This window comes from Rosa chinensis, chromosome 2 (assembly GCF_002994745.2).
Source record: "Rosa chinensis cultivar Old Blush chromosome 2, RchiOBHm-V2, whole genome shotgun sequence".
Lineage (NCBI taxonomy): Eukaryota > Viridiplantae > Streptophyta > Magnoliopsida > Rosales > Rosaceae > Rosa > Rosa chinensis.
The window spans coordinates 48,460,839-48,530,986 of record NC_037089.1 but is presented as its reverse complement, the minus strand read 5'-3'; the positions used below and the strand labels follow the sequence as shown (position 1 = coordinate 48,530,986).

At 37.5% G+C, this 70,148-nt stretch overlaps 6 protein-coding genes and 1 long non-coding RNA gene across 14 annotated transcripts; 2 read left to right on the top strand and 5 right to left on the bottom strand.

The window, feature by feature from the left end:
• The first annotated feature begins 1,557 nt into the window (after nt 1–1,557).
• LOC112184430 (protein SRG1) lies at nt 1,558–9,469 on the top strand. Its single transcript, XM_024322689.2, has 4 exons — nt 1,558–1,827; nt 2,617–2,855; nt 3,027–3,351; nt 9,200–9,469. Exons 1-4 carry the CDS (start codon nt 1,558–1,560, stop codon nt 9,467–9,469), a joined length of 1,104 nt encoding a protein of 367 aa, XP_024178457.1.
• Nucleotides 4,336–7,684, top strand: LOC112186214. 3 transcript variants are annotated; one of them, XR_005807131.1, is made up of 7 exons: nt 4,336–4,962; nt 5,062–5,152; nt 5,370–5,569; nt 6,772–7,087; nt 7,193–7,311; nt 7,447–7,503; nt 7,581–7,684. It is a non-coding gene; the product is annotated as an uncharacterized LOC112186214 (long non-coding RNA). The 3 variants fall into 3 exon arrangements; XR_005807133.1 differs by having other exon boundaries at nt 4,337–4,962; nt 5,483–5,569; XR_005807132.1 differs by lacking the exon at nt 7,447–7,503 and having other exon boundaries at nt 4,337–4,962; nt 7,581–7,661.
• Nucleotides 9,470–16,144: 6,675 nt separating the features above from the next.
• Nucleotides 16,145–28,492, bottom strand: LOC112186211 (nudix hydrolase 3). 3 transcript variants are annotated; one of them, XM_024324574.2, is made up of 22 exons: nt 28,275–28,492; nt 27,931–28,110; nt 26,934–27,011; nt 24,827–24,923; nt 24,325–24,458; nt 23,625–23,706; nt 22,707–22,793; nt 22,248–22,354; nt 21,372–21,543; nt 21,031–21,284; nt 20,360–20,441; nt 20,133–20,198; nt 19,695–19,772; nt 19,495–19,590; nt 19,015–19,121; nt 18,730–18,898; nt 17,701–17,784; nt 17,501–17,595; nt 17,302–17,392; nt 17,086–17,232; nt 16,735–16,801; nt 16,145–16,585 (listed from the first exon to the last, which is right to left on the bottom strand). In XM_024324574.2, the coding sequence occupies exons 1-21, from the start codon at nt 28,358–28,360 to the stop codon at nt 16,739–16,741; spliced, it is 2,355 nt and encodes a 784-aa protein (XP_024180342.1). In that variant the 5' UTR covers nt 28,361–28,492; the 3' UTR covers nt 16,145–16,585; nt 16,735–16,738. The 3 variants fall into 3 exon arrangements, with proteins under 3 accessions (XP_024180342.1, XP_024180343.1, XP_024180341.1); XM_024324575.2 differs by having other exon boundaries at nt 16,145–16,580; XM_024324573.2 differs by having other exon boundaries at nt 16,145–16,576.
• Nucleotides 28,493–39,034: 10,542 nt separating this feature from the next.
• LOC112187157 (vacuolar protein sorting-associated protein 27) lies at nt 39,035–43,731 on the bottom strand. 3 transcript variants are annotated; one of them, XM_024325826.2, is made up of 4 exons: nt 43,423–43,731; nt 41,370–41,743; nt 40,566–40,844; nt 39,035–40,401 (listed from the first exon to the last, which is right to left on the bottom strand). In XM_024325826.2, the coding sequence occupies exons 2-4, from the start codon at nt 41,676–41,678 to the stop codon at nt 39,295–39,297; spliced, it is 1,695 nt and encodes a 564-aa protein (XP_024181594.1). In that variant the 5' UTR covers nt 41,679–41,743; nt 43,423–43,731; the 3' UTR covers nt 39,035–39,294. The 3 variants fall into 3 exon arrangements, with proteins under 3 accessions (XP_024181594.1, XP_024181593.1, XP_024181595.1); XM_024325825.2 differs by having other exon boundaries at nt 41,370–41,700; XM_024325827.2 differs by having other exon boundaries at nt 41,370–41,648.
• A 2,661-nt stretch (nt 43,732–46,392) lies between these two features.
• LOC112184429 (probable CCR4-associated factor 1 homolog 11) lies at nt 46,393–50,305 on the bottom strand. The gene is made up of 3 exons (XM_024322688.1): nt 49,289–50,305; nt 46,870–46,950; nt 46,393–46,446 (listed from the first exon to the last, which is right to left on the bottom strand). Exons 1-3 carry the CDS (start codon nt 50,303–50,305, stop codon nt 46,393–46,395), a joined length of 1,152 nt encoding a protein of 383 aa, XP_024178456.1.
• Nucleotides 50,306–52,907: 2,602 nt separating this feature from the next.
• Nucleotides 52,908–53,660, bottom strand: LOC112184428 (probable CCR4-associated factor 1 homolog 11). The gene has a single exon (XM_024322687.2). It carries the CDS (start codon nt 53,658–53,660, stop codon nt 52,908–52,910), a length of 753 nt encoding a protein of 250 aa, XP_024178455.2.
• Nucleotides 53,661–64,539: 10,879 nt separating this feature from the next.
• On the bottom strand, nt 64,540–69,373 carry LOC112189576 (trimethylguanosine synthase). 2 transcript variants are annotated; one of them, XM_024328923.2, is made up of 7 exons: nt 69,157–69,373; nt 68,624–68,867; nt 68,095–68,156; nt 67,847–67,982; nt 66,438–66,529; nt 65,048–65,171; nt 64,540–64,888 (listed from the first exon to the last, which is right to left on the bottom strand). In XM_024328923.2, the coding sequence occupies exons 4-7, from the start codon at nt 67,934–67,936 to the stop codon at nt 64,802–64,804; spliced, it is 393 nt and encodes a 130-aa protein (XP_024184691.1). In that variant the 5' UTR covers nt 67,937–67,982; nt 68,095–68,156; nt 68,624–68,867; nt 69,157–69,373; the 3' UTR covers nt 64,540–64,801. The 2 variants fall into 2 exon arrangements, with proteins under 2 accessions (XP_024184691.1, XP_024184689.1); XM_024328921.2 differs by lacking the exon at nt 68,095–68,156 and having other exon boundaries at nt 64,546–64,888; nt 69,134–69,365.
• Between the last annotated feature and the right edge of the window lie 775 nt (nt 69,374–70,148).

Sequence of the window (70,148 nt, the reverse complement as noted above, 5' to 3'; positions counted from 1 at the left end):
TAAGGAATATGCCAATCAAATATGATTTGATTTAATACTTAATTTCAATCAGAATTAAACAATTTAATTTGATTGATATTTGAATTTAATACTTGATTTCAATCAAAATTAAACAATTTAATTTGATTGATATATATTTGAATTTAATACTTGATTTCAATCAAAATTAAACAATTTAATCTGATCGATATTTGTATTTGATGCTTGATTTTCATCCAGATCAATCAGTTTAATACGATTGATCAGCTTTAAATGCTTAACTCAAGCAACAATCAATTAGCGATAAATTGACGCTTCCACAATTGATGCTTCCGCGTTATTCAATCGATGGATCACGTGACTAAGAATTCGAACTTGAATCATGCTCATAATGTTGCAACATATTCTAACTTTCACGAGGTTACAAATTTATTTAGAGCTCATATTGAGCCTATTTGAATTATTAATGACACCAATTGATATTTATGGCTAAGTATGCCATACCTAAATTTCAATTCTCGGAATATTGTATAAAGGTAAATGTATCAATTATTGTTCCTTTATATTGTTATTCTTTGCTAATAGCTTTATCTATAATTTGAGCATATGAAATTGGTTCTACTCTTATCATGTGAGGTAAAATTTATTATCATAGTTTAATTAGTATTACCCTAACCTTTGTAGGAATTGCAATTCATAATTAGTCCCCTTTATGCAAAGCACATATAGTCTCACCTACGTGATCGACGTACACATCATATCCAATATATATGGTGCATGTATTTTGTTACATACATGATTGAAGCTTGCAACAATCAGGGGGAGCATTCAAAATATGCTACCTAGGACATATGGTGTTATACTTTTTTTCTCTTTTGACTAGGATTATTTTTGTCCCACTGGGTTTTTGTTACCTGACAAGTTTTTGACGAGGCAACATTAAGCGCGTCCAACACCATATCATAAATTTGTGGACATCCAAGGGTGAGTGTTGTAGATATTATATATATGTGGCTGTCCACTGTAAATACTCATTAATTATGTCTTTATGATGTAAATATTACTCCTATATAGAGGGTTCTAATTAGAATGAAATACACACTTCTACCTCCTCCTATATTCTGTCTCTCTATTCTATCTCTCTCTTATTCTCTAGTTCATAACAGAATAAAATTTAACGATTCCTTTTTAAAAATATGAACTATAAAAGTATATTAAAAAAAAAAAACGTCAATACATGTTTTATTCGCCTATTATACAAAAAATTATTAACTATGCTTATCAGTATACCTGCAAGGGTTTACTGAGGAAGAATTTTTTTGATTAATTTTCCATTGCTTTGTAAGTTCTCAATTAATGTGTTCATTCTTCCTTTTGATAAAAGAGATCTCAAACCGGTTACACCCAACCCCAGACTAGGATAAGTTTTCTTTAAGGTAATTAGAACAGTTGTCAAATGTAAAGACGTACGTACAGACAAGGAGAGAGAGGAAGAAGGATCTGGGAATAAATACCCCAGCCTTCCTAGCGCTTTGTGTCATCATCACCAACCTAGCTATACCCTCTATCACTAGACAAATGGTATCATCAAAACCAGCCAGCTGCTTTGATCCCTCTCATCATCACTCAGGAGTCAGTATTATTGAGGAACTCATCACTGATGATTCAGTGATCGAAGTCCCGCAAAACTATGTTATCCCAGACCAGGAGTCTTCAATCTCTCATGGGACTATCCTTGCCACAATTCCCACCATTGACATGAGACAGTTGGTCCTAATCAATCAATTTGCAAACAACGATGAACTGGAGAAGTTGCACTCAACATGCAAAGAATGGGGAATTTTTCAGGTCTTTCTGTCCACCTTTTTCCTACCAAAATCATATAATTGGTGATTTCTTTCTAGCTATATAATATTCTTGTGTAATCGTTATGCAGCTACTTTATTTGTATGTCCATCCATATATACAATACCTAGAGATATCAGAGAGAGAGAGATTTTAAAGCGGGACTCCGTCATATTTAAAGTATGAAGACTCTTTTATTTCCAACATTTAATTCAATAACCGGAAGCATAATTCCAATCTTATAAAAATTATAAAAATTAAAAATCTTTTAGCCATTTATCATCATTTTCATTTCGATTTTATCTGACAAAGTGTATTAAGATGATCTGTTATTATAAATTAGGGCTAATTACTGTTTAGTACCCTGTGGTTTGGGTCGAACATCAATTCAGTCCCTCGATTTTCAATTTCATCAAAAACACCCCCACATTATCATTTTCTCGTCCAATAGGTCAATCCGTTATGATTCCGTTAGTACGTAACGGTATAAATTAACGGAATCATAACGGATGGACCTATTGGACGAGAAAATGATAGTGTGGGGGTGTTTTTGATGAAATTGAAAGTCGAGGGACTGAATTGATGTTCGACCCAAACCACAGGGTACTAAACAGTAATTAGCCCTATAAATTAGTTAGTTAATTTCTCTGAAAAGAAGTTTCTTGCACAGAAATCTAAAATATAAATAATTTTAATCGTTGAATTAGATTGCTTAGTCGCAGGAAATCACAAAGTTTGAGTTTAAGGGTGTCCTCTTTGTATTGCATTAATTAAGTCTAATTTTATTTGCAGTTGGTTAACCATGGAGTTAGCTCTGCACTACTGGACAAAGTGAAGCAAGAATTAGAGGATTTTTTCAAGCTTCCCTTGGAAGAGAAAATGAGATACAAAGTAAGGCCAGGTGATGTTGAAGGCTATGGAACTGTTGTCAAATCGCAAGATCAAAAACTCGACTGGGGTAACAGGTTCTTCATGTTTACCAACCCGAGAAGGAAACCCCATCTTTTCCCGGAGCTGCCTACATCCCTGAGGTCCTCTCTCTACCTTAAAAACTGTAGTGTTTAATCTTTAATGCACTGACTAATTAGATTAATATTAATATGGCATGATATATTTCAGATTCTGTTTGGATCATAAACTCGAAACATAAAATTTTATTGATTAGCTGTCTTCGTACTGCCGAATTTGATGTATAAGTGCAGGAATACCTTGGAGACATACATGTTGGAATTACAAAAGATTGCCCGAACCCTTTTAGGGTTCATGGGAAAACTTCTAAAGATGAAGATGGAGGAGATGGAAGAGTTGTTTGAAGATGGTCTGCAGTCACTGAGGATGACTCACTATCCTCCATGCCCAAAACCAGAGCTAGTTGTTGGCCTCAGGCCACATTCTGATGGTAGTGGCATCACTATTCTCCACCAGGTTGATGGAGTTCAAGGCCTTCAAATTAAAAAAGATGGGGCTTGGTCCCCTGTGATATTTGACCATGGTGCCTTTGTTGTCAATGTTGGAGACATTCTAGAGGTTTTTGATGCTGTTCTCTTCACCCTCCATTTTCCTCTCCTCAAAAAGACATGTTGTCTATTGGTTGTCTAATCTAACATGTGAAGAACTAGAAAACTTTCTGACAAAAACAGAAACGCAGAAATTAATTTAACATGTGAAGAACTAGAAAACATTCTGACAAAAACAGAAACGAAGAAATTAATCCAACATGTGAAGAACTAGAAAACATTCTGACAAACAGAAATGAAGAAATTACATATGGAAACCCTAGCTAGCTAGATAATATTACGCTATTAGTTTAAGGACCTTGCACTCTAGCTGCCATTGAGTGATGTGGCTTGATGAGAACCCCGGAACTGCACATCTGTCCTTGTTTCCTTCTAAACACCAAACCGCCAAACTGGTAGCACCAAAACACCGCCGGCTGCCTCAGTCCTCCTTGCCCACTGCTGACCACATGCACGTCCTCCAATAGTGTCTTTGTTTTTCTTCTTCTTTCTCTCCATGTTAGCTGCGACAATCTTAAATCTTTGTCACCGGAAAGAGCAAAAGAAGGAGGAGGAGGAGAGAGGTCGATCTATAGGTGTTAGTTTCCGATATCAATATAAAAAAAATAAAAAATAAAATGATAGGTGTCTAACCCTAACTGGGCCATATAAATACCCGTGGGTGTGCAGCCAAGTATGGTCATGATCTTGAAAACATACGCAAAAATGTAAAGAACAAAGAAAAACCAAACCAAACCATATGCAGATATTGAACAAAGAAACACACACATGCTGACAGAAATATAACAGTTAGTTAGGAGCAGCAAGTGAAACACGAGGGTGTTTGCTTAATTCATAAAATGTAATAGTCATTATTTTGGGGGAAATTCTACAGTACTGGGGTGTATCCCATACTGTTTGTTTGATGAATATTTGTGACCGTCAGATCCACAATATATCCAATGGTCGTGGATATTCGAATCAAGTTAACCTATTTAGCCGGTAACTGGTTCATATGATATGCCACCACGACTCTCTCTCTGCGTGACTCTGCCTCCCCACTGCTCATCCAGTCGTCTTCAGCCTCCAGCCCACGGGTTCTCTCTGTGCGGCAAAGACCCTCTCCGTCTCAGCGTGTCTCCTCGATCGTTGAGGCGTCGATGGCCGTTTCTACACTCGATGGTGACGAACTAACGGTGGTAACTCGGCTCTTACTTTTCAATCGATCTGTATCACATGAACATCTCGACTACTTTCTGGGTTTTCAGTCGAATAGCCTCGAAGTCTTGAACTTGGTTTCTCTCTTCCTCAAGCAGCAAAGCAGATAGCCTGAAACAAGCTTGGTTAGTTGCTGAAATCAAGCTTGGTTAGCTGGTTCTGAAATTGGCATTCAACAATTTATGTTCTTAAATTGTTCTTTTGTTGCTGATATTGCTTGCTTTTATGTTTTGGGGTTTACTTTCGAGTTTGTGAAGAGTAAAGATTGATTCTTTTCTCATGTAAATTGAGGGGATTGATGGGAGTTTGAAGAAATGGGGTTTTTGTTGTTAGTTAAAACGGGCTGTGTGTCCTGCTGAACAAAGTTTGAGTCTTTTCTCATGTAAATTGAGAGCCCTGAAGGGAATTTGAAGAGATAGAACAGGTATACGTTCTATTTTGATTTCTGAATTTGGTTTGATTTCTGTTGTGATGTTCTTTTAAATGATTATCTCTAAAAATTTACTGTTCTCATCTCATACAGTGGATGGTAAAGCTTCAAACTGTTATTTGGTTGGAGGGTAATATCGACAGAATGAATCCTCTGCAGATTTCAACTACTCCACAGGATTATGGTATGTATCTTCTGATATCGACATTGATAATTGTGGGAGATGTGTGGGTTCTTTGCTAGATGAATGTTATGAAATTAGTGCGTTGCCTTTTTAATTTTTTTTTTCCTTTTCTTTTCTACAGAAAAATCCTTCATGTACAAAATCAGGAGTACTTTATCTGCATATACATGATTAATTATCTCCTATGTTTAACATACAATATTTCTTCAACTAACAGGGCACTAATTACGGATTTAGAGTGCTCATGATTTGACTATGTTTGTAAAAACTCAAGAGGAATTTGATGAAGACAGGGTCAGTAAAATGCCAGATGATGTTCTCTGCTTTCAGGTCAGCTGTTCTGTACATATTCTTAAACACCATTGTGGAGAGGAGACCTCATGTATTCCAAAAGATGAAGAACCTAGCTGTGATCGCGTAAGCTGACTTGCGAACCATACATTCAGCCATATGTTTTAGTTCATTACAGCCTGCCACTTGTTTTTCATATTGTAGTTCATTTCAATCCAGAAATCATTGTTCTTAGCTGCTATATCTAGCTATAGGACACCATTGTTCTGTTTCCCAGCTGTGGTTTTTAGAACTTCTCACTTTTCCATATCACTACACATACATTTACGAAAGCTGCAATAGGAAACCACGTACATGATGCTAGTTACTGCTAGTTACGTATATCATAAACCCCATTTCTCATTCTCAGTATCTTCTGGTTTTTTTGAAAGAGTTTCCTGGCATGGCAAAAGGCCTCTGTGTACTGGGAATAAGTGATGATCTTGTTTTAGTGTACTCTGTCCTAAACAACCTTCCAAACTCTCTAGCTGGCTTAGGTAATTTGCTGGGTCCTTGTAATGACCCATGTTTCTGGAAATTTGAGATCTAGGGAATAATAATTGATCTCAATTATTTTATGAGTCTCATTATTTTGGTCCCATTCATGTGCCAAACAGTTGAAAAGCATTTGTAGAGAAATACAAATTTGGGTGAGGTGTTTGCAGTTTGTTTTTGTTGTTGGGGTTTGTTTTGTTGCTGTGGAAGTGTGGGAAGAGAGCTTAGAAACTGAAGGTTTGCTCTATTTTTGGGATATACTGTGTGTTTAACTGTTTACCCCATTTCTGGTTTGGTTGAGAAAAGTATGCAGCATCTGGATTTATTTAAAATGGTGGAATATAAATAGTCTTAGGTATCTACAAACATGGAATAACATAAACTTTAGGTTAATCAACCTAAATACCTAATGCTTATTTGTTATTATATTTTACACTGATCAAATTTGACTGATCAAATGTGAGGTTTGCTCACTGCTCGATAATACTGTAGTAACAAAAGCATATATATGCCATATATATATATATATATTCTATATTCATGGTTCTTGCATATGTAACGTACAATTGGTTTTTAGTTGCTCTTTGATTTGTATAGCTTGAATTCTATATATATATATATATATATATATAGAATAATGTCTTGTCATGTTTATAATGCGTGTGAATAATAACAGGTTAAAAGTACGTATGTTTGCATTTGCAGATTTACTGTTGTTTCTTGCTTTAGGTGAGGTGTTTGCAGTTTACAATTTTAATTTTTACATCTCTCAGTCATTACTTCTTGAGTTGCAGATGTAGCAAAGGGAAAAGCAGTAGCTGCTGAAAGTGATGAAGAAGAACCAACTGCCAAAGCTGGAACCTCAAGCTCAAAGTCTTCAAAAGTCTCCAAAAGAGCTGCAGCTGCAACTCCTTCAACAAGAGCTGCAGCTGCAACTCCTTCAACAAGTGCTGCTGCTGGGACCTCAAAATCTGCAAAAGCACCAAAACAAGGGCTGCTGCCACCAAGAAAACCTAAAGGATCTCTGACTTTAGAGATTTTCCCGAGCGCAATATCTTTCAGTTGTTGAAGGTTCCCATATACCATGGTCGGATAGTGAATCCTAGAGAGGTATGCCTCTTTAGTTCTCATTCTCTTGCCTCTTTCCTTCCTTGATAAGTTATGCTTCAACTAATATGTTAAAACCTTTAATTTGATAGACTGAAATTTTGACAGTTATCTGCATTATATGAAGCAATTGGTAAAAAGTCTCTTACTGAACTTCGAGCTGAGGGTGGTGAGCTATTTGAATCATTTGTGGAGAATATCCATAATAAGAAAGTTACTATTCATGGGTATGCAGATTATTTTACTCTCACTTTTAATTTCAAAATATTTTCTTGATGCTATGATGCAATAACCATCTGAAATTTTTGTTCTTTCATTTCACCCTTGAGCAATTATGTACTGTCTTGAATGTTGATGACCAGAACATTGATACACTATGCACATTTGTCGTAAATGATCAATTTATGGTGATGTCGAAGGTAACTTTATTATTAATAAATATTGAGTTCTGTCTTATTATAGTTGAATGAGAAGTGATGATACTTTGACTGTGCAGGTCAACAAGGTTTTGCAAATCTTGAGAGATGCTGAAAATTGGCCAGATGAGAACATGTGGATTGCTCCTCTTGGATTATACCATGAAAAATGGCAGGTAAGGACAAATGTGTTGTATAGGTGGTAAATCTTCATATTTCATACCAAATAGTGCAAGTGTCCTCATTCACGTAATATGGTTCTCGAATGTGTAACTGAGTAGTATTTTGTGTAATGTTGTGTATTGAGAAAATAGTTACATCTCTTGGATCGATTATTATGAATGTAAGGACAAATACTCAAAAATATTGTAATAAATGTCCTATTTTTAGTAATTACAAGGTCTAATACAATATTTACTAGTTTATGAACTATTTTACAAAATTGAAGACAAATGTGTTCTCCAAATGGTAATTCTTAATATTAATACCAAAATGTGTCCTCAATTACATAATTTACTTCTTAGTTGTATAATTAGGGTTGTACCTTGTGTAATCTTCCTCATTGAGAAAATAATTACATCTCTGACAACGATTATTACGAATATAAGGACAAATGATTAACATTTTGTAATAATTGTCCTATTTGTGGTAATTACAAGGTCTAAGACAATATTTACCAATTTATGAACCATTTTACAAAATTGACGACAAATGTGTTGTACGATTGGTAAGTCTTCATATTTTAGATTAAATAAATCATATGTCCTCATTCACGTAATATAGTTCTCGATTGTGTAATTGGTCCGTACCTTGTGTAATTTTCGTCATTGATAAAATAATTACATCTCTGACAACGCTTATTACGAATATAAGGACAAATTATCAAAAGTATTGTAATAAATGTCCTCTTTGTGGTAATTACAAGGTCTAGGACAACATCTACTAAGTTATGAACCATTTTACAAAATTGACGACAAATGTGTTGTACGATTGGTAAGTCTTCATATTTTAGACTAAATAAATCATATGTCCTCATTCACGTAATATAGTTCTCGATTGTGTAATTGGTCCGTACCTTGTGTAATTTTCGTCATTGATAAAATAATTACATCTCTGACAACGCTTATTACGAATATAAGGACAAATTATCAAAAGTATTGTAATAAATGTCCTCTTTGTGGTAATTACAAGGTCTAGGACAACATCTACTAAGTTATGAACCATTTTACAAAATTGACGACAAATGTGTTGTACGATTGGTAAGTCTTCATATTTTAGACTAAATAAATCATATGTCCTCATTCACGTAATATAGTTCTCGATTGTGTAATTGGATGGTACTTTCTGTAATTTTTGTCATTGAGAAAATAATTACATCTCTGACAACGCTTATTACGAATGTAAGGACAAATTATCAAAAGTATTGTAATAAATGTCCTCTTTGTAGTAATTACAAGGTCTAGGACAATATTTACATGTACATAGACAATATTACAAATTGATGACAAATGTGTTGTTAAATTGGTATAATTTTTTTATTTTATTTTCCATGTGTCAAAATTTTATTGGGTAACCTGATGACCTATTCATCAGGTTACTATCATATTTAATTGTTATATATTAAAAAAATAAAAAATAGAGGTATCCCATACTGGAGGGTACTCTAGCTTGTCTCTTATTTTGGTTCATTTTTTTGCAGATTCTAAGTGATGGGCTTTATAAAAGTATCGAGCACAGAGTGACTGTGAACTCAGAGAAAGAAAGGATTTCAATTGCAATGTTCTTCATGCCCAAACTTGAGGCAGAAATTGGACCTGTGACCACCCTGAGAGATCCTCAGAAGCCACCATCTTCTGGGAAAATAGGAATGGAAAAATATGTTGAGAAGTACTTTGCTCATAACCTAAATGGAAAAACACCCTTGGAGCGAATGAAAACAGAAGACAGTGAAGAGAAAACTACTGCATGATGAAAATAATCAACCTGGAGCAAACTAAATTGCCAGTGTCTTATAGATTGGCAAGACAATTTACTACCATTTGCTTTCGTGTGCTTTCGATTCCCAATTAATAAAGTGTGCCTTCTAAGTGGTGGACTTTCCGAGTCCTATCTTAGCAATTAGCACTAAGACAATTATCATATTACATACAACTTTATCCTGTACAAACCATGAGAACTCCTACTAGACGAATAAAAATAGTCCATGGTGTATGACGTGCGTTTTGTATCCAATGGTGCTAGTGAACAAAATTACATTACATGCGACTTTTAACTTTCTGGTATTTGGGTAATCAACGATCATTTTCGGAGTAATTTGTTATAATCGCAATATTGGCCTCCAACAGCCACTTCTCTACAATGTTGAACTATTTAAGGAAATAAAAAAGGGTAAATTGAACATTTTTAGCATTTTCAGATAGAGATAATAAAAAAGAAAACATGTTTTTAAAAATAAAAAGAATCAAAAGAAAACCAACCACCACATACTGCACAATTTTTCAGATTTACAAAAACAAATGATTTTATTCAAAAATAAATAAATTTAAATGGTAAACTGGACCTTTTTGAAAACTGATCGTGGCAAAGACGCAAAGTCTTCCGTTTTCACATGTAAGTCACATCACAATATCGGTTCAATATTGTTCCAAATATATGGAAACTTTTTTATAAATCCTTAGCTTTGAAAAGTTTTTTTAGTTGAAATTTCACTATTTTAACTCTATTTCAATTAAAATACCACGGGCAATTGAAGCTCAATTAACAATAGGACCATCTATAAGTTGTGTAAAGTATTTTGAATGACCTAGTATTGTTCTGCTAGGGTTTACTTTCTAGGGTTCTAAAAGGAGAGTTCTCGATACCATTTCGATGGAAATTCTTAGCTGGAATTACAGGGGTATCTGCAATGACACTACCAAGAGGGCTTTGAAGGATCTAATCACCCAGAATAAGCCTCAAATCGTTTTCTTATGTGAAACCAAGATAAGTAGAATGGAAGATTTTAGCTCTCTGCATCTTGCCCTAGGGTTTCCGAATTCTAAAGAGGTTCTGAGTGATGGACAGGGTGGGGGATTGGGTCTATTCTGGAGTGCGGAAGTTGACCTGAGGCTTCGAATGCGATCTGCACATCATATTGACGCAGAGATCCATGGGGGACCAGGAGAAGCTCGCTGGCGATTAACGGGATTTTATAGTCATGCTCGAACCGCAGATCGTGATCAGTCATGGCAACTGTTGAAGGATTTGGGTGATATGGACTAGTTACCTTGGGTTGTCATCGGAGACTTTAACGAGATTCTCAGTAGCGATGAGAAGATAGATGGGTTGCCTAGGGCAGAAAGACAAATGAATGGTTTCAGGAAGGCATTAGACTACTGTGATTTACTAGATTTGGGCTTTCAGGGTTCTAGGGCTACATGGTGGAACTCTGAAACTCATCTAAGGTTAGATCGTGCTGTTTGTACTCCATCTTGGTGTGATGTGTTCGGATTTGCAAGGGTGACTCATCTGCCTCCTAGTGATTCTGATCATGTCCCCATATTGCTTCAAGCAAGTGCAGTTCCTATACCAAAAAGGCCAAAACATCATAGATTCAAATTTGAATCATTTTGGTTACAACATCTAGAATGTGATCCATTGGTAAAGGATGCTTGGCAAACTGAGTTTACTGGGATTCCTATGTTTCAAGTGGTCAAGAAGTTGGCTCACACTCGAATTGTCTTGGATAAATGGCAAAGAGAGGCTTTTAGATATCGGCAACAGCAAATGCTTGGAGTTCGAACAAGACTGGAGGAGTTACTGGACTCAACTTCTACAGTGGCTATTCAAGAGGAGAAGAAAATGCTAATGGATAAACTTCAATTGCTTTTGTCCCAAGAAGGTTGTTTTGGAGGCAAAGAGAAAAGGTTTTGTGGTTAAAATAGGGAGATAGGAATACAGATTTTTTTCACCGAAAAACTGCAAACAGAAAAAGTAAGAATGCTATCCATGGGTTATTTGATAATCAGGATGTTTGGCGGGAGGATGATGTTGGAGTGGAACTAGTGGTCTCAGATTATTTCACTTCTTTGTTCACTGCAATTCCTATTGACATGGATGCAATGAATCAGACTCTGATTTCAATCATGCCGTGTGTGTCACCAGCAATGAATGCTTATCCTTGTGCTCCTTATTCTGAAGAGGAAATTAGAAGTGCTTTGTTCCAGATGTATCCTACAAAATCCCTGGGGCCAGATGGTATGCCCCCATTATTTTTTCAACACTATTGGAAGATTGTTGGAAATGATGTCACAACCGCAATTCAGGACTTCCTACATAACTGAAAATTGCTCAAACAGGTGAACTTTACACATATCTGTTTAATTACAAAGGTTGATAACCCTCTGTGAATGTCGGATTTGCGACCTATAGCGCTTTGTAATGTTATTTACAAAGGGAAAATCGTCCGTATAGTACATGACCTTTTCCCCATTCTAAACTTCAGTACCTCACATTCAGAAAATATCAAAACGGTACCTGAGGTTTTGACCCCGACCGAAGATTGGTACCTGGTGTCGTTAGCTCAGTTACAAAACTTGACAGCTGAAGGATATTTTCGTCTTTTCATGTCTTAATCCATTATTTTTTATCTAAACATTTTTTTTGAATTTTCCTCTCTCTCCCTACTGTTCCTCTCTCTCGTCCCCATTCAAACCCAGAACTCTCTCTCTCTCTCTCTTCCCCTCTAGTCTATTCAAGTTTGGAGTCCTTGGACTAATCAGTCCGCTATCAGTTTCCTCTATTTCTTTTCCCTCAATCAATGAATCTGTATCAACTATCTCTCCTATCTGTTTATTTCACACAAAAATCAAAATCCAAAGCATATTCTGATTCAAGAACACAGTGGCCCAACAAATCACAGTACCCAAATCTAACCATTATACACTGAAACAATCAAAACCCATAAAACATAAACTTCAAAAGACAATAATTGCAAGTAAACTAAAACAGATTGGTCGGCGAGAAGCTTGGAAACTTGCCGGAAATCCCAAAATTATTCTCCCCTTCGATTCTCTCTCATGTCTAATCATCTGGACAAACCAACACTATGGATAAGTCGGCGAGGTCGAAAGGAAGCTTCTGACCCCAGTGAGACGCTATGACCAAGCCGGAATCGGAAAACCCGCCGGCAAACCTGATAAGTTTTCGGGCTTCTTCCTGCCTCCGTCACCGGTCATTCGGAGCAGGGACGACCGAGCTCCAGTTGGCGATGCCGAGAGGAGTCGAACGACGCCTGTCTGACGTGAGGTGCTGGCCGGAAAGTGGAGATACCATCGGTCTATGCCCGTCGTTACAAAACAGTCGAGACCGAGGTCGGTCTGGGCTGTAATCTGGTGCTCCTCAAGCTAGTTCAACTTATATATACTCAAATCCAACGGCTGAGATCAAACGGTGATTAAAATGGATGCTCCAGATTAAACTGCCTCTAATTTCTATTTTTAATTATATTTTTGGATATTACCAACTTCCAAAAATTATTTAAAATAGCTCGGGTGTACGAAAAAATCCTCCGAAAGTTCTACAATCTCGAAACGAAATTTAGTTTAATCCTACGGGCTCGAGAGATAAAATTTGACAAACCAAAAATTTAAATAATTTTTCAAAAATAATGGAATTTTTTTTATTATATGAAAAAAAAAAAAAAACTAAAGGGTAAATTGGTCATTTAATGATCAAAACATGCCAGCGGTCAGTTTTTGTAACGGAGCTAACGGCACCAGGTACCAATCTTCGGTCGGGGTCAAAACCTCAGGTACCGTTTTGATATTTTCTGAATGTGAGGTACTGAAGTTTAGAATGGGAAAAATGTCAGGTACTGTACGGACGATTTTCCCATTTACAAAATATGTTCGAAGGCTATTGCAAACAGCCTTAAAACCATATTGCCAGATATCATTTCGCCTTTTCAAAGTGCATTTACACTTGGGCGGTTAATTACTGACAACGTTTTATTCATAATAAAAGGGAAGGGCAAGTTGGTTATATGGCTCTGAAGTTGGATTTGAGTAAAGCATATGACAGAATGGAATGGGTTTTTCTAAAGAAGGTGTTGGAGAGATTTGGATTCACAAGGGTTTGGATTGAATTGGTTATGCAATGTGTATGTACAGTTAAATTCTCCTTCTTGATTCAGGGAAAACCTAGGGGAATTGTCACACCTAGCAGAGGTCTAAGACATGGGAACCCACTGTCACCTTATCTTTTCTTGATTGGGGCAGAAGGCTTCTCTGCTCTGCTACAACAAAAACAGCTTCTCGGTCTTCTCCCAGGGGTTGAGGTTTGTGTTGTTGCTCCATCTGTTAATCATCTGCTTTTTGCGGATGGTAGTATGTTATATGCTCAAGCTTCCCTTGAGGCCTGTCATGAAATTCAGGATGTTATTGAGACAATGAGACGTATGGAAGAGCATCAGGACAGCTAGCGAATTTTACTAAGAGCTCAGTGGTGTTCAGCAAAAATGTAGATCCGAACTTACAGGATGATGTTGCAACGGTGATGGGTGTGGAAATTGTGAATTCCCGTGAAAGATACTTGGGGCTCCCAACATATGTAGGCCGCAAGAAAACAGCCACTTTTCAGTACATTAAAGATAGATTGGCCAAGAAGTTAAAAACGTGGCAAGGGAAAATGCTTAGTGGAGCCGGAAAAGATATCCTAATTCGGGTTGTTGCTCAAGCTCTTCCGACCTATGCTATGAGTGTCTTTTGGCTAACGCAAAACTTTTGTGAGGATTTGAAACAAATGTGCGCTAGGTTTTGGTGGGGGAGTACGGATGACAAAAGGAAGATACACTGGAAATATTGGAATTCTCTTTGTCACCCTAAGGAGGAAGGAGGTTTGGGTTTTAGGAGCCTCAGTGAATTTAACCGAGCTATGCTTGCAAAACAAGCTTGGAGAGTAGCTTGTAATTTGTAATCCGGATTCACTTATTGCTAGGGTCTACAAGGCAAAATACTTTCCAGAGGGTTCTTTTTGGGATGCTTCAAACCATAGCGCTCCATCTTACTCTTGGCGAAGTATTTTTGGGACACGAGACTTACTGCGATCCGGTTCTTATTGGCAGATTGCCAATGGTGTTCTGTTCGTATTTGGCATGATGCTTAGGTGCCAGATTTACCAAACTTCGCTCCCACTACGGGTTTGGCATTGCATAATGGAAGTATGAGGGTCATGGAACTGATAGGTGTATCAGGGTTATGGATGAGCTAAAGGTACGTTCAATTTTTAATGTGGTGGAGGCATATGCTATTTTGGCTATACCTTTGTCTAGACGTCTAGTACAAGATAGACTAGCATGGAAGTGGGACAAAAAAGGCGAATTTTCAGTGAAAACAGCTTATAGGCATGCTTTCTCATCAGTGGTGGAACGGCCTACAATTTTGGATTAGACTTCTACTTTTTGGAAGCAAATTTGGAAGGCTCAAATCCCTTGTACTGCTGATTAAGGTGAATATGTGGAAGATTTGTAATGATATTCTCCCATCATTGGAACGTTTGGCAAACAAACATGTTAATCTTGAGTCCCAGTTGTGTGTGCTTTGCATTGGGAGGCAGAAAACTACTTTACATTTGTGTCGAGATTGTCCATTTACTAGGGTAGTTTTGAACACAAGTCAGCCTCTTGCTCAGGTATGTTTCACGATTGAGACAATTTCTTTGAGTGTGCTGGACTGGATTTTGTTTTATTCATGTAAGTTAACTGCTCAACACTTTGACCTTTTGATCTTTCCACTATGGGGGGTGTGGAAGGAAAGAAACTGTAGAGTACGGGAGGGGAAGACTATGTCTGTAGGTGATGTAGTGCTATTCTCCACCTCCAGGCTTCAAGATTATATTTTCCATAGTTCTTGACTTCTTGTAATCTTAGTCGAGGACTTAGGGATGCAGGGGAAGTTCGTTGGCAGGGTCCCCCTTTAGGTTGTGTTAAGTTGAATATTGACAGAGCTTTTGATATAGCTTCTAGAACTGGTGGTATTGGTTTGGTGTTAAGAGATAGTTCAGGACAATTTTTGGTGGGGAAGGGCAGACCAGTCTTGGGCTTGCTATCTGCTGAACATTTTGAGCTTCTAGCGTGTATGGAAGCCCTTGAATTTATTGTTGAGTAGTCTATGCAACCTGCAATTGTGGAAACTGATTCTTTAATTATCAAACAGTTGTCTAAGGCTAGCGTTAACCTTTCCAGATTGGGTCGGATTTATGATGATCTAGGAGTGCTCCTTGATGCACTGCCCAATGTTCGACTTATGCACACAAGAAGGGATGCCAATATGGCAGCTCACCTGATGGCTGCAGAAGTTGCTTCTGCTGGCCAGTCTCTCTTTTATTCTTCTGTACCTTCTTTCCTTTGTAATGTAATAGATTCTGGACTCTGTAATTTTTTTCAATAAAGTTTGACACCATTCCTCTCAAAAAAAAAAAAAAAACAATAGGACCATCTAATAAACTTGATTAACTCAAGTTGGCCGCTGAATGTTCACATTATTATATGATCCTGAATCATTATACACCTTATGATCCGGGCTAATATTATTGTTGCATTTAACATGTACTTATGTTAATTGATTCTCTTAATTCAATTTTTCTGTCTTTTTCACCAAATACAATAGTCCCCACCAAATTCGAGTAATTTTATTAATCTGAACCACCATGTACCATAGAATAATTACTCGAACGGACATTGAAATCTTTCATTCTTATTTTACAGGTCGGTCTTTTAACACAGAATGCAAGACTATCACCAAATACATTAAATATTCATTTGATAAATAGTGTACTGGTGACTGTTTGCATTAACCGATGACTCATTGTAAATGATTGTGCTTCAACTGGAGGACCACTAATGACTGTTTGTTTAATAGTAATATATCTACCCTCGACTGAGTTGATGCATCTCTAGTACATCCAAATATCTGCATCCTTCTGTGTCCCCAGATTGAGATTAGCTCATAGACACAGCAATGAGCCAATGAGAATTGTAACCACGAACCAAACTCATGATGTGTGCGGTCATTGAAGGTTTCCTGCCTTGTCCTGTGATCTGCATTAGCTTACAGTACAAGAATCAGGAGATTGTCAAATGTCACAATGCAACAAAATAAAAAGATGTCAACTAATGTATTTTGTCATTAGTCTCCCAACTTTTGTCATTACCAGCATCAGTAAGAATGATAGGCAGCTAAGTAATAATGTTGATACCTATTTAGTGATTTTGAATTAATATATTCTCAGCCACCGGAAATCTGGGAACTATATCCACCGGTACCTATAACATACAAAACAAGAAACAGTTAAAAACTGTTTGATATCATCTGTTGTGAATCTTCTAATATGTACAGAAATGGAAGGCATTTAAGCACCTAAAAATTCCAGCTCCCTTCCGTGAGAGAGAGGCACTACAAGACTTAAATGTAATGAAATTTCATCCGAGTGTCATCATATGACAGCCTCCTACTTTATATGTTTCCTTAATATAACACGCAATTTTTTTTTTTTTTTCATAAAATTGCATGTAACAGTGGTCTCACTTCTTGTAATCATTTGTTATACCTGAACTTTTTCTAATCGTTGCAAAGCAACTTTTAATGGGTCTGTCATTGTGCAGTGTTTCTGAAGAAGCAATTTTGCAGCCTCTTTGTCACCTTTTGCTTGTATGGTAAGTATCTCCCTACTCAGGCTCTCAACCGCACCTTCAACCTATTACAAAAATATTAATAATAATCACTTCCAAGAGGGGAGAAGAATTTGAAATTGAGGCAGTGATACCTTATCAAAGTCAACAGAAAATGTTTCATCAGGATTCAAAATAAAGGCTCCTTGCTTGTACAACCAGTTAAACTGCAATGCTTGTCCTTTTCTGAGAATATATAGCACGTTTGAGATTCTTGAAGCAAATCATGGAAAGTAAGTAGGTAAAATAATGTGCTTACAAAAACAGATGGGGAAGGATGAATAGCTAGCTTACCCATGAGCTTCCTTAAGACCGAAACGAACTGAGCGGAAGCATCCAGCAAGAAAAGAAACATACATGGATTTCAATAAGCTCTTCGGGAGCAGTTCCTAGATCCCCTCAAACAAACAAAACCAGTGAACAAGATGGCACCACATATAAGCATATAGAATAGCAATTTATGCCACTTCTATTTGAAAAAAGGCACTACTCACCTTGTGGATTAGGAATTTCAGTGCCCAAAGGCCAACTATATCAGCTTTTGCTTCTTCCAAAGCTGAGTGGAGTTCTTGCAGTTCCTTTATCAAGAGATGAAAGGGATATCAGATTTGACATTTATAATATAGTGCATACAATGTTCTTAACTTTCTGAAACTGGCTTCTATTTTTTATTGTTTTCTGTCCAGCGGTTTTAAAATGACATTAGAAGCACAAGTACGCACAAAGCATAAAACTTAGCTACACTTATCAACGATTGACAAGAAGTCAGCAGAATATCTTTTCCTAATATAATCCTCTAAATTAGAGTATCTAATATATACCAACAATCCCTCCATTAGTTGGAGGATTTACAGACAAACTAAAACGGAAAAAAGAAGAATGCAAATGGGATCTTCAGGACATACTAATAACCTTCAATGCCACATGTAGTCATCAACAATCATCCTACAAAGACTGAGTTCACTATATTGCATATTGCATAATATAAGCAATCTCATCTATAATGGGGATCAATTTGCCAAAAGTGTTTACTGAAACTTGTAAATGTCTTTAGGCTGTTCTTTTTGAAAAACGAATCAGGATATTTCTCCCAACTATAACAATTTGAGCATCTGGATGACACCATGTGCCTCCGCAAACATGGCATGTCTCACCACAAAACGAGATGGCATTGCTTCAACAATACAAATACAATATATGTCTTCACAAAACTACAAAGGCATGCATCACATGTCTAACTGCAATGAAGAATTATAACACTGTTTGGCCTAAACTATGCACACACAGAGACAAGGACATATAGATGCAAAGGTATAGCTAGGCACTCCAACCTCAAGTTCCATAAGTGCATCCAGCAGCAGCAGTTACTAGCAATAAATCTTTATTTAACCCCCATATGCTGTTAAATATATTGAAACTAAGTTTGAACTTTGAACAATAGTTTGATTTTACTAAATGAAAATCTAAACAAGTTTTCAGACTAAATGATTACGAACAAGTATAGTTTAGAATTTGTAACTGACCAATCTCACTGTAGACTTTCTACCACTTGGAAGTGTTATGGTATGAGGTCCAATCCCATGACAGCATTCATGGCAAATTGTGTGAGTGAAGAAGGATTCAAAATCTACAAGTTCTTGTTGTTCCTTTGTAATACAAACATCAGCTATAGGCAGAAGAATATGTTTGAACCTGTTTAGCATGGGCAATTATGATGTTATCTTTCCAACGCAAACGACGAAAAATTGAAAAATAAAAAATTGATAATCTGTAACAACAAACATAGAAACTTTGGAAAGGATATTTACTTGGCCTCTGAGATATTCTTAAGCATGACCATAGATGTTCCTCGATCTTTTACAATGCGCTCATCATTTGGTAGATTGAAAGCAACAGTTTGAGGGCCCTTTACATCCTGAGGTAAAATATAAACTTGTCTATCAACTATGATTTCTTCTATGTTGCACTTTTATGCACCATGCCACCATGCAGGCAGAAAATAATATAATTCTCAGCATACATTGAAACATATTTGAGACTTTTAATCTTTAGGCATTAGGTTTTGACAGTAAAGTTGCTAGTGATGCTTCAGTTGTGTATACGACCAATACTCACAGTAACATAAATAGAAGCTAAAATGTGTAGATAATAATTGTTTCCATCTTATAAATTCCAAGTTTGCAATAAAAACAGAACAAATTATCATCATAATAATAATAGGTTTCCCATTGACAAAACATGTCCCATAGAGAAGCACATGACAGAATTTTTTGGAGTTGTAAACTTACTCCCGCATTATATAGAAGCTCGATAACTCGAATAGGAGCAGAAATCACTTCCTTGGACTTGTAGACATCATCCAGTGGGAGATTTTGCTCCAAAAACTTCAAAACAAAAAAACCAAGAGGAATAAAAGGTTGCAGTGATTCATTCTTTTTGGTCTTATTAGTTATTACAAATGTGTTAGAAAATGACTGTACAACAGTACCTGCAAGTTATCACCAAAAAGTTTTAGCTGAGCCGTTGCTTTGTCATCCCGAACTCCAATAAATGCTTCAAATGTAGCCTAAGAGAAAGGCCAGTACAAGTTTTTAAGCGTTAACTTTTGATGTGCAGGAAATTATCTACATGCTATGAGCCATCTTTTCTTTTGTGTTTTGTTTTTTGCTTCTTTTTTCTCTTCGTGTGATTTTTTATCATTATTATTTTTTTAAATCTACAGCCATAAAACTGGTACGGCCCTTTAGGTAAAATAATAATAATAAACAGAAAAAAAAAAAAAAAAAAGAAGAAGAGCTCTTTCACTGTTAAAGTGCAAGAGTTTATGAAAAGTAAGATATTCATGATCACTAACATCACAGATGCATGCAGAAGGTGATGAATGCAGAAGCTCAAAACATATAGGTACTTCATATATGTATAATACCTTATACCCGAACAGTGCATCTTCATATGTTTCGTATGGACCTATAGTGACATCCAGCTTAGAGTCCTACCGCAGAAAAAGTAGACAAAAAAAACAAAGGCTTAGAATTGCAGAAATTAAGCACCTAAGAATTATAGTTAGAGGCTTAATTTTGTACCAGCAACATATAAGTGAACTGTAGTGGATAGATTTACAATTGTAAATAGAAAACTAAATATTTTACTAACCAACTCCATCCAGGCTATATCTGAGTCATAGTAATCATTTGATAGGAAAGCATCGCCCTTGTTGTGAAGCAACCTCTTCAAACTTCATAGACAACAAAAGATTATGTTGACAATTGTAAGAAAACAAATAAAATATTTAGTATGATAACTTTTAGATTTGTTGGTGAACTATCTGCAAAAGCTTAAGCTGCTAGGATGTGGAACCAATAAGTATTTTATGGTTATAACTCATGTCTAATCCTCCTCTCCACCATTGGAGTCTCAACACACAAAAAGCTATACAAAATTAAGTGATTGCAAATGCAGAGAATCAAACTAAATATCTGCTGCTCTAAGAACAAGGTTTAGAATTCTGGACACATTTGGTTGATGCAGTATTTGGTTTGAAAAACAGAGGCTTCGCAGATAAACTAAAATGACAGATCAAATTGTTTAAGACAGATCCCATGAAAATTGGCTATAATAGAGGGACGATTTTATCCTCATTTGTGATACCTCTATTAGCCATATAACACATAGAAATATCAAGCGATTTATTCTTTGTGCTTTTCAATCAGTCATCAAATCAGCCACATAACACAGAAAAATATCAAGCACTTTATTCTTTGTGCTTGTTAACGTTTGTTACCTCATAAAGCATTAAAAAAAATAAAAAAAATAAAAACTCATACCTAGGTGAACTGGTCAAGTCACCTGCTTTATGCAATAATTCAGCAGCTTGTGTGAGGAAAGTATTATACTCTTGGGAGAAAGGGATAGTGTACAAGTCAGGAGTCGAACCCACAGAATGGTTTTTGCTTCCAAATGTATTACCATTTAAAGTGGAATCTAGACTAGATTCACTGTGTCTTTTAATAACATTGAAAAAGCCTGTTGCATCTTCTTGTTGGTCCATTGTTAGACTACTCTTCCAAAATTCAAATTCCTGTTCAAAAAGAAATGATGGGTCTTTTTAGATGTAAAAAAATTATTTGGAATAGACGCATAGTAGAGGAACTTCACATTTATATACCGTTTTGTCCATGTCTGGAGGATAGAAGTTTGCCCCTGGTGGTTTTAGCATAGGAAATGCAGCTCTATATTCAAGTCCCTTCCAACCAGTAACAGGCTTCGTTGCTTCAGGAAGCAACTGTACAGCTGAGTCTGCAGTTGTCAAAAATGCCTCATTTTCATCAAGGCACGACCTGTTGATAGATAATGCATGTCAATTTTTTTATGACAATGTAATTTTAAACAAAGATAAACAAAAGATGGGATGGGATGGACAAGAACAAATATGCAAGCCACACGCTACAAAAATTTAATCCAGTCAGGATCAAGTCCAGAGGTCAAAACATCAGCTGTGAGATGTTTCGGTGCTGAAAATTATGAATATCTTCCCAGATATTTCAATACTTGAGGAAATTGTGGCAAGCTTTTTCATAAAGGATAAGTATGCTTAACTTCATTGATACATTCAACTTTGGGGTAAAAACTGCAGATGAGCAGTCCATTTGTCTCAATCCTTTTAACTTCCTCCATTTTCAACCAAATATTGAAGCGATGTTGGCAATATCTAACCAAGATCTTTGAAATATCGAGGATACAGGGAAGACAATACTTCACTCCCATATCTGTGTCGGCGGAGGTTCAGTACAAAACAACAAGCAGCCCAATAACTATATACAAAACTTTCCTCAAGAAAAATTTCTGTTGAACCCATCTGATTATAGAAGACCCAGGTATTCAAAATATTCTAGACAAGACGTTAATTGACAAATAATTTGATGGTGTCTTATGCAAAAGTACATTAACAGACATACATGATACATGATACTTATTCATGTAATATATTCATATGTAGAAATTGATAGGTGAACACAGTTGAAGGAGAACTAAGAGGACATACCATGGACTCTTATTAATTAAATAATACATCCATTTCAAGTTGTCCATTTGTGATGCATCTGCATGCTCCTTCAACCAATCTCTTAGAGCTGGATTACTGTACCACACCTGATGCAAGATCGGACAGACAGAAAGAAAAAGAAAAATGAGAAACGTGCAACACAGCCCAGATTAAGACATTTCTTTTTGGTTATGGAGAATTCTCTTCTTTTGATAAATAGTGATTTTTGCTAGCTTCATCTTGGCTCTTAATTTGCATACCAAATAAGCAAATTATTGCAAACAGCAGAATATTTTCCAGCATATATATATATATATGCAAATGCAAACTACTAATATTAAGCAAATATCCAAACCAGCAGCACACATGTGTTTACTTGCAGTTATCATTATAAATACGCAAGTCTATGCATTTGTTTAATTTTCTATCCATGCATGTAGTTCTGTACAAGTCTATTACCTGCAGGTGAAAGATCTCATCCAAAATAGTTGCAGCCTTAACAAGTATAACAAGAGCCTCCTTATCTGCATCTGTGAGCCCTGTCAACTGCATAATAAAAAAGTAAAAAAATAAAAATCATGTGCAGAACTTCACTTTAGAACCTAAACAGCTTCATTTTAAGGGAAAAGGAAAAAAAAATGAGGAGAAAGAAAGGTTGACATCGACATCGAAAGGTCGTCCACCCCTACTACACTATAGTCATTAAAGAACTTTAGCCTTTTTCCATTTGCCGAAGCCAGTTTAAATTTCAATTAACAGAGCAAAGCACCCTGCTGCAGAGGCTCATCAACCAGCCTCTCTAAACAACATTTGCCATAATTTTGATGCCACCTCCCAGAGCAGAAAAAAAAATGATCATCATTCTTTCCTTAAAGCTTACACATTACCCATCCAAGAGGAAGAAAATAATAACTTGGCCTAGGGGGGAACCTCGGCTTTCCAATTGACCTCTCAGGAGTAATTAATGGGGCAGCGCTGTTATCAATGAGAGGGTTATGACTTATGACAAATCTGAGAATTTTCCAAATCCAGCTTCTAACTCCTAATATTAGTATTACTCCATCTTTGAGTTCCAGCATTGAAGCTACCTCTCTTATTCCTCAATTTTTAGATTTTCTAAAATTGAAGTCTCAGCTCATAGGATAAGAGTGCTCAGTGGTAAACTTGTTTAACGTTGTATTTTGAAATCTTAATAATCTAACAGTCTTGGAAAACATGATGGGAAGGGGGGAAGGGGTAGGGAGAAAGACTATAAAATACACTACGCCATGATTAGTGTCCAAGTACCAAATAAAACTAAAAGAAAAAAGGAAGAAAATAAACAGATAATGAAGAAAAAGAACAGAGACGAAAGAAATGTTAAAAAAGACGATAAACCTCTGGATTGAGGGTAACAGGAGCATAACGTTGGAGTTGCTTTTGCAGTGACAAACTTCGAGCTGCAGTGTTCTCCTTGTACCTTCAACAAATTTTCTGACTTAAGTAAAGACTGACTACCTGTAAAGATCTCCCATTTGACACTAAAATAATAAATAACTTGCATAAGCAAGTAGTGAATATCCAGAAAACTTGAAATTCAGAGGAATGGATATGGATTTTTAGTCTATGAAATTAGACATAAATTTCTTCATTCCAGCTAAATCACAGAAGGAAAACTTATTGCCATGCCCAAACACCTTTCATAACTGTGATGAAAAAAATTATGCACAATAAAAAGAAACAAAATTGGTTCAAATTGGTTCAAATTGTTTTAACATTTCTGCAGACTTAAAATCCCAGTTTTTTTTTTTTTTTGTCTTTTTGTTTTGTTACAATTTCAGAGGATCATACCTCTGGTCTATTCTAATTCCCCCCCCCCCAATTTATTAAAAATAATAATAATAAAGAGGAAGAGGAGGAAAAAGAAGAAGAAATTTGATTTTTATTTTTCAAGTCTTTAATATGAAAATTTCTTTGAAATGCCTTCAAATCCTTACAAGACAAGAAAAGAACACATGGGCCATGGGGACTATTCCATCTAATTAATAAAAAAACTAATCATAACATTTTTTCCTTGCAAGGGCTTTTAATAGCATACCTCCGTGCAATTATGTCAAACAATTGACCATACTGCCCATTTACATCATAGGGTACGTAGTCGGGATCTTCTTTAGCTAGTAAGCTTTTATACTCCTCATAAGAAATATATTTAACAGCAGAGACTTCTGTTTCCTGTCATTAAAGAGAAAAGAGACATTTTTCAGGTACTCAGAAGAGTTTCAATGGCTGCCAAGGTCAAATAGCAAGCATATCAAAATGAATATCATTCGCCCATATTATTGCACATGAAAGCCAGTTCATCTTCCAAACTTATTAATTTTCACCCTTAGTTTTGTTTAGCTGAGATGGTTAATGATACTTATGGCCATTTTCCTGCCTCGGGGGAATGTAACTGACAGATCTGCCTAGGAAAAGCCAAAGTAACATAGAACAGCAGAAAGATTAGAAACAAAATATAACACATGAATTCTTGATACCGAAGAAAAAGCAGAATATAAAAACCGTTGAAACTTCTATCTGATATAAATCATCATTCTCACCTGAAGAGTAAATGCCTCCAGAGGGATAGGATCTAGAGTTGTAACCAAGTATACATCATTGAATTCATTATTGATGAATTTTCCATCATTTATTACACTGCATTGAAAATGTAAGCCCACCATTATTATTCAGTAGGTCTATATGTAAACAGAATACAATCATCATCCTTGCCTTGGTCATAATTGTATGGGATCAAGAACATGAATTCTTGTCTATGAAGAAATGAGAATACAATATCTACTATTACATCTAATTTGGTTATCCTTTCATGACACGTCTTTACATTTTCATTTTGGTAGGCTTCTCTGTCTTTTACCTTTTATATTAACATGTCTTCCTTCAGTTACAGTCTAACAGACATTTTAGCGGCTTGTATACCACTGAAGCTAACTTTCTTGTATCTCATCCCTAAACGATTCCACTCATCATTTTATGGTGTGATAGATTGGATTTTGTATCAGAAATTTCTAGCCAAACGCAAGGGCAGAGCTAAGAATCTGGGTGGGGGACGAAACATAAGGCCACCAAGTGCATCTACAAATCTATCTCAATAAAAAAATTAATAATAATAAAATAAATAAATAAATAAAAATTAAAAAAATATTTTGTAGACTCCAATAGTTGAGATTTTTTCGACAATTTATTGAAGAGACAAACAGTAAGTAAAGAACTGCTTTCTGGAAGGTGGGTAGAAACAAAAGAGTCAAATACAAGGGTGCATGCATGCATCTACTGGGGAGGACATGAGCTTGTGTGGAAAATTCCTTTTCATCTATACATTATATGATTGCATATGGATTGAATAATGTTGGCAGAACTGAGGGGGGAGGACTTCACACATGCCAATCCATCTTTGCCTAACAAGATTTCTTGAACTTCCTTTATCTAATTGGTCCCTTCAATTGCAGAAGATACCACTAGTTTGTCTCTATTTCTCTATCTTTTCCCAATTCTAATTATTAGTTATCTTAGATTATAAATGGTTAAATAATGGGAATAGGTTCTTTGAGAACCCCTTTGCTCCTGTATCGTCACCAAAGCCATCATCATTTTATATTTGGTGAATTTAAAATCCATATATATTTTTCTAATCCCACTCATTTCATTTTACTAATTTTGCATGAAGTGACTCTTTAGAAGTATCCACAAAAGCTATGTCATCTACAAACAGCTATGTCATCAAATATATAACTAATGTTGTCCCTTTGAACACCTATTCCTAACCGCTCCACCAATAAACATGTACTACAAGCCATAACTATTGTTGTATGGAGTATGGAACAGGACCCGAATATACCATTTCTGTTTTCAGATTGTTTTTCCTACCTTACACAGCCTTCGCAACTACAGCATCTCACCTTCCACTAGTGTAATGCAGTAGCCACAACTTGGTTAGAAAACAAATACCCTCTTTGAAATCCTAAGACTAGGCCGGCCCTTTTTAGTCCAAAATAAAGTGTCCATGATAGTCTAAGGGTCTGATTCAGTCAAATTATAATACATAAATAAACCAAGAGTCATTTTCAGTTTTTTGAAGAGTATTTATGTGAGTTTGGTGCTTTTAAGAGCCTATTAAAGTCTCAGGGTGAGTACGGTCTCTGTTTTTAATGAGTCTTCTGGTATTCTAGGAGTCTAAGAGTGATATACTTTAAGCCTGTAAATATAGACCTATTGTAATCACTAATAAGAGCGGAATTAATAAAAATTGAGTTTTAGTGAAGCGCTTGGTGCCTCAGTTCTCTCCCCTAACCTCCCTTGTTCTATTTTCCCTTCGGCAGCCTTAAAACCTCTCTTTCTTCTAAAACTCTTCTGTTTTCTTAATTTTCTACATTCCCTAGCCCAACCTAATCAAATTCTCACCTGCCCTTATATACTAAACAAAATCATAAATTATGTATGTTTATCACAAAGGCAAGTGGCCCAGAACAAGCCCTTGACAACAATAACAGTTCAGAACTTTGGGTAAGCATATGTGACTCCAAACTTAAAAAATGGGAAACAAAAAGCAATAGCAACTTATTTAATGGAAAAAAAAAAAAGTTTAAACAATCTGTTAGGCGAAGAAATATGTATGCAACCAGATAATAAAGGAACTGATCCACTAACCACTCTTGAAGAAATACGAAGATCATTTCAAATGCATCTTTTGGAAGTATTATACCTAGCTCCTCTTCAAGCTCCCTCCTGAAAATAAACATCACCATGTTTCAGTGACAATCAGCTGTAAATTCTACCAATCACAGTAACTAACGTTTGCATTTTACCACAAGATGTTAATTTCATATAATTTTGAATCCTCAAATTGGTGTCCCAATTTTTAAAGTTGATTAATTTAGTTCCACTCAGCATAGGGTCCATACAACCAAAGCAATGCTTAGGCATTTTGGACCTTCCACCTAACAATGTATGCTCACACAAGCAACTTTTTAATTAATGGTACAGAGAGATGTATATGTCAAGTCAAATATTGAATCATAATGATAAAGCATTGTGCTGTCTCCTAAGCATACAAGCTTGTAATACAGATATCAACTTACAATTACAAATATCGGCCGTTAACAGCGGCAATGAGAAGAAAACATACGAGAGGAAATGGAACTGACAAATGATATGGAACTGTGATGGTTGAATTGGAAAGTAAAAGTAAAGAGAACTAGGGACTAGTACTTTCCCGAGAAGATAGAAGTGCATATCTGCTAGGATTTCATGATGAAGAACAGACTGAATACTTGATGCTTATTTACTTTCCATGTTTCTAAATCTTTAATTTTCGAATACGATAAATTAGGTAATATCATTAGTAAATGTAAATCACATGCGCAATAGGCTACCTAAGGACTCATGTTAGTTGCCTAGCTGGTTTACTCTCACAGTCTCACATATTCACACTTCACCGACATTGTTTGACAACGAAATCTTCAACCATCCTACATTACGCTACGGCAGATTGATTAACCAACGCAACGAGACTACTAAAACGACACTATAACTAAATTGGTCAGGACCTGTAAATGCTTCCATGCAAAATTGTAGCTTCAATAAGAGCTTATAAAGAGCAATGGATGTAAAAAGCTAGTACAAGCAGGGCACCGGAGCTAGTTACCGGGCAGTGATAAGCGACGAATCACCGGCGGATATGTGTCCAGCACTGGAGATGTCCCACAAGCCGGCAAAAGAATCCTTGAAGTCAGCACGTTTCTGGATAAGCAGTTCTTGCGTGCTTTCGGCGAAAATCCAAACATGAACAGCTCGATGGTAATCCCCGTCTCGATGAACATCTCCCCTACACGAGCAGCAATAACATTCATCAAACAACACAACAAGAGAAGAAACTCAATTCTGCAGTAGTGAAATCCACACTCATCCTCAGGCGATCGAACTCAGTAGAATTACTTTGCTTAGAGAGAAAGAGAGAGAGAGAGAGATAGGGAGGGAGGGAGGTTTTGCCTGGGCTTGGAAAAGCCGGTCTTCTGGCCGGTTCTGGTGAGAACGTCGAAGTGTTCTTCATGGATGTGAGGATCAACTTCCGCCATTGGGGGCTGCGATCAGTGAGTTCCGATGAGAGAGAGAGAGAGAGAGTTTGGTCTAGTTGGTGGATTGAGGATTCTACTTTGCTCTCTTCAGTAGATATAGGATGAAATTCCATATACCATTTGCTGCCACCATTGTTGACGAAATCAGGTTCTTCTTTTTTCTTTTTTTCTTTTATTATTTTTTTCTTACTTTTTTACTTTGTAAATAATAAAAATAATAATAAAAATAAAATAAAAGGTCTTTGACCCAAAGTATCAAAATAAGCAAAAGTTACCACACTTACCCCAGCAAGATTTTATTTTTGTTTTTATTTTATTTTTTTAATACCATTTTACCCTCACCTCTTTGTTACTTAAAGAGAGAGAGAAAAAAATGGAAGAGAGAGAAACTATAGGAGATTTCGCCAGAGTTCGGTCACTGGGCGCTGGATTTAGGTCACCGGATTTCTGTCACTGGCCGTCGAAATCCTGCCAACGGTCGCCTTAGAGTGTTTTAGGTAAGAGAGAATTAAAAAAACTTAATAGGGTAAGTGGGAAAAAATTCTCTAAAAATGGGGTAAATGGACAAAAACCCTAAAATAAATTCCTAACTTTTCTTTGTAAATATTGACAAAATCGGATTCTTGGCATCTTACTTTTTTTTTTTTTTTTTATAGAAATAGGTCAGCCCTTTCATTAAAATTCAGCGAGCAGTGCAAAAGGGGTTGACAGAAAGAATCTTTCATTAGAACCTAAAATCCCAAAAAATCTCGAGTACACCCACCTTTTAGGAAATTCACGCACCTTTATTCTAACAAAAATCAAGAAACCTCGAAGTAGACATAAAATGGAACCAACTAAGGCTCTGGTTTTTGCGACCCAAACAAGAATTAAATTAAACCATTAGTAGAAGGTCACATGGCACCTTCCACATTACCCTCTGTAGTAGCAGACTCCACAATCTGCATAGTCACGCCCCTCCACCTTGAAAAGAGGAATCATGACCAAACATAGAACCAACAAAATGCCACTTTGTTGATGGGCCGAGAACCACCACGCCCACCAGGAACCCTAGCCCACATGGAGGCCCAAGCCTTCCACCAAGACCAGCCTCCGTCCAGCTGCCATCAAAGAGTTCACTGCCGATGCCAATGCAACCTGCTTCACCAGCATCCGGGAACCAGAGTGCCTTGATCTGGCAGCCAGTAGAGGACGCCACCATCACATCAACCAAACTTAGATCAATCACCTGATCCATCCAGGTCAACCTAACTCTGGCAACTCTTCGACATTGCAGCGAACCACCATGTCTAACATCAGTGCGAACATTGCGATCATCCACCATGTCCTTCAAACCAGAACCAACAAAATTTGGCTTGAAACCCGAAAAGCTGTAATCCAAATCAAGAACGACCATGTCCGCCCTACGACGACACCCAACCACCGCAAATAGGCCAGCCGGACGACTCCGATCCAAGACCCAGTCGTATCGATTCGGTACAGACCAATTCAGATCCACGATGTCAGAGCTCGGCCTTAGAGAAGCTACCAGAAAACCATGACTTCCGTCGCAGACAACAACCGCTGGGAACCAAATCCAAGGCGGCGCTCCAAGCAACAGTACAAAAGCAAGTAGAAGCAAGAAACAATAAGCCACAAGGTAGCAATGGCCATGGCCATCGGAGTTTTGAAATTTTAAAAAATTTTGTCGACGGTGAGAGGCCGACGATAACCCTAGCAGAGCACTAGGTCACATATTACTCAAAACTTATCTTGGCATCTTACTTTTTTCACTTTGTATTTTATTTTTTTAAAGATAAAATCACAAATAGTACCTGAAGGATTATACTTTGCTTTCTTCAATAGATATAGGATGAAATTCCATATACCATTTGCTGTCACCATTATTGACAAAGAATAAGGTTCTTTCTTTTTTTTTCTTTTATTCTTTTTTCTTACTTTTTTACTTTGTAAATATAAAAAAAAATTAAAATTCCAAACTTTACTTTGTAAATGTTGACAAAATCGGGTTCTTGGCATCTTACTTTTTTCACTTTGTATTTTATTTTTTTTGGGGAAAAATCAAAAATATTACCTAAACTATACCTATATCTTATTGATGGTACTTGAACTTTTTTTTTTGTCACAACCAATATCTGAAGTCTTTGAGTTTTTTTGAAGTGGTAACTAAAGCCACCTTCGTTCACTACTCCGGCCAAAAATGGCACATGAGGCACACATGTCTCATTTATTAGGCACACATTTAGTGTTTGATTTGAGATACAAATTTTGGAATTTTGCTTCATAGATCAAAGATTGAGAAGAAAAAGATAGTGGCTTGGGCCATGATACAATTAACGACTAATCATTTTGCAATGATGAAGTGAAAGTAGTAACGATCAACGAAAATTTGAAGGTCTTGGAAGGGAATCATCGGCATTCGATAATACTAAAAGACTTTCAGAGATTTGGAGTCAACGTTCATGATTCCTTTCTTGATCCAGAAATTAAATTGGGAACGAAGGGACAATTACTTGAAATGCTTCAAGTTTGGAAACTTGGGGTATGGTAGGCTAATTAAAATGGTGACCGGATGCAATGTTTCTCCAAGTTTTGACATCACTATTGTACTAGTACTACTAATTCTAAGCTGAAACTAGCATTATCTCAAAATGGTGTTACGCACTCGAATTATGTTAAAGGAAAACCCTAAGGATGGTACAAATTAAGCATGAGGAAGGAATTTCATGACATATACGATCATGATAAACTTAAACGGGACAAGGGCATAGTGGCAATGTCATAGTTGGGAACCATTTAGTGCACTTGTTAAAGTTTTTTAAGGAATGTTTATGAACATTATTTTCAGAATGAGATTACTGAAAACAATGAATGTGGAGATCGAGAAATGGTGGCCCGATTTTCTAGATAGGATCCGTAAGGCGGTTATTTGAAGAGTTTTGGAGTCATCTTGTCCAGAAGTATGTAAAGTTACATCAAACTTGGAAGAGATTAGAAGCAAGGCGCTTATTCTGATTCTCAGATCTCCATATTTTGGACCATGTGATCATTTTGTTTTTTTTTTCTTTAATTAATTTAGATAGTCTTGAACTTTCTTTACTATTATCTGTAAAAAAAAAAAAAAGACACATGTTCCTCACCTGTTATTTTTTACTAAATTGGTGATCGAACCGAATGTGGCCTTAAGTAGCACCTCAAAAGAACTCGTAGAGTTCAAATACTAGTTGTAACAAAAAAATAAAGCTAAAGTATCATCGATAAAATAGAGGTATAGTTCAAGTACTATTTCTAATTTTTACTCTTATTTTTTTTATTTCTACATGAAAAATATTAAAAAAAATACATTTCGAAGGGATTCTCAGTTTTTTTTGGCACTTTTCAATTGAGCTTAATTCTAACTCAATTTCATATTTTTTGAGACATGTCATGATGTCAAAGTACAAAGTTGAGAAATGTGAACCCACTTATATGAACTACCGCGATGTTTGATGATAACTACTAGTAATTTGTTAAGATTCTATTTGTGTATGTCATTAAGAACTAAAGTTAACTATTGTGAAAATCGTGTACGTACAAATTTTATAAATAACTTGACCTAAAATGATGATGATGATACTACAGTATATTACTATTTATAGTCCACTTAAGGAGAGTGTCAGAATCACTCCCCTTCACTTTTGTCTTAGATTGTGTTGGACAACATTTTTGTTACGACTTACGAGTGAGATCATGCAATCATGTATTTACAAAGCGTGCCTAAATGACACTCAATACTTTCGAGTGTCAATGTATCCGCAAAAACTGAAGAGTACAAAAAGGAAAATTTTGCATTACACCCAAACACTAGTGGCAGTTAGTTTGATGTTGTTGTGCCTTTCTAAGGTTTCTTGTATCTAGTCACCATTCCGACATCTAGTTTGGTTGGACTGAGTGGTGTCATTATCCGACGTTTTTTGTTTTTCTTTTCTTTTCGAGTAGAAAACGTTAATGGTGGGAGCGGTGCGGTTCGGTTCGGTTCGGTTTGAGGCCCAAACCGTAACCAAACCGCTTTTTTCGGTTGGCCTATATATCAAACCGCAACCTCATTACAAAATGGCAGAACCTATTATTTCGGTTACACCATTTTTTGGTCCGGTGCCAGTCGATTCGGTTTGGAGCGATTTATTAATTTCAACTAGAAAGAGAGGGCCAAAATCAGGCTTATTTTTATCTAACAATTTCAATAAGGCATAAATAGATTTTGAATGCATTTAGAGTCCACACAAATAGGCAAATGTCACTCAAATATAAAGCAACTTACAGAAAGACCATAGCAACTTATTACACACACACACACACACATATATATATATATATATATATATATATGTGTCAATGATCAAGCAAACATAGCAACTTATTACAAAGTGAAAACCTAATCAAATATGGATTTCTTATATATTGAAAACCAACATTTCCATCAATATTAAAATAATAAATAAATAAGATGTAATTAAAATAAATTCAGTGTAGGTCAGTTTAAATCGGGCGGTTTATGACCCAAAACTGCAACTGAACCGCTTTAATACGGTTCCGTGTGGTGTGATCATAAAACTGACACCGTTTTAGTTCGGTGAGGTTACCAAACCGTTTTTTCGGTGCGGTTCGGGTCGGTAACCGCATTTTCAGTACAAAATGTCCACCCCTAGAAAACGTTATAAGCAATATCTTCCCTTAGTTGCTCGGTTTCAAGGTGATATTGTTTACTTATGTGTACTATTAGTCTGTCACCGGTCGAGTATGTGCAATTATTTAAGTAGTGGTTCATATTGTTGTGTTATTTTGAGTGAGTCACTATGTGTAATCTTCATCTTATATGAACGATTGTCATCTTTCAATAAGAGTTATAGTTCGTTTTGATTTGGTTAGTGATAACTCCTAGACAATTCAAATAATTGGAAATGAATGGCAAGACATAAGAAACTACAACCGCCTTATCGAAAAAATAAAAGAAACTACAACCGCTCCTAGTTTATATTCCATGTTGGAATCTCCCTTGAGATAATCTTGGTCATGTCATTAAACCAAAGATTGTCTTTGAGCTTAACCAAAGTGATGAAGGATGGTCAAAAATTGAGTTAGGAAAAGAAGATTCGCAAGATGGGCAATCACATGAAACCAAAGCTATTTTTGTAATATTAGGTGCAACGCATATGGCATTTGAGATATTAAAGGATGATCAACAACACTGTTCCAATACTTTTGTCTCCATTCGATGAGAGTTTTAGCACTCCATTTTGATACATATAAATGATATAATGCACGTACTCCACTTAAGTGGGTAAAATAGTGTCAAATTCACTCTTTGATGCTTTTAAGTGGGTAAAATAGTGTCAAATTCACTCCCTTCACTATTGTCTTAGAGCAACTTCAACAACTTTCCTATAATTTCTGTATTATAAGGAAGTAAAAGTTAAAGCTTTAAGCAATTTTTCTTCTCCAATTCCAACAGATTCCCTATTTTACAATAATATCTAAAATCTCTATAATTTTTCCTCAAAATTTTGGAGATTGCTATAAATATAGGGAATTTTGTTTTCTCTTTCCTCACTATCCCTAAAATAGGGATAGTTTTAGGGAATCTGTTGGAGCAAAAGAGGCTTATTTTTTTCCTAAAATAGAGAAAAATCAAAATATGGGGAAACCTGTTAGAGTTTCTCTTAGACAACGTTCCCTTATGATAGTGCCCTTTTATGTTATGCAATCATGCATTCAAGAAGTGTGCCTAAACTTTAAAGGACTTTTTTTTCTTTTTTATCGAGACCACACGATATTTTCATAGGCTTCCTAAATCTAGTGACTAATCTGTGCGCAAGGGGTCAAATCAAAACGTTTCCTTCCCCCTGGCCACCAAGAATAGATTAAGATTTAAACTCCAATCAGCATTGGCGGGATTCAAACTTGGGTGTGAGAGTTCCACACCTAGTGAGCCTCACCAACTTAACCACCTAACCCCAGGATAGATTTATCAATTGTCTGATTGAGGACTTGGTTAATTCCAAATCTTATTATGTAACTTTTGTCTACGCCTATCCCCAAAAAGATAGACAAGCTGTACTCTAAAATGATATTACCCGTTTACAACCCCCTAATAATGAAAATTGGGTATTGATGGGAGACTTCAACATCATTACCATTCTTGATGAAAAGTTTGGTGGGAGCCAAGTAGTCACAAATTATATGCTCAATTTCTATGATTTTTAAACAATGAAAATCTTTTCTCCTTGAGAGCCTCTGGACTCCCTTATACTTTGACAAATAAACATGAAAATGATTCTATTATTTTTGAGAGATTGGATAGGGCCTATGTTATCACAAGCCTTCTCAATAACTGTCCAGATATAAAGTTGAAAAACCTTCCAATTATTGGCTCTGATCGTGGATCTATTTGTCTAACACTCAATAACATGAAGAAAAAAAATAGATCTTTTAAATTTTGAAGCAATTTAGCTCTCACACAAGGAGTTTAAACCTTTGGTTGAAAATATTTGGAACCAAAAGCACAATAGTAATCCTTTATTGAATTTTGTCACCATTGCAGGTCAATTCTCCATCCAGGCTCAAAGCTGGAACAAAAATTATCTATTGAAGCCTCTTCAGGAAGCTGGAGGATCTAAAAGAAAGAAGTAATCTTATTCAACAACAATTAATGATTTCACCTATGTCTAACTACTTGCAGGAGCATGATCTTCAAGTCAGAAAGGAACTTCTAAAACTTTACAAAAATGAGGAGTTGTTTTGGGCCCAGAAGGCTAAAGCTAGCTGGCTGAATACTAGATTCTTCCAAGCTCAGGCCAATATCAGGAAGAAATCTAACCTGATAACAAGAATTCAAGATGGTTCTGGAAATTGGGCAACTGCAGACCATGACATTACTGATATTCTAATCCATGATTTTAAAAAGAGATTCCATCTTGATAATGCCCCTAATAGGGATTCCTTAAATGATTTTATTGCCATTATAGAGCCATGTATTAATCATTTTGACAATGAGCTTTTGAACAAACAGGTCACAGATGAAGAAATTCTAGAAGCTGTTAAAGCTATTAAACCACTTAAAACACCCTGCCCAGATAGGCTGCATGCCTCCTTCTATCAAAATTGCTGGAGTGCCCCATGATCAAAGGTATTTTTACTGAGAGCAGTTCTTTACACCTAATTAACCATACTAATATTTCTATGATCCCCAAAGTTGATAATCCTACTAAGGTAAATGATTTTAGGCCTATAAGCCTCTGCAATGTCTCTTATAAAATTATCACCAAAATTCTTGTTTTTATTTTTTTTTATTTTTTTTTAAAGAGGAACCAAAATTCTTGTTAAAAGGTTAAGACTTCTACTAAAAAAAATGTATTTCCAAAAATCAAGGAGCTTTTGCTCCATGAAGGGCCATCCTAGATAATATCTTGATTGCACATGAAATCTTCTCAAATTTCCAGAAAAAGAAAGGAAGAGCTGGTGCTTTAGCACTCAAGTTGGACCTCGAGAAAGCTTATGATTTCCTAAACTGGGATTATATCTCCCAATGCCTCAAGAGATTTGGTTTTCATGATAATTGGATAAAGCTTGTTTTAAACTGTATTTCTTCTACTTCTTTCTCGATTATAGTTAATGGCAGTCCTTCTGGTTGGTTCAAACCAACTAGAGGTATCAAACAAGGTGACCCCCTCTCTCCCTATATTTTTATTTTAGTTATGGAGCCTCTAATAAGGCACCTAAATGCTCTAGCTATCAACCATAAGTCACATGTTGGCCTTCTATCTTCACCATGTGGATTTAGAATTAGAGCCTTATGTTTGCTGATGACTGTTTAATTTTTGCTAAGGCTACTAAGAAAGGAGCAAGGAATACTTCTAAAATCCTTGACCTCTTTGCTGCAATTTCAAGACAAAAAATCAATTACCATAAATCTTCTCTCTATTTCTCTCCAAAAGTCAATTCTAGTCTAAAAAATCATATTGTAAATATTTTGAACATCCAGCAGAAGGCTACAATAGGTAAGTATTTGGGTAAGGATCCTATAAATGCAAAAGAACTTTTACTTAAATTGCCTAATAAGCTGTCTGGCTGGAAGAAAGGAACTTTCTCAAGGCCAAGAAGGTTAACCTTATTAATTCTAATATTGCTGGTATACCCAATCATATTATGTCTTGCTTCAAATGTCCAAAAAAGTTGACTAACAATACTGATAAACATGCCAGATCCTTTTTCTGGGGCTTAGACATGAAATGTGCTCCTGTTGCTTGGGAGCAAGTGTGCCAACCCAAGTCAACAGGTGGCTTAGGCATTAGACCTTCAACTTTTTTCAATTATGCAGCTATAGCTAAATCAGCTTGGAAAATAATTAATGACAAGGATAACTGGTGGTCACAAATTATGAGAAGAAAGTATCTAAGGCATTCTCCAACCCAACGGGCTAAAGGGCTAAAATTTGACCTAATTCATGTCCAACCCAAATGGTTAAGGGTTAAAGGGTCATAAATGAGGGCTAAAGTGCATGTCCAAGGGCTAAACATAACCCTTCAAATAGCCCTATGGTCCTTTAAAAAATTGGATCAGAAAGTGGGGAGGCCCACGTAGAGGTTAGCTGCTTTGCATGTATGACGTCAACAACGGCTAGTTGTGCTACAAGAAATCTACAACATTGCTTGTGAAGCAACACATGGAATTTGAAAAGTACAACTGGAAAAATATTTTTTTATCATAAAAATGATTTCAATTACTATAAATAAGAATCTGATAAAAAATAAGAATATATATATAACAACATATATATATATATATATATATATAACATATTCAAATTTTTAAAATATATTTTGGGGCTATAATTGACGGGTTGGAGAAGGTTGATGTCACATCGACAAATAGTCAAATAGTAAAAAAATCAGGGCTATTTTTAGCCTTGTGGGTTGGAGATGGCCTAAGAAAGTTTCCTTTTTTTAGGCTAAGAAGAAACAGAAGAACTCTATTGCTTGGAACGGTGTCTTGGATGCAAGAGACTTGATCATGAAAGGAATGAGGTGGATTGTAGGTAATGGTAAGAATATAAAGTTATGGACTTTTTATTATGAAGATTTGCTGAGTACTGACCTTGTTAGTCCGTTCTTGCAAGAATAAGGCCTGAAATTTTAATTGGGCTTTTGATTGTTATTTACTTGATTTCATTCCCGATGATAGAAGGAATATGATTAATCTAGAAGAGTCAGTGGTCAAGTATATTATTAATGGCAAATGGGACAGGGCAAAGCTAGCTTCTCTTCTAGATCCTAATATTGGGAAGCAGATTCTTGGCATTCCTTTACCTGTTTGTGAATAGGAAGATGAATATATTTGGGGTCCTGCCTCGAATGGTGGATTCTCTATTAAATCTGCTACGTGGTTGCAATATGATCATCTTCATAAGCATAACTAGTCCAAATTGATAAATAAGCTCTGGAAGCTTAATGTCCCCCCAAAAATTTAAATCTTTGGCTGGCTATTGCTTAGAGGAAGGCTCAATACCAGGGATAGACTTTCCAGGTTTGGGATTATTAATGATAACTCTTGTCTTCTCTGTAATAAAGATGACGAGACTGCTGACCATTTGCTTGGTTATTGCAATTTCACTAAGAAAGTTTGGAGGCTGACAAACATTAACACCTCAGTGGACTGGGAGGAAGGGTATCTCAAAGTCTTTGAAGAACTCTACTTGCAACAACCTTACAATGCTGACCTGTTTGCACAGATTATTACTCTGTGCTGTCAGGTTTGAAAGACTAGAAATGATGTTATTTTCAGAACAGCTTCTGTTAATCCTATGTCAATTGTTATGTCAGTTGAAGCAAAAATGAAAAGTTTTGCTGATTCTAACACTAGTACTAGTGGAGCAAAAACTTCAAACCTTTCAACCATAATTAAGTGGTTTGCTCCTCCTAGTCCTTGTGTTAAAATCAATTTTGATGGTTCAGTTAGTATAGATTCAGCTGCTAGTGGTTTCGTTATTAGAGACCATAATGGAAGACCAGTTATTGCCGCCACCAAGTATGTTTGCAACTCTACTACCCCTGTTGTAGAAGCTACTGTGCTCAAGCATAGCCTGATTGGGTTAAAGACAAAGGTTTTACAAGAGTTGAAGTTGAAGGAGACTCGAAGCTGGTTGTTGATACAGTTAATGTAGTGATCCCACCCTGGAGGTTGCTCAAATTGATTGAAGACATTAGAACTATTGAAACTTTATTTTTTAAAATTTCCTTTAAGCATATCTACGGGAAAGCAAACTTTGGAGGTTGCTCAAATTGATTGAAGACATTAGAACTATTGAAACTTTATTTTTTAAAATTTCCTTTAAGCATATCTACGGGAAAGCAAACTTTATAGCTGACGCCATTGCAAATTTAGGACATGGTGCTCCTATGTATTAGAGTGATAGAGTTCATAGTGAGACTTCTAGAGCCTAAATTTTTGATGTTGTAGACATTAGTTGTCCTACAGGTTTCCGTCTTTGAGATTATTTCCATCAAAAAAAAAAAAAAACACTCAACAGTCAACAACCTGTGGTGCTTAACTCTAAAGTGTTGATGTGTCTGCAAAGACTGAAAAGTACAAAAAGGAAAATTTTACATCACACCCAAACATTTAAAATAAGAAGAAAAATGATACAGTAATCCACTTTCAATTATTACGAGTAAATACACAAATGAGATGAAAATCGGGAGAGCTGGGCAAAGCAATAAAATCGGTTAAAACCAAGTGCAAGCACTGTAAAACTCTTAAAAAGAAAATATAAGTGAAGCCAAAGCACAGGAAATCCTAAATACCATACCATAATTCCATATACGTCATTAAAAAAGATCTAGAAACAAGTTGATACTTCCTATACATGAGTCTGAAGACTCGGTACCAAGCACACGTAACTACCGACCAAACCAACCTCTAGGTGGCTGGACATCCCCATCATTCATCAGCTTATCTAACACAACATTCAGGTCAACTGCCTGACCGTTGTCTGTCAGCTTCCGAACTGTTGCCCTTACATGGTCTCTCGGAAAACCCATGCTTGTCACTCTTTCAATCACATCATCAATAGGAACCTTGTTTCCAGTCCCAGCTGAACCTGATCGATCACTTACACCAGAGGCGGCAGGCACTGCATGTGGCAATACCCTAGCTGTTGGGAGCTGTGGGTAACCACTTCCTCCACTTTGAGCAGTAGCAGAAGAGAGTTGTGGTTTCATCGAGGAGGTACCACCATATTGAGAAGGTGATCCACCATAATGATACGGTTCATTAAGCCCAGAAGGAGGGTACCCAGAGGAATACCCTGAATTAGGTCTGCTAGATGGTGGCTCATATACATTGGATGTTGGACTATAATATTGTTGGGAGGGAGGAGGCCCACTAGGTGTCTGAGAAGGTGGCTGGCGAAGACTGGGTGGGTAGGTCTGGGAAGGAACATAAGGAGTATCTTCAGCATGGTGACCTAGGGTAGGCTGGAGTTGAGAGGGATTAACAGGTGGAAGTGAATGGTGCTGTTGAGGAAGCTGGGGCGGTGGCTGAGGATACTGTGGTTGACTGGTAGGCTGAAATTGTTGATGCGGAGGTACCGTAGGAGGGGGGAGTGACTGCTGACCTGCAGGCAATTGGTATTGCTGATTTGGAGCTTCTTGAGTTTGAACAGGTGCAGCAGGGAAATATTGGTCTCGCTGAGGAACAGGAGGGATCTGGTTCTGAGAGTACTGATTTGGATGCTGAATTGAAGGTGGTACACTTTGGAGCATAGGCTGTGGAGGAGCATTTGGTGGAGAAACAGCAGGAAGTGATGGTGGAATGTTCACAGGAGGAAGCTGTTGGTGAGATTGTTGAGGAGCAGAGGCTACTTTATGCCCAGAATCTGCATTCAGAGCATTCCGAGATTCCAATTGAGGATCTACCTTGGGATTTGATAGCTGTATCTTCCCAAGCTGCAGCTGAGCCTCTACTATTGATTGCTTATCCTTCAAATCCTGAACACCTATTTGCACCTGTGCATGATGTTAACAAAAACCAAATAAATCAGAGAAAATGAAACGGCAGCATTAACGCAGTAATTAAAAAAATAAAAGAGTTCACAGTCATTTCTTTTACTAAAATGCCAAAGGCAGCCAAAACAAATCCACAGGAATAAGAAGGTAAACTGGCAACATACATCTCTAAGAATATTCTCCATTTGTCTCATCTTTCCATCAGCATTTCCATGATTGTTTCCCACAGATACCTTCAAATCATCAACAGAATTCTCAAGGTGGCGGGTTCTGCTCTCAAGTTGTGTTAGTCGTGCACTAATACCTTCCATAACTTGAAGTAAATTATCAGCATACTTCTTCATGGTGTGGTCAATCTCTGATATAATTGTAGCATCAGGAACATGTCGGTCCTTCTCCACAACATCTTTTGCACGTTCGAAGGAATCCACAGAACCATAATTCTGTATAAAACAAAAAAATGGAAACACTATCACCATCTAGTGGAAGTGAGGCAAATGCCAACCTCATAGGGTTAAGTATCAACGACATCTACTTAAAGTCTAGCAAGCATAGCCATATTTGAAAAAGGAATATAAAGAGGGTAGAACAATCACCATAAGGCCCTATGATTTTTGGTCTGTACCTTTTCAAATTTTTACAAACATGTGAAAAAATCCACCATGGTAAATATTAATACTCTCAAAAGCATAATCTTCAGTCAGCCTACTCTCAAACAATAACGTGTAAAAATCCACCATGGTAAATATTAATACTCTCAAAAACATCATCATGCTCGTTCACATACTGCCCTCAGGGAAATTCAGTACAGTTCTCTAGTTCTAAACATTTAATTGCAACTTCCTGAAGCATAACATACAAATTTTCAATTAAGTTAATAGCAAAATGGATTATGCAAAATCTCACTGCGTATAGAACTAAGAAACTAGCACCATGAAGAATGAGATTCTGAGAGAGGGGTTAATTACTCTGATAGGAGCATTGGTGTTGGACTTGGACTCTTGGGAGTTCCAAGCCCTAGTGGATCCTCCTCCACCTCCGAGATTAGGTGTAGCATCAAAACTTGGGGATTGCGAAGAGGCTCCAGTGATGGGACGGATGGGCTGGAAATCATAGTTCGGCAAGATCTCTTCCTTCTTGGAAATCCCATTTCCATGACCCACCTGGTGCTCTTCCTCTTGGGAATTGTTCATCAGGTCAAGGAAGTCGTTGTTGTGCTGTGACGATCCCTGTGACAGGTCCATTATCTGCTTGTCCATGAAGGATGTAGTATTCATCGGTGTCGTAATCAATAGAATGCTAATTTTTGTCACAAAAAGGTTCCAAAGAATCACTTGTTTGTCTATAAAAATTCCAGCGAAGATAGCAATGAGAGAATAAACAAAGAAGTCACTCCGAAAAAAGTACAATTATATATCCAAAACTGACTCAAATAAAATGGCAGTAGACATCAGGTCATGTATCTCAATTCAGCTGCATCAAGTGAAGTATATGCATTGCCATACAATAAAGTAACTAACCAAGAGATGCAAAAATAATGATCAGAACAGATAATCATCATGCTCAATATAATCGGTGAATCAAACAACCAGACAACATTATGTTACACTTATCTTGTTCGACTTGGTGAGGATTCACTAAATTTTCTTAAGCTATCGTCAACATAAGGGCTTTTCGCCTTCTATTATCTTTCAATATCATCCAGGTGTAGAAGAAATATTCTTTACTTTTTCTTTTTTTTCTCAACCAAAGATGGATCTCGAGAGTCAAATTTCAAAACATGACTTGACAGAACAATTTATACAAACTACAACTGCACCATATAACCACGATGAGAAAACTGTGAGACATTTTCATATTAAATTATCACAGCATTTTATATTTCTATTTATCGCCTAGTACCATTTGGTCTAGTGGCATTAGTACCCCTTTGTAAGTGGGAGGTCCTGAGTTCAACTCACGGATAGTAGTTGTTGACTTATTAGTGGTTATGTAATCAAAATTTCTATTTATCTACAACTCCCATAATCTTGTTTTGGTTTACTGATACTGACAACCTTAATTCTTCATAGACCAAAGGTTTTCAAACTACACTCTCTCCAAGAAACTCATATCTTATCATCATCTTCTCTCATCAAGCTGTTATGCCTCAGCTATAAACCCAAAATGGATTATCTTACTATTGGCAGAATAGAACAAGTGACTTCTGTATTTGTAAAAGTTATCTCATCACATACTTTGGAACTTGAATGATAAATGATAAACATTAAATAATAACCAAGTGTTTGCTGCCCCTCCACCTTAAACGCCATAAACGAGAAGCCTGGGCTAGTAATGAAATTGAACCCCAAACGCAAGTACTAGAGTCTGAGAGCCCAAATGAAGTTCTCATTATCATTATTTTCCTAACCTTTTGATAAAAAGGGGGTATACTAAATGGCAATCATGCATCTAGTTGTGGCAGTACATCAACCAAACAACCTAAAATCTAAAGACGACAAAATGTATCTATAAAAGCAAAGGAGGAAAAGGATAAATATATTTCCCCCCACACTAATTCTACTAAGGCGCAACACAGTTCAGAGACTCCTTACTTGTATTTACATAATTGAACTACACAATTTGAGCACACCACACAAATTCGAACTAATAATGATGAAGCTGATGATGATGAAAACCAACAGAAGTATCTATAGCAACATTGTATCCTAACAAAGAGCCACAGCAAAACGCAACATAACCATACACAGAACAATAATATCAACTCAAGCAAAAAAACCAAAATAAACAAAGCAGTAATCAATAACTGAAAGTAATATTCCATATATTCAAAGTAATAACCCAAAATCAAACACCTAAAACGCATAGCTCAAAGCGATCCCGATTACAAAACCAAAATCCCTAGGAAGTACTCCAGCGGATTAAAATTAGATTCAGAGCTTTTCTTTACAGGAATTTAGGTTTATAACATAAAAGCAAAAACAAAAGAACAAATTGAAGATTAGAGCACAGGATTCTTACGGATTGGTCGATAGAATCTTGAGCAAGAAATGGCTGGTGAAGCTTGAAGAAAGATTGGTTCCGCTGCGCTTCCTATCGCATGAGCATGCGAGGAGGGCACGGATGAATACACAAATTGGAGAGGGGAGGGGGAGGATCGGAATAAGAAAGTGATCGGGAGAGAGAGAGAGAGAGAGAGAGAGAGAGAGAGAGAGAGAGAAGGAGAGGTATATTGCAACTGTGACTTGTTTTCGAGTCTGGAGTTGTGCGGAGCAAGCAAACGGGAGAGAAGACGAAAATGGATTTTAGGTAAAACAGATGCGGATCAAGGCTAGAATTGCAAATTGCAAGGTGTCCTATAACATTATCGAAATTGTGCCAAGTACCCCAAACCCTTTTTTTTTCTTTTTTCTTTTTTTAGTGGAAAATACAATTGTTTTTCCAACTTCACTAATTAGTGAAATTGTTTATTTTGTTTTAAGCGAAATCAGGGATAATTCTTCGCTCGTATTTGAAATTTTATTGATAAAAAAAGAAGGGTCCTTGCCCAAAAGCACCAAAATGAGCCAAATTTTTCCCACTTACCCCAGCAACAGATTTTTATTCTCACTAACCCAATTCAGAGTACAATGACAAATATACCCTCAGTCTAATTAAACAACTTCATTTTATGCCATTCTCTCATCTCTCTCTCTCCAGCACAGCACGATTCTCTCTCTCTCTCTCTCTCTCTCTCTCTCTCCATAATCACGTACAGATCACCGACCACCTTCACCGGAGAAAGTTTCACGGTGACATGGAGATCTATTCTTCCCGGACGGCGACTAATTCAACCACGGAGACGACGCAGAAGACCCATGGCTCTACACTGTTCGACGCCGTCTGATTTGGACCGGAGGATTTGCAGAACGGCGGCAGGGATCTGTCCGACTCGAGACATCGTTGAGGAGGTCATCACCGGCTTCGATGAGATCGATCTCCACCGCTCGACCCGAAGACCCGATCCAGCGAGGGCCTCAGCTCCGTTTTGCAGAACCACCAGCTGCCGTCATTTCAGCCTCGGGCTCCGGCGAGTTCCTTTACGTCACCTCCGTGCAGCTAGCTAGGTCGGAGTTCCGGTTAGTGCAGCGAGCTCGGAGTTCGCGCCATCGATTGCCGGCGGCGAGTTCGTGCTGAAGACTGAACTCACCGGTTGCTTGGCTTCGCCGATCACGAAATCAAAACCGCAACTCATCTCCGGCGGGAATTGGCGCTCGAGCTCGACCTCTGGTGCTCGACCCAGGCTCTCCGGCCTCGACACAGGCCTGTGGTAGAGGAGAACATGGATCTGGTATGCCGGTGGTGGAGGAGAACCACGATTTGGTGCCCAGAGCTTTTCTCTGGGTGCCCAAATCAAATTCTTTTTTTTTTTTTTGCTGTAAATTGGTTCAGAAGCCCAAAATGAAAAGAAAGAAAGAAAAAAAAAAGTTTCTATTGGGGCAATAGAGGCCTCTTAAATATCTATTGGGGGCAATAGACGTCTATTGGAGGGCAGTAGACGTTTTGAATTGATGTAATCTCCTCTCTTTTTTTCGTTAATCAAAGTTTTATTTATCTAATTTTAATAAATAAATGGGTATTAGGAGGTAATAGACATCTATTGGAGGGCAATAGATGTCTATTGGGGGGCAATACATAGCTGATAGTCGTCTATTGGGAGGGCAATACATGGTTAATGGAGGCAATACATGGTTGATAGTCGTCTAATGCCCCTTTATTGGGGGGCAATAGACGTCTATTGGGGAGCAATACATGGCTGATAGTCGTCTATTGGGGGGCAATACATGGCTGATAGTCGTCTATTGGGGGGCAATAGACGTCTATTAGGGGCAATAGACGTCTATTGGGGGCAAAAAAAACTTTCCGGTGGGTGGTAGCCGGTGATCGGAATCCGGCGGCCGGTGACCGGATTCCGGCGGCCGGTGACCGGATTCCGGCGGCCGGTGACCGGATTCCGGCGACCGCTCACCGGATTCCGGCGGCCGGTGACCGGAATCCGGCTGCCGGTGACCGGACTCCGGCGAAGTCCCCTATGGTTTCTCTCTCTTCCATTCTCTCTCTCTCTCTCTCTAAGTAACAAAGGTGAGGGTAAAATGGTATTAAAAAATAATAAAAACAAAAAAAAAATCTTAATGGGGTATTAGGAAAGACCTCCTTAGAGTGTTTGGGGTAAGAAGGAATTAAAAAAACTTAGTGGGGTAAGTGGGAAACAAATCTCTAAAAATGGTGTAAATGGACAAAATCCCAAAAAAGAAAGGTATAAAAGGAAGGGGGACTAGGGAAGTAGGCCAAAACCACTTCCATGACACACAAATGAACATAAAAAGTACATACAAGTTGGGTATACGTTAAACTTGGAGAGGAACATAAAAAAATTAGTGCAAATAAATACAATCAAAGAAAAGTGTTGAACAACTCTGAGCACAAATATGGGATCATCATTTAGCCATTGGGCCATAAGCCCATTTGAAGCCTGGCAGGCTCTTGCAATAAGGCTGGTCGGCCCAACCTTTTCTCTAATAGGGTAGGGTCTAGACCATGTAAGTAAAGTTCGGCCCGACCTTTCACCACTACCCGTTTGAGCCCTTAAGGCACAAGTCCGGCTCAGCCCTTGACCTAACATTGCCCTAACAGTTATCTGTATTTTTTTTTTTTTTTTCAATTTCTCTATTTTCTACTTCGCAGTTCACACATTTCCTCTACGTCTTTAGTCTTCTCTTCTCTTCTTGACCTCCTCTTTCTTATCTCTATCTCTCTCCATTCTCAAATCTCACTCTTGTTGCACGATGTTCACGATTAGTAACAAAATTGAAGTTAGGCTCCAATTGAAATTATGAAATTGGAGCCGCCCGATCCAGCCTGATCTTCTGACCCCTTCTGGTCTTCAAACCCCTAATCTCTTGACCCTTCTGGTCTTCAGATCCAAAACATTTTAAAGAAGTCACGCTGGACTTAAAATGTTACACCAATTGCAGTCACCATCTGTGACCTGATCTCGTTCACCATCTGTGATAAAGATCAAAACATTAAGCGAGTCACACTAGACCCAAAATGTTTCACAAATCTACTCAAAGATTTTCCAATCTTGCTCACCATCCGTGACAAGACTAAAACATTAAACAAGTCGCACTGGACCCAAAATGTTACACCAATTTCAATACTTTTCGAAACAATAGAAATCATCATTTTCACAATTATTTGTTTCTCGAAAAGCCACAACTCAAAACAATAAATGAGCATAATCACGCATATTGTTTCATCGCACATCACACTCACAAGAATATATATATATATATATATATATATATATACACGTAGTCATTCGCCCAGGAATGCCACTAATACAAACTATGGTTTGCAGTTAAATAAATAACTCTAAAAAATATAAAGGTAGCTTCGTTGGTAAATGAACATTGTGAGATTACTTACCTCTAAATTCCGCTGTGTTTTCACACACAAACCGAAATAAGCACTAATTGCCGCAATTCGCTCAACACGCTTTTGGCGCACCTAATCATATCAAGAACACATCACAATACCACCTATGGTACGAAAGTATCTAAATTCGAAACAAGCAATTAAAGTTCAAATCCCCGATTTGAACTAAATCCCCAAAATAATGTCAATCGAGACGAAACTTCATCCGAGACCACCCAAAATCTCCGGAACACTTCTAAGATCGATATGTCAAAACCACAAGTCAATCAAATGATCGGATTCTCACGGATCGAAAACCGAACGGTTCGAAACTGCTACAAACATTAACACGCTCATACGATCTCCAAAAATTACGTATTATATATCGAAATGCTTGTATCAACGAGTAGATGATAAATGAAACAAGAAACTTCTCTTGACATGGCCGGAAACGCCGCCACAGGCGGTGGTACAATCACCACATGCACCGCCGGCCAAACTCAAAACCACATTAATCCAACCGTCCAAAATGGAGTTCATACAGCAAGGATCAACCTTAATATTTGAGACTTTAGCCAGTTTGGCTTAGATCGGCCGGAATCAAGCCCGAAAGCACATAATTTACTGTTCACCTTTGAGTTGACTCTTCTCCTATGCAAATCGTCCAAACCGGCATCATGGATCGAAAGAGGAAGCTCCCACAAACCAAACAAGATCGGTTTGAGCCTCTGCCGACACTAGAGGAGTAAGTTCCGGTCTGGTCCGATCGATCCTAGCTTCGCCACCTCAATGCGCTGTCGTGGATGGGAATCGGTCCAAGCCACCACCACAAGGAGGAAGGTGAGGTTGGTTTGAGTCGTTCTTGGTCCGTCCCGTCGCAGGAGGTGGCCTGAAAAGTCGGGTCTGGTTTGCAGGTTCGAGTCGTGTCAATCTGAAAACTGAGACAGAAAGGTTTCTGGAAATTTCTGGAAACCGGATGAAAAAGGAAAGTGATTTCCTTTTTAGATTTTTTCTGTTTATAGCAATTTCTCAAAAATAGTAGGTTTTTCCGTTGACCATAACTTTCTCATACGAACTCCGATTCACGCGTGTCATATGTCCACGAACTCCTATCGACGCTCTCTACAACTTTCGTGAAAGAAGTTTTCAAAGAAACTCAACGAATAAAAATTCAACATTTTGACCTCTCGAAAATAAAACGTTTCGAGTAATTATTTATCTAAAATACTTTCACATCATTCCCAAACTATGTACTCGTCCTAACCAACACTGAATAAATTCCGGAAAAATCCTCGGAAAATAATAACGAATTTCTGGGGTATTACACACACCTTTAAGTAACTCCCAGAAACTTAATATACAATTAAACTAATGAAATACATATGTTTTTATATAGGGATGATTAATTTTGGTTCTCCAATTTACTAATTGTACTTCATTTTTTACTACATAAAAGTGGAGCGTAAGTAGTAAAAGTAAAAAGTGAAAAGCAGATGGTAAAATATATGACAAAGTGAAATTAATGTCAAAATCACCCCCCTTTTATGTTTAAGTATGTATCTTTGTCAACAAATTTAGTATAGAAGACAAAGCCTCAAGACACTTTGCATTACTGTTTAATGAATACTGATGGGGCGATTTTACCCTGTATTTTGCAAGATTTACTTTTCTGTCCTGTATTTGCAGCAAGTGCTCTCTCTCTCTCGCCCTCCCTCCCCCCGTGACATGTGGGAAAAACCATTTCGTACTTAACCGGCCACTACAATAATCCTAGCCAAGCCAAACAATTAAGGCATAAATCAACCCCGCAGTAACGTGGGGCTTAAAAACTAGTTTCTGATCTAAAGATGAGCTCTAGAGGCTGCAATTAAATTTGATTGGTTTATTCATTACAGTATTTTTTAGAAAACCCAACACGCCACGCACCATGTTTGTGGAAAAGTTTTTTCCTTATCTCATCAGGTGTGGCAAGTTAAAAGTGGATAGTAAAATTTATTTTCTTCTTGTGACCGGGTTATTGGGAAGAGAGAAACTGGCCGGAGGACAAAAAGGAAGAAGTGAGACAAAGTAAATATTAAAATTTTATCTAATTCAACAATTATCATTATAATCTTATTTTATTAAACTCATCTATATATTGTCAAAAATGCAATATGGGAAGAATCGACAAGTTTGAGAAACAATATAGATCAATGAGGTTGAAGTACATTCTTCTCTTTCCCTCAAAATTGAAACGTGGAGAAGTTGATTAAAAACCTAGGTTGACATATACAATTACAGTAACGGAATATAGCTAGATACAGAAAGAAGAGTAATTACAAAACTGCATTTGTTAACTTGCTAAACCATACAAAGCCCCTTGACAACTATACAATTTAAAGTAGTTCTGTTTCTCTCTTTCTTCCTCGAGTCTTATAAGCATCTTAAAGACCTGCATTGCCAAACATGTATCACAAGGAGCGCGGGAACTCACAAAAGAATTCACAAAACTCATATTCATTGTAAACTTCTGCAATGTCTCAATGCTGCTGCTGTTAGAATCTGCTGGCTTCAAACACACATCTATAAGCTTGAGAAAGGTTTGCAATGTCAAAAGACTGTCAGAACCAGCCATGTGACTCTTCCCGGCTGCCCGAGCAACCCCGAGAGTCTCTGCCACCTTCTCCAAACCCCCATAAATTCCGGAACAGAACCTCGTGATCATGTGTTTCATGTCAAACACGCTAGGCCCAAAGTAGTTCTTCACATTTCTCATGAATCCATGCATGTTGTCTGGCAACTTTTGCCCACTGAGAATCTTGGTGAAGAAGCCAAAATCATAAGAACTCTGGAAACCCACCCATGTCAAATGAACCTCTGAACTGTTTCCTACCAGGCCAGAGCCCCGACACAACTCTGCGAACTTAGAGGAAGGAATACCATCCTTCTTGTTTCTCTGGAAATCGGTCCCATGAGTCTTGAGCAACTCAATTGAGACCTTGTTTTGATTATCACTTTCGATATCAAAGTCACTGAAATTGAACTCCCATACGTAGAAGTTTCCGAATCTGTCCGAGAGAGTCAAACCCAATTGGATTATGTTGGTGGCGTTCACATTGTTCTTCATCATCTCATAATTGTACTGGGGCTCTCGGAGACGGCCTTTGTCGGATTCAGAAAGTTGACCGGGGAATTCGGTGTCTATAGAAGCAAGAAAGCAGCGGTCATGCGTATGGGGCTCACCGGGCCAAAAGAGTAAGTTCCGGATTTTCTTAAACTCAGACTCCAAATTCTTGTGCCAAACCCGATTGATTATTCCAGGGACTGGAAGAATAATAGGGTGGGGATTGGGCACCAGATGGTTCTGCATAGGATATAAGCAGTCCGAAGCGGCGATTGGCTGAAGCAGGTAAGGATAATGATGATAAATCGGCGGATATGGTATACCTACAGTAGCTGCTTGCATCATATTGGTAGTCGCTACAACTTGACGGAGAATAATGAATGGGAGTAGTTATGCTTCGCAGAGGCCCAGGGATTATGGTTATATAGAAATAAAGAGGAAAAACTCCCTAATCCTCATGGAATGGGGAAAGCACGGGTCAATATTCTTCCCCAAGGGGAGTAGGAAACCAAAGCGTGAAACGGTGAAAGTAAATTAAAAGAGGAATAAGGGAAGTGTTATATGGTCTTTACCCAAAAGAAAAAGGAAAGGGACTATAATAGAAAATTTTGATTCGTGTAATATAATTTTTTTTTTCCAATGATTCGTGTAAAATTTCAGTGCGGGGGGCGAAGATTGGACCGCGTCGGAACCCTGGGTTTGGGGTGGGTTGGACGATTTGGAGGAGAGAGAACGGTGCTTTTCTGGGTTTCTATTTTTGGAAGTTTTCAAAAATGTAAATAATGAATTTCTCAAAACAGAAATTCCTATTTATAGAATTTCCAAAAATAGCAGAAAATTTCATTGACCATAACTTTCTCATACGAACTCCGATTTATGCGTGTCGCATGTCCACGAACTCGTATCGACGCGCACTACGAATAAAAAGTCAACCTTTTGAACCCTCTAAAATAAAACGTTTGAGTAATTATTCGTCCGAAATATTTTTGCTCCACCATCGGCCCATGAAATTGTACTAATGAACACTTTATCAATTCCAGGAATTTCTAAGAAATTAATAACAATTTTCCCGGGTATTACATGGCCGTGGCCGTGCTTTCGTTTTGGGTCAAAGGACCACTGCAATGATGTCTCCATCCCCGGTGTCGAGCTTGGGGTTGGGATTGTTTCATGCTCCTGAGTATCGGATTGGAATCAGCTCTCTAGCCGTAGTAGTGGCGACGACGGCTGGATGGATGGCGGTGGTTGGCTGTAGCATTCTGCCAGTTCTATGGAACCCTAACTTCTTTGGGCTGTGTTGGAATAGGGTGGGCTTGGTTGCTTAGGCCCACCTGAAAATTAGTGTTTCACTTTCTATTTTATTTTTGGTCATTATTTCTCTTTTTTATAAAGGGAAAATGACTAGTGATTACTAAATTTGTCTTGGTTGCAAACACTAGTGCTCGGTTGAAACATTTATTTAAATTGCTTCTGAGCATTTAGTTTTTGTTAGAATAATAGTTCGGGAACTTCCTAAAGGGTGGATGTACCCTGGATTTATGGAGTTCTATTTTCTTAGAATAGGATCTTTGTATGTTCTAAAGGATGACTCTTTTTGTCGCCATTGGGGTGTGTCGTTTGGTATTGCTTGTTGATTATAAAATCAGGTTGACCTATTTTGATTAAAAAGAAGAAAAAAATTTGTCCTTACGAGCATGATTTGAAATTTTATAGATGTAGTAGCAAGATGATCATTCATAAAGGACTTTTATGTAATTAGGTTTTTTTTTTCTTTTAGATTTTCTGTTATGAGTTTTCTCTATGCAATCAACATGATTGAACAATGAAAAACCCCTAAACCTATAATCTTTCCCACCTAAAATTAAATAGTTATTGTGCTCATCAAAACAAAACAAGAATAATGAAATAATTGCATTGGGATTGCAATGCTGAATTACAAACGGTTGTTACATGGGATAATATATAGCCCAGCAAAGATCAACCAATTTATCCGCCTCAGTTGTATCGCAGCAAACATGGAGTTGTACTCGGCGCCTTCTCTACCACTGAGCTGAGATAGGTGGCCACATAGCACGTCAACGATCGTGTTAGCCGCAGCGAACTCCTCGCGGTACCAATCTATTATTGCATCCTTCGTCACCACGTCTAGCACCACTGTCATCAGCACCTACATCGGCATCATTGCGGGTCCTATCACTGGAGGACTGGCTCCATTAGCCAGAGGCAACACAGTTGGCCCAACCGTCCTCGCAATGTACAGTTAGCTCAAAACTCTTTTTTCTTTCCGAATCAACAAACTGCAGTTTCTAAGCCACCGCGCATGGTTGAAAACAAAAGTCATGATGTTAGTCATTCCAAATAAAAGATGTCTTATGTGCAACTTGAGTTATCCTAACTGCCAAAAACTCTTTGGTATCCTCCAATATCTCAGGTTCACATGTGATTAGAAATCCAATTCTAAATTCTCAATTTACGATACTTCCTTTATGTCTCAAATCAAATCTATCCAGATAACCTAGCTAGAATACAAGGTTGTATCTTAGGTAATAGGTACCATAGGCACACAATTGGGATGAGAAGGGTCATTTTATTTGCATCTAAGTTTTTCACACTTTGTAACTTTCGTAGTGGTTGGTAGCTCATGAAATAACAATCGATTGATTCCTTCTACTGTGTTGAAGAAATAATGGGGAATGAGCTACCGATGTAAAAATTTGTTTGGGTTGATAGCAGGATTACTCAAATTAGACGGCATAATATATGAGAGTTATAACACCTACATGTCAAATTTAACACTATATAATTCTACTTTTCAGAAAAGAAAAAAAAAAAAAAACGTAGGCAGCCTTCAATAAAAAAATAAAAGATAAAGTCAGATACAAGAAGAAAAAAGAACAAGATGAACAATTAAAACGGCCTTAAAGTCATCATAAACTATACTGACATGTTACATTGAGCTCAGCTTGATGAAGCTTAGATATGTCAACAGACTATCAGAGCCGGCCTGGTGACTCTTGCCGGCCACACGAGCAATCCCCAGTTTCTCCGCCACTTTGGTCAAACCGCCTTTCAGTGTCGGAAACGAGTTCATCATGTCCTTGACATCACAAACCCTATCCCCAAAGTAGATCCTTTCAGCCTTCTTGTACTCCTCAAAATCGTCTGGCAACTTTTGCCCAGTGAGGATCTTGGTGAAGTAGCCCAAATCAGATGAGATCTGGAAACCCACCCATGTCAACTCTACCAATCTGTTTTCTAACAGCCCAACTTCCCGACACATTCTCGCGAACTCATGCGAAGGTATACCATCCTCCTTGTTTCTCCAGAAATCGATTCCATGACGCTTAAGTAACTCAATTGAGCGCTTGATATGCTTGTGATCTTCACGGTCAATATCAAAGTCGCTGAAATTGAACTCCCAGGTGTAGATGTTTTGGTTAAGGTCTGCGAGTGTGAGACCCAACTGGATTATGTTGGTGTCGTTCACGTTCTTCTTCATCATCATATACTTGTACAGAGGGTCATGGAGACGGCCTTTGTCGTAATCATAAATTGTGCCAGGGAATTCTGTGTCTATAGAAGCGAACCAGCGGCCACCTTGGCTAATTAGTTTCCAAATCTGCGAAAACGCAGGCACTAAATTGCTCTTCCAAACCGGATATATAACGCCAGGTATAGGAAGAGGGTCGGGATCATGCATGGGAAGGGGAATAATTGGGCAGCAGTACTCCATTGTACCCAAGTAAGTATTTATGACCGGCACAGGAAGTGAGGGAAACTGCAGACATGGTGTACCTTCGACAGCTTGCATCTTGTTTAAAATCTATAATTTTTCGATGATTTTCCGAATTAGTACGTTCAGAGAACAACGAGGGGAAGAAGGCATAGGGGGCAGTCATTATATAGATATACAGCATTACCAAATCGAGGAAGTACTAATAGGATTTAGGCAAACAACGTACAATCCCTTATCCACTTTTATTCATACTTTTTCTCAATTTCTGATAAGTTTCTTTTGATTGGAATAGGAATTCAAATCCAAAAAGGAATCAGGTAACATGTAATTCGTAGGATATTCTCAATCTTATTCCTCAAAGGAAAAGGTATCATAGCGGATTAAGTTATTCTCAATCTATTTCCTAAAAGGAAAAGTTTATCTAATTCTCACATCCCTTAGAACTGCACTGCTTGATCAGTTTGTGAAATATGAAGGGTTAACTACAAAGCACTACCAGACAACAAATTTTTTGACAACAAAGTCTACAACCTTTTCCACTATACAATTAAGAACACACACTATTCTCCTTTTACCTCTTTGTTCTTTACACAGTATCAGTCTATAGTTTACTTTTCCAAACTAAACACAGTATCAGCCTAAGGACTAGCCTTCAACATGCCATAACTTCACCTAACGACTTCCTGTCTAAGCGGCTACTACCAGGGCGGAATCACTGCTGCCTTAGTATGATAGGGGTCAGTTTTTATAGCAAAACAGAAAGACTGCTACTGCTTACTGACTGCTACTGTTACCAAAACATAAATGCAAAAACAGTAAAGTATTTTTGTGACAGGGTACTGGGCACAAGCTGAATTTATTTATTTAAACATAAATACAGATACAGAACCCAGAGCCTTACTCTTGGGCAAACAGCTAGAAGCTGTTTAGTTACTCATAACTGATTTACAAATACTTACTAGAAAACACACTTCATAGACTGACTGCTACTGCTTCTTAGATATAACTATGAACTGATCTTAGAGATTTTCGAATATCGAACTGATGTTTTTTTTCTTTTTCTTTTCGAATGCCTTCTAAGAGAAGCTAAAGCTCCTTATATAGGGAGCGGAACTCAAATTACAATTCAAAACAACAAAATGTACAGCACGACTCCGTGATTTCCTGCTTTCCTTAGTGCTCCTGCTGGTGGAGGTCGGCCGGGGAAAAGCAGATTCCTTCAGGTGAAATGTTTTTCACCTGCTTTTTGAAAAGCAAAAGTTGCTTTTGGAAAAAGTCCAGAAGAACTTTCGGTGTTTTCTACACCTGCTGCTTCACATCTTCTCGTCGGTTTCTGAATTGTGACCAAGGACAAACGAGTCGTTATCTGCCTGAGCTATTCTTACTGTTGTTGCATTATCTTCGACATCTGTATCAACATACATCTTGTAGTGGTTGTCAGTTTCAAGCTTTTCCACCCATCGTAAGCATGCCAGAGTCGAATCTATCTCTTTTCTGGTAAGAGATAGGAATAAGTCACTGCTGACTACGTCAGGATGATCGTAAGCAGTGATAATGATTTTTTCTCCTGCTGCTAGGAAGGTATTATGGACATCTTCAGAGATGATCTTCTTGATATATTCTAGAGTCATGGCCTTCATCCATGGGATGCTAGAGTTTGGTTGGCCATTGTACCCTACACAGGCTGGTTGAAGATATTTCATTTGAATAATTCTTACATAATGATAAGGAGGAATATATTCAACTTCACCGTTTGCCTTCTGGATCCATTCCGGAGGAGTGGATCTGAACTTCAGTCGAAGCATACAGTCATTTTTTCTTATATTTTTGACTGTATTGACAATGATAGGCGACAAACCTTTTAGATCATCATTGGTCTTGGTCCATAGATTATGGACAAAACCATTTTCAACAAGCCAGAGCTTGTGTTCTTGAGGATGTTCACTCTGAACATTAACCAGGTATCTTCCAACATAAGGACCTGAAACAATAAAGAGAGTTGGAGGAACTAGGTCTTCTGGATTATGTCTTCCTATCAGACTATGGAATTCATGCCAGTCTGATTCATTAAGTGCCATGACAGGAACCCTACCACTTTCTGGACTTTCCAGGAAGAGAATTTTTTTCTTTTCTTACAGCACTCTGCTGTATATGACTTTCTTCAAATTGTGGTCTGGCATTCTCATATAGTTCTTCAGCTAGTGCAAAGAGTGCCGGGAACATTAGACCACTGCTTCTTTCTTGAAAGGCAAATAAGAGATTATCCAAGATTGTCTTCTGGTGATAAGCTAGTCTCCTGCCAGTTCTGAACACAGGAGTATCAAAAGTTCTTAATTCATAATTAAAAACATTTATGACTCCAGTTGGAGTTGGTCTGCTTTTTGGCAAAGCAGCAGCCATCAACGGTCTTGATGAGCCTTTACCGTCTGCCGTTTGAGACGGGCTAGCCAATCCTTTACCCTGGGATTGATCAGTTGAGGCTAGTCCTTTAGGACTTAGCAGAAACCTTTTAAGAACCTTTTCTTTGGTTTCCATAGGATCTTCTTGAGGTTCGTGTTCTTTCCCAGTTCTTCTGTTTCTGGGATTACGACCTTCGTCGTCTTCTCTTTGGCTGAACATTGCCATTTCTCTGGTCAATGCGTCTGGAAGATAATTCTTGTTTCCTGCAATTAATTCAACATTATAATCATATTGGTTAAGAAATAATTGCCAGTTTGCTAATCTTCCTCTATCAGCAGCTTTATCAACTTTGAAATTTTTGAAATTCTTTACTCTGGCACAATCGGTGCGGACAGTAAAGGGTTTTCCAAGAAAAGCTGGAGAATTTAAAATCGTTTTCTTGACAGCCAAAATTTCTTTTTCCCCTGTGGGATAATTCAGTTCTGCAGGGCTGAACTTGCCGCTACAAAATTTGCAAATCTTTTCGATGTTAGTTCCAGGTGTTTTTCCCAGGACTACACCGGACCAGTAATTATCACTCGCATCCGTTTGGAGGATAATTTCATCATTCTCTTCTGGTTGTTGAAGAGGAGGGAGGTTTTTGCAGAGAATTTTTATCTGCTTCACGATCTTTTCATCATCTTCTGTGAAGTTCCATTTTCTTTTGGAACTCGTCTTAGGAGATAACATTGCTGTTAACCCTGAGATTTTAGGGATGAAATCTCTCCCGTAGTTTATGACACCAAGGAATCTTTCTAGACTCTTAGCATCAGGAATTCTGTCTGGAAACTTCCAGATTTTTTCAAGAATATGGGATTGAAGCTTTATGACTCCATTCTTGATGTTTATTCCTAGGAAATCAACTTCATCAAGGATAAAGAAGATTTTCTTTTCTCCTAGGATAATTCCATGCTGAACTATCAGCTTTACTATCTCATGGAGGTGTTTCATGTGTTCTTCTCTGTTTTTGGAGAAGACCAGAATGTCATCTATGTAGACGACACAGAATTCTGCCACATGCTTGAAGATGTTGTCCATCTTTCTTTGGAAGATTGAGGGAGCTTGCTTTAGACCAAAGGGCATTACTAACCATTCATAATGGCCTTGTGGTGTTCCAAATGCAGTGAGAGGGATACTCTCAGGATGCATCTTGACTTGCCAGAAACCCGATTTTGCATCGAATTTCGAAAAAACTTTAGCTCCTCTAAGCTGGTTGATCAGTACTCTAACTTGAGCAATTTGATAATCGTCTTTGACAGTCTTTTTGTTGACATCTCTGTAGTCAATCACCATTCTAGCTTTTCCTCGTAGAGTTTCTGGATGATTTCTCACGTAGAATGCTGGAGCATGATGAGGGCTAGTGGACGGTTGGATTAATCTCTTTTTCAGGAGATCTTCAATATCTTTTCTGAATTCATTTTGATCTTCCTCTTTGTAATGAGGAATTGCTTTGACATGGCAGATAGCATTCATGTCATGTAATCTCAATTCACAGACCACTGGGTATTTTTCCCAAAACTTCTGAGGGTCTACATCGATATTCTGTTCGAGTAGTTTCTTGATTCCTTCGAGAGTGGGAACTTTCTGAGACTCAAGCTTGTTCTGAAAGTGCTTGAGATTGTGCTCATGGATGAAACTAGCTTCTTCATCTTCACTAGCTTCTTCTTCTTCTTCTTCAGAAGATTCGTCAACAAGTAGTTCTTCTTGTTGTTTGTTTTGGAGTATGGGCTCAAATTTGGGTTTGTAGGGAAGATCACCACTATTCTGTTGCGATCTCTGATACTGAGTAGTAAAACCGGGACCTACCACACTTTTTGCTTGTGTGAGTCGGTCTGCCCAGAACACTCGTTCTCCTTTTCTGAAGCCTATCGCTTCTTCATCCTGAATGAATCGTTGTTGGAGAATAAAATCATTTCCCAACAAGAAATCAGATCCTTGGCCTTCAGATTGCCAAACATTCTGGATGATAAATGTTCCTCCACCAATGGTGATATGAAAATTTTTTGCTACCTTTTTCATGGTGAGATGACTTCCATCGAATGTAACACCAGTAGTAGATTTTTTCTTATCTTCTTTCCAGAGTTCTTCTGGAATTGCAAATCTCTTTGCAACAATAAATCCCGATCCGTTATCTACAGAGGCATGTAGATGATATTTTCTGTGATCAGAGAATTTTAGTCCAATCTCTATGTAGTTGCTGTATCTACTAGTAGAGACTGCTTTCGATTGATGAAGCTCATTTTCCTGAGTTTGTTCCTTTGGAATGAATGGTTTACATTCTTCTGGAACATTTTTCTGGATGGGCGATTTATCAAAACTAGAGGGTTTTGTATCATTCCAGTTTATAGGACTTATCTCTTTGATCTCTGGATCATTGAACCATGACGGAGGATCATATTTGACTTTGTAATCAAACTTGCCAGATGGTTGGCCAAGTAGATCCCATGTGTCAGTAACCTCTTGTCGTTCTAAGAGATGAACAGTTTCTGGTGGTTTCACCAGTTCTACATTTTCTGGTATTTCAACCAGTTCAATATCTTCATCGATGTTTTCTTCACCGATGATTTCTTCCTTTCTTTCTGAGGAAGATGGAGGAGAAGGTTCCATAATTTTTTGGAACAAAGTTTCTACCTCTTTTTCTTCTTTTTCTCCTTTTGTTCAGAGAAATATTCTTCATATTCTTGTTCAACCAACTGGCTGACAAGACCATTCTTGGTTTTTCTTCTAGCCTCAGCTATGAAGCATTCCTTGTGATAAGTCTTCTTAGACTCTTCACAAAACATAGGGAGACCATTCTTTTCGTGACAAAAGCACACAAACGAATGTACCAGGGTTCACCTGATAAGAAGACATGAAGGATTCTGTCTTGCTTTCTTCCCAATTTTTGATTTTCAAAACATTCATTTGTCTGGATTCGAAGTACACTACTTCAGAATCTATCTCAGACTCATCTGATGAAGTTTCTTCTTCAGACCAGGCAGAATATACTGACTCGTCTTCTTCATCATCAGAATAGGCTATTTCGTAGCCTTTCATATTTGCTACTTCTACTATTTGCTCGTATTTTTCAAAGAGAGCTTTAGTAGATCTTTTGCCCTTTTCCGGGCATTCATTGGCATAGTGCCCTTCAGCTTTACATAACCAACATCTGCAAGCTTTCTTGCTAGGTTGTTTATGCTGATGAGTATTCTTCTTTTTCTTGAAGAATTTCTTTTTAGGATCTTCATCTTGCTGTTTCTTGTAATTGGAACTTCTCTTGAATTTCCAATTCTTTTTTTTATTACTCTTTTTGAATTTTTTAGAGTAATATTTTTCTTTTCTTTTTCTGTGGAACTTGGATTCATGACATCCCCAGTTTGTGGGCATATCCAATATTCCATAGCAAAAATTTTCAACTCCTCTAAGTTGCTTCTTAGCCATCTTAGCTCTAAGATTGGCTTTGCATTGCTCCTTCAGTAATTGCCGGATTCTGTCAGCAATTCCTCCAACTGAAAATCTTTCAATTGGTTTTTCAGCTATGCTTTCTCTCACGGCTGTTCTCCATGGTTCAGGGAATTTTCTGTGCAACAGATTAACTAGATCAGTATTCTCTAGTTCGCCAATTGTACAGAAGTATTCCTGAAACTCATTCAGGTATTCTTCGAAATATCTCATGTCACAAATTTTGAGAGCATAGATATTCGACTTTGCCGTTTCTTTGGCTTTTTCACTCAAATTTGAGAGATCTCCACAGAACTGATCGTACAGGGGTACTGCAAAATCATACGGAGACTTTGAAGTCTTGATTTCTTCCAGCCACTCTTTTCCTCTAGCTGTTTCCTTGAAAGAGAAGTAGTACTTTTTTGCTACCCCGGTGAGAGTAGTTTCAAAGTACATCTGAAGATCAGGAGCTTCAAATTTTCCAAGGGTTAGAGCAGAGGCCATCATTAGGCTGTCTACCCATTGGTCAAGAGTTTTTCTCTTGTTAAGAGCTTTATCTAGATCTAGCCAAATTCCATAGTTGGAAATTGGTACTCTGGGAATCTTGTCCTCTGGGACAAATCTTTGAGAATTTCTTTCTCCATTTCTGCCCGTAGGGGCATTCTGTATAGGGAGTTTGACTTTTCCCTTTTCTCGAACGATGGAAGTCTTGGAGCTCTCTCCTTCTTCCATTTCAATGTCTTGATATGGAAAGACTTTTCTCGTCTTTCTGATTTTGAATTCTTTCATTTCTTCGATTAGTTTTTCTAATCGTTCAGGATTTTCACAATTCTCAGCTTCTTCATAAAGATCATAGAGCCTCTCAGCTCTGAGCATATGGACTGGTCTGTTTAGATCAGCTTCCAGATCTTCTTCTGATATTGGCTCTTCAATAGTGGGTTTTGTACCACTGACACTAGCTTCTCTAGTGCTATAGCTTCTTCTCAGAAGGCTGCTGTTTATCCTGAGGTTCTCAGGACAAACATCACTCTTCCTGTGATTGTCGAAGTTGAGGCTGATTTCTCCAGTTCTTCTACTCTCGTAGATTTTTGCTTTTGCTCTTTCCGGTTACTTTTTTGGACCAGATAATTTCCATTCAAGAGGAAATGTTACTTCATTCCAAGTAACTTTATGGATCTGCTGTGAATGGTTCTTCTGATTGGTGAGGAATCCAGTAGTAAGACCTGGGATATTTGTTATCCTTGTCTTAGGGGCTACTGTAGTACTCATCAATTTATAGTATATCCTGTATACTATTGTGAGTTCTTGCATATCTTCTTTCATGGATATGCCGTCTGTCTTGACTCTCAGTCTGAGACAGTGAGCTGCATCTTTCAAGCTGGTGGTGAAGTTGGGGAAGCAGTTGAAATATGCTACTTGGTCACATAAGGATGCTTCGAGTGTTCCCAACAGACTAGCTTGGAAGTCTGTTAACCTGTTGTCCTGTAGAACACATAGGACTGAACAGTTTATACCTTCACGAGCAAGCAAGTTTATGCCTACTTGGACTGCTCCAATATGCATAAATTGATATTTTTTTGCTTGTGCTCTGGCGACTTCTGCTGGAGTGATTAGTAGAAGATCAGTCTCTCCACCTGCTGTTGCTGGGGTTGTAATCTCCAGTAGTTTGAAATAATGGCTATCCATTAAATCAAATTTTTCTCTTTTGTAGATCTGTTTAAAATCTAACTTTGGGATTGAGGAATTTTTTACTTCTTGTTCAATCTCATTGAACTCAAAATCTTCAGCATTTAGGAGTTGTACTCCTTTCTTTTTTCCAAAGATGCTTAACATCTTCATTTCTCTTTTTTCCGGGTTTTCATACCGGATGCTAGTAGAACTAGTTGAAGGATCCAGAAAAATCATGTTTGGAACAAGATTCTTATCTGGCCTTTCTAATGCTTTGAATCCATTAGCTTTCTTTTTTACTGTAGGCACTTTCTTGTCCTTCAGTATATTTTTCATAGAATCCAGCGTTTTTTGCTGTTCATTGATTTTTCTACTGACGACTGTCAGCTTTTCTTCTTCCGTTTTTGGAAGCTCCTTGATATAATCCAGTTTGTTTTCCAATCTTTCCAATTGGTGGATTATAGTATGTAGTTTTTCTAGATGATTTTGACATCTAGATAATTCTAGTAACAGCTTCTGATATTTCTCATCAGAAGATTTTAGTAGAGAATTTATTTTCTCTAATAACAATTCTGACATTGTCCCCATTAAGGAGGGGTTCTCCTTTGAGCTATTTTTACAAGCTCTGATACCAGTGAACTGCGGATCTAACCAATGCTCAAATAATCCAGAGGTGCTAGTATTCTTACAAATAGCAAGTAACTCTAGTCTGTCAACAACCGAAATTATGAATAGTAAAAATAACTGTTTACCTTCGAGTATGGAGGATGGATTTGTACCTGCAATATGTTTAAACAAACAAATTCAAAAGCATGGGCCCACTACGCTCCGTCAATTTTCTTTTTACTGAAAGGAAAGATAAAACTTGAAGAAAAAGTGAAACTTGCTAAAGACAAAATGTCCTTAGATGTATGAAACCAAAAGTTGAGGAGTTTTTTGTGTTTTGGACTTCTACTAGGAGGGTCTTTGTAGTTTGCTAAAATATGAATGCATAAGCTGGTTGAAATTCATCCCTTAAAAGTCAACTTACACCTCCTTTGTTGTTTTAATCTAATATGTAAATCTCAATTTGACAATTTAAGTAATTATTAACAAGGAAGCATCAATACAAACAAATATTTTTGAGGTCTGTAACTTTTCCGTAAAAAAGCATGGAGCCATATGACATGGCCGCTCCACCAAAAACCGACTCCTAACAACAAAAATTTTCTTTTCACTACCTTTTCAAGAAAAAAGTTCTTTTTATTAAAAATTTACTAAAAACTCGGGAAGGCCAAGCCAAATTACTCATAGTTCATGATAGTTTTTCGAGATTCTGTGTGGTCACTCTACATGATAGAATTTGAACCACGTTTCTATTGGCATGCAAATACCATTTGGCAAATACCATTTGCGATTTTTGTTATTTTAAGCCCATCATATTATTCCTACCTTTGATCTTGGGGAGACAATGTGGCCCAATTTGACATAGCTTTTACAACGTAAAAAAGTGCTCAACTTGCGGATACCAGGCGCGGCTCTCAGGCCTATCTCCTTGCACGGCCTCTCACAACAAAGCCGTTTAAGGCACCCGATCTGCAGCGCTATTTCAAACGCGTATGGGTTCTCAATGCTGCTTTCACTGTCCAAGAAAGGGCACAGAAACGCTTTGTGATAGCGTTCGATCTGCGCAAGGATAGAAACAAGGTACTAAAAGGAGGTCCTTGGTATTTCCAGCGTGCTCCAGTCGTCATCCATGACTATGATGGCTTGAAATCTCCCACTGCAATCCAGATGGATGAGCTGTTCTTTTGGGTGAAGATTCGTAACATACCACCGGCCTTGGAGGTAAAGAACACAATCATGAATGTTGCTTCGGTTGCCGGCAGGTTTCTGGAATGGGACGACAAGCATTTCAAGGTGTCTGGGGATGTTAGGGTTCATGTGGCGCATCAGATCGCTAAACCTTTCTTCCTAACCAAAACCCTCAAACTTGCACCGGGAGTGATTGAGGAAATATCCTTTTTCTTTGAAAACCTTCTTGGCCGCTGTCGTGATTGTGGTTTTATTGTTCATGAGAATGGAAATTGCCAATTTACAGGAAAGAACGCTCACCAGAACTCTGACCCAAAGTCGGCAGTGCATCGGATGGAACTACCTAGTTCCTTCGCCGGTTCTGCGCAATGCAATTTCACTGGAGGTGCATTCCGCTTTCAAGGGATTCAAACACCTATTCTACCTCCTGTGGCTCGCAGTTTGTTTGGCTCTGGTCCCTCCACCAAGCTGCGTAAACCTATGGTGCTTCGCCATACTAACCTGCAGACAACTGAGGAAGCAAATAAGCAACTCGTTTTAATACCTCCAACAGAACAATCTCCTTTGAAGAGAGGCAGGCCTAGTTCTCCCTTTGCCTCTCCAAAGAAGATCCAGCTCATGCTAGAGGAGCTTAGTGTTGGCAGTATTAGCGCACCGGCACCTGCAAAGAAGGTTAAACGACTGGCCACCGAAATTAGGTTTTCTGCTAAGTCACTGGGACTTGTGGAGACGCCGGGAGGGATGCTAGTCCCTGCAGAGGGGATGATGCCTCAGGAAAATGTCTCCGAGGGCCCAACCACCAAGAAGAAAAGAGGCAGACCTTTAGGGTCCCGAAACAAGAACCCTCCGAAGCCAAAGACCTCAGTCTCTGCTGAAGATGTGCTTTCCTACCTCCACTCGGGGAAGACTGCTAGCCCTAGCTTCAAGGGCAAGGAAAAGATGTAGCCGTTTAGAATATGTTGCCTATTACTATGCTTGTTCATAGTACATAGGCTCACTAGAATAAGTGAGCATGAATTGTTTTAATGGATGATCTAGTCTATGTATCACCGTGGTGTTTACATCGCAACTTCTTGACTATCTGTATATGATAGCGGAAGGATATGTAATGGTCATTCTGGCCTTACTGTTTTAATGACATATATATGTTTAATTCAAAACTTATATGTTAAGTTGCGACAAGTATTTGGTGAAATTTAATAAAGCAACTTATCTTTTAATTAAGTTGCTACTTATAAAATCGATAAAAAGAGCTACAACTACTTATGATTTAAGCTAAGCTATCCCAAACTAGACCTGAATCAGTTATAATGATTGAAATTATGTTAAGAAGTTTTCCATGTTAACATACGACATACAAACAATTATCACTTTTAAAACTTAATTACTCAATTGAAAACCTACTACAATTACCACTTTTAGTACTTAATTACTCATATGAGAACTTGTTTTACTCTAACGATGACTTTATATCAATTTAATGAGCACTTTTTTCTAGTTAACACATGAATCCTCAAAGTGGTAAATATTACATAAAATAAGACATATGTATGATTAATGTTAACGTACCATAACTTTACCGGTTGAGAAGTTCTTAATTCACTATCCTTTCTTCAACAGGGCAGACTAATATTAACAGTGCAATTACAAGTTAAGGAAGTGGTCAGAACTATCTGAAAATGTTGGTTTAAACAAGACACCCCCTTGCTCGCCCAAGCATATACTAGAAATAATTCTGGTACGTAATTTACATCAAGACATATACTACTGATAACTGAGAAAGATTATGATGGTCCACATTGACTGGCTGCTGCACCACCAAAGTAGACTGTTACACCCTTTAAATTGCCCTGCACATAATTTTCTTCAATCTGCACATTTGATATTTACTGTGAAGTTCATGGTTATGCATGTTTAAAATAAGGCGCAGTGCTCATTTTGCAAATAGCAAAATACATTAAAAAGATATTATGATGATGATATAGACGGTTTCTATTAATTATGGAAACAATGTATGTAGAGATCCATACCTCAAATTCTAGAGGAGGAGAAGACAACCAACACAGTTCTTCAACTTGGAGTAAGTCTACATTTCGAGGTAAGAACATAATGATGTTGGGCGTTATCGCTTGAGCAGCTTGAAATATGGCATATCTGTGCATGAAGAGTACAATAGATATTTGGAAAAAGAAAACAGAAAAGAAGATTTAACTTCTCGTTTCTTAAAAATAGAGAGAAAAAGAGAGATTTCTCCCAGAACATGGAAGGAACAAATATATTCTACTTTCACCAGTTTGATTACTAGTAGCACCTATAAAAAATTCACGCCCAAGTAATTGAATTTTGTGCTCACCATTCATTCAAGAATGCAAAAAATATATATATATACTTGCATTTTTAAGATTTTGTTCTTTCATGGACAAGCAGCAAGTATTTACGAGCTTTTACATGCCAAATTTATGTTTCTAAACTAAACAAAAAGAAGTTTACAAGCCACTTATAGAAAACTAGAGATACATTTTAGACTACTGTCACTGCTACAAAAATTTATCAAAACTCACCCTGACCCACAGATGGCACAAATTTGCTACAGGAGCCCACTGGCATATTGTATACTTGCCTAGAAGGGTGGGGGAGTGGGGATAGGCATTACAGTTGGAATAGGCTCCGGAAAGAATCAATCAAAGATTGCAGTATATTTAGGCTAAGGTTGTAGAATCACTTTAGGTTTGTGTAGTATCTAGCCACAACTATTTTAGGGACTTCATATAAAAGGTTAGTGAAAGTTGGTGAGGAACAGGCAGGGGATGAAAAGGTAGGATATGATGATTATCATGCTTGTTGCAAGAGTAATCACACAAATTATGGAAAGAATACTTCTAAAAGTAACTTTCTAACGCTTGTTTTTATTAGATCAAGAGTTACATTATTGAACAGGCTTCTTTCCCAACTACTCCTACAAGGACATGGCCTCCCTATGTTAAACACGTACTTGAGCTGAAACACAAAAATAAGTGACACCCAAATACAACTGCCAGACAGTAGGTTATCTCCAGCAAACATAGAAATTCCAAGATATGCCTATCCCTTCAATTTGAAGACCATTTAACACAAAGCAGCTACATATAAGTAGACTAACTTAGAGGGACAATAATAAGTCAAGTTCCCACCAACTGCTTCCAATCATGTGCATGCAGAATTTAGACAGAAGAAGTCAGGTTCATTGTGATTTAGGCTCCATGATATGCTATACATTAACATCCATCACTGCTCTATTCATTCATTCCTTCAGCAAACCAAACAGTCAATGTATCCACACTAATCATGCAAGATTTTTTTTTTTTTTAAATATATATATATATATATATATATATATATTTATATAAAGGGAGAAGAAGGTATCATTAGTTCATTACTAACCCATCTTTTGGCTCGAGTAAGTCCAGTGTAAATTTCTTCACTCTTCTGTAAGATGGGCCTCCCCAAGGTGGTGAAAGAAACACTATGTCCCCCTATAAAATTTAGATAAAAGTGTATTTTGAGTAGCATTATAAATTCCACCCCAAACTTACAGTACAACAGAAATCTTCTGAAAATTTTAGAAAGGAAGACGGAACTTGTTTAACTTGTAATAGGTTATTTATCTATGTAGTTATTCACACATTTTTGTAGCTCAAGATGATGATGAACTTCATCATCTGTTAAACTGAATTATGTCATATAACAATATCATTAGACAAAGATCCCAAGAAATCTTTAAGAGTTCATGAAAAGTCGTAGCAAAGACGTAAAGTACAGTTAACCAACTCAAGGATTCAAACAAAGCCTCTCCACTTGCCAAAACGCAAAATGTAAAAATATACTGAAAAGGCTCCTCCCACAGACACAGGTTTTATTAGCTCTGATTGCATCTGTGATGTCATCTATAAAATAATCAGTTACGAGTGGATAAAAAGCCAAACAAAGGTTTTATTTCTTTCTCCACTTTCTGCATTGTGTAAGCTAAACAGAAGGCCATCCAAAAGTGCAATAACTATGCCACAATCTTTGAAAAATTGTGGAATGCAAGTACATTAAAAACAAAAAAGTTCAAATCCAACAAAAATATAGTAGTTGAATTATGAGATTAGATGGATTATTCATATAAAGCACCCAAACAGTCTAAACTGTCACGCTAAATATGATAACTAATGCATTCAATTTTACCTTTCTGTTCTGGGAAGGGGGACAAATGTGAGTATTGAATTCATACATTAGATGAACAAAAGGAGGAAATAGCAATGTATACTTTCTGGATGCACTCAAGTATCGTATTATTAAGATCCCTTATCTGATTGTTGCAAATTACTTTTCAGACATCAGTTTACTAGGTAGTCAGCAGGAAGCATGACAAGACAAATAATTGAATTAACTACTTAGATTAATAGAGTTTCATTTGAGCAAGTAACATGAAGACATGATCCGCTTAGAATACCTCACAGACAGATGACTTTAATAGTAGAGTAAAGAATTAGAAGGCAAGCTTTACATTGATAGACCCTGAGAAACATTCTATACATTCATAGCAAGAACCAATTGAACCCATAAGTCAATCAGTTCACCTAAAAGGATAAACTATAAACATGACTAAAAATCCTGCAGAAATTTGAGACATGAAGAATGAGAAAAGTAAAGGTATCTGAATGACAGGACCTTGGAAGCTCAAACTGACAATTTATTGAATTTAATACACATGCCATTTTCTTTAAAAGCACATTCATAATCGGAACATCATTTCCCAGGAATTCTTTTAAGATTCTCAGCAATTAGTACAGATAGGAATGCAGTACCTTCAATGATGGTGCAAGTTGGAAAAAGTCTCCAACAATGAAATCAATGTAATCTTCCACTCCATATATTCTCGCATTGTTAATGGCCATATTAACTTTAAGGGGATCAATTTCAATAGCAACAACATGATAACACCTGAGAGACAAAAGAAAAAAAGATACTAAGCTCCTAGCCTCCTACACAAACCAGAAAGTTTATGAAAATTCAAAAGTATCTCCACCAATGCATGAATGGCCCTTGAATATACCAAAGGTTCAACTCCTCATCTCCACTCTATAAGGCAATCCCAACAGAATTCAAGATACAGAACTGTCTAAAAAAAAAAAACACTTAACTATCATATACGCAGATAACCTACAAAAATGTTGAGACAAGATTAGGGCCCTCATCACTGCATCTGCGTTTATAGTTCACTCTACCTAATTTACAATAAACCCTTAGTATCAAGCAGCAAAATTCTAACTCCGGTGTGCATAAAAAATGGCAAGCAACAAATGGCTACCAGCTTCAATGCATTATGCATGTATGTTCTTTTTTTTCTTTTCTTTTTTTCTTTTATCTCATTTAAACCATAAAGCTAAGAACTTGTCAAACTGGTAGTTAAGCAACTGTGAATCAACACCTAAGCTAAACAACCCCATAGATAAATCTCTTTAACAGAAACTTTTCGGCAGCCACAACAAACACACTCAACAATTGGGAGAACATTCCACTCACTAGTGATACATTCAAACAAAACCAAACGAGTAGACCAAAAACAGTGTTGGGGAACTCACATTGAAGCAAATTGAATGGCATTGCCTCCGACGCCGGCGAAGCAATCAATAACGACAGTTGCGTTTTCACACCTCTTGGCTTGTCTAATTGCAATCTGTTCAGGAGTGACAGAGTACCAGCCCTGTTCATCCAACTTGATCCCCTCATCATACCTCGAGAAAAGATCATATCTTTGAAACCAGTACTTCTCAACAAGGGGGCTCACCCCTTCTTCAATTACTCTCCTCGTCTCATGGGTTTGAGCTGAGAAAGCCAAGAGGAAACAAAAATGTAAAACTAAAATAAAATATTGGAAATAGAATAACAGAAAATTGAAATTCTCAAAGAAAAGGGTCTGTTTGAGTTTGGGTTCAAACAAAAGAAGGAAACTTTACATTCAGAAAAATTCAGGAACACAAAAATACATAAAGAGTTTTGCATTTTTCAGTAGCCGGACACCAAATACTGTACAGAATGTAAAACCCAAAATCATTTATTTCTGAGAATCAAGAGGAATTAAAAATGATTACTTGGCAGTTGCAAAAGCTTGGACCTTTTAGAGCGACGAGTCCTTCGCTGCTTTGAAGACTTCTTCGTCTTCATTCTCTGTCGCTGGAATGAGAGCGGGAACTGAAAGGTCTTCTGACACTAAAATGAGCACTTAACTTTTCTTTTTCAGGGCTCTTTTCGTTTTTTTTTCATTGGTAAATGAAGCATTTAATAAGGGCAGAGCCCAAGAGAAGCCCAGGAAGAGGCTCAAAATGTAATATTTGCTAAAATTAATCATTCTGCTGCTAAAAATGTACTTAATACTCTTAAGAATTTTTCAGCAGCATCTGGATAGCAGGTTAACTATCATAAATCTACCATTTATTTTTCGTCCAATGTTCCCTCTTCAGTCAAAAGAGACATTTCAAATTTCATTGGTATTCAACATAAGTTGCCCATTGCTAAGTATTTATTTATTTATTTAAAATTTTTTTTTGGTACATTGGGGGCCAATGGCCCATAAAGAAAAGCAAAAAGGAGCCTAGCTCAGACTGCTAGAAAACATTCTAGGGTGAGCTACAACAGCAATGTCATCTAGTAAGGTACTAGTAACCATAGCACGAGGTCTTCGGAGGAGACAGAATCCAGGAGAGTTACATACACTGGCCTTGGCAAGAATATCAGCTGCCATATTTCTCTCTCTATGAACATGTTGGACTTGGGAGTAGTTGAAATATTGCAGAAACTGTTTTCAATTGATCAAGATGGTTCCCAAGGGGTGATAATCAAAGTCATCTTGCTTGAGAAGGTTCACCAAACCAGCAGAATCAGACTCAATTTCCAAATGAGTGATTGACATGCAAGTCCAAGGCAAGCTTCACCCCATAAAACAAGCCCCAGGCTTCAGCTTGCAAAACTTCACCAAACCCAATATTGCACATGAAGCCACTAATCCAGTTACCGAGGAGTCTCTAATGAGACCACCAGCACCAATGCTTCCATTTCCTGATTTTGAACCATCAACATTAAGTTTGAAATGACCAGCCATAGGTTTGT

What these genes read in the sequence shown, in the direction of transcription:
- LOC112184430 (XM_024322689.2), top strand. Translation starts at nt 1,558, where the DNA reads ATGGTATCATCAAAACCAGCCAGCTGCTTTGATCCCTCTCATCATCAC. An exon ending in GAGCTGCCTACATCCCTGAG is followed by an intron (nt 2,856 to 3,026) that starts GTCCTCTCTCTA and finishes GTATAAGTGCAG; the next exon opens with GAATACCTTGGAGACATACA. An exon ending in ATGTTGGAGACATTCTAGAG is followed by an intron (nt 3,352 to 9,199) that starts GTTTTTGATGCT and finishes ATTTTTTTGCAG; the next exon opens with ATTCTAAGTGATGGGCTTTA.
- LOC112186211 (XM_024324574.2), bottom strand. Translation starts at nt 28,360, where the DNA reads ATGGCGGAAGTTGATCCTCACATCCATGAAGAACACTTCGACGTTCTC. An exon ending in ATGCACTGTTCGGGTATAAG is followed by an intron (nt 19,773 to 20,132) that starts GTATTATACATA and finishes CCTTTCTCTTAG; the next exon opens with GCTACATTTGAAGCATTTAT. An exon ending in AGCTTCTATATAATGCGGGA is followed by an intron (nt 19,122 to 19,494) that starts GTAAGTTTACAA and finishes ATTTTACCTCAG; the next exon opens with GATGTAAAGGGCCCTCAAAC.
- LOC112187157 (XM_024325826.2), bottom strand. Translation starts at nt 41,678, where the DNA reads ATGAATACTACATCCTTCATGGACAAGCAGATAATGGACCTGTCACAG. An exon ending in ACACCAATGCTCCTATCAGA is followed by an intron (nt 40,845 to 41,369) that starts GTAATTAACCCC and finishes TGTTTTATACAG; the next exon opens with AATTATGGTTCTGTGGATTC. An exon ending in TGGAGAATATTCTTAGAGAT is followed by an intron (nt 40,402 to 40,565) that starts GTATGTTGCCAG and finishes CATCATGCACAG; the next exon opens with GTGCAAATAGGTGTTCAGGA.
- LOC112184429 (XM_024322688.1), bottom strand. Translation starts at nt 50,305, where the DNA reads ATGATGCAAGCAGCTACTGTAGGTATACCATATCCGCCGATTTATCAT. An exon ending in ATACATGTTTGGCAATGCAG is followed by an intron (nt 46,951 to 49,288) that starts GTCTTTAAGATG and finishes TGATATGATTAG; the next exon opens with GTGCGCCAAAAGCGTGTTGA. An exon ending in AAACACAGCGGAATTTAGAG is followed by an intron (nt 46,447 to 46,869) that starts GTAAGTAATCTC and finishes TCTTTATCACAG; the next exon opens with ATGGTGAACGAGATCAGGTC.
- LOC112184428 (XM_024322687.2), bottom strand. Translation starts at nt 53,660, where the DNA reads ATGCATGATCCCGACCCTCTTCCTATACCTGGCGTTATATATCCGGTT.
- LOC112189576 (XM_024328921.2), bottom strand. Translation starts at nt 69,206, where the DNA reads ATGAAGACGAAGAAGTCTTCAAAGCAGCGAAGGACTCGTCGCTCTAAA. An exon ending in GCCATTCAATTTGCTTCAAT is followed by an intron (nt 67,983 to 68,623) that starts GTGAGTTCCCCA and finishes TTTGTCTCTCAG; the next exon opens with GTGTTATCATGTTGTTGCTA. An exon ending in CTCCTCCTCTAGAATTTGAG is followed by an intron (nt 64,889 to 65,047) that starts GTATGGATCTCT and finishes TCAAATGTGCAG; the next exon opens with ATTGAAGAAAATTATGTGCA.